Source organism: Dasypus novemcinctus, chromosome 12 (genome assembly GCF_030445035.2).
Source record: "Dasypus novemcinctus isolate mDasNov1 chromosome 12, mDasNov1.1.hap2, whole genome shotgun sequence".
NCBI classification, from domain to species: domain Eukaryota; kingdom Metazoa; phylum Chordata; class Mammalia; order Cingulata; family Dasypodidae; genus Dasypus; species Dasypus novemcinctus.
Genome location: NC_080684.1, coordinates 31922444 through 31983466, shown reverse-complemented (window position 1 = coordinate 31983466; position 61023 = coordinate 31922444). Strand labels below are relative to the sequence as shown.

At 57.1% G+C, this 61023-nt stretch overlaps 3 protein-coding genes and 1 long non-coding RNA gene across 6 annotated transcripts; 1 reads left to right on the top strand and 3 right to left on the bottom strand.

The window, feature by feature from the left end:
• Window positions 1-6530: 6530 nt before the first annotated feature.
• Window positions 6531-8967, bottom strand: GPR84 (G protein-coupled receptor 84). Its single transcript, XM_004462707.3, has 2 exons — window positions 8908-8967; window positions 6531-7942 (listed from the first exon to the last, which is right to left on the bottom strand). The coding sequence occupies exon 2, from the start codon at window positions 7932-7934 to the stop codon at window positions 6735-6737; it is 1200 nt and encodes a 399-aa protein (XP_004462764.2). The 5' UTR covers window positions 7935-7942; window positions 8908-8967; the 3' UTR covers window positions 6531-6734.
• Window positions 8968-10288: 1321 nt separating this feature from the next.
• On the top strand, window positions 10289-31606 carry LOC131280572 (uncharacterized). Its single transcript, XR_009188213.2, has 2 exons — window positions 10289-10370; window positions 28963-31606. It is a non-coding gene; the product is annotated as an uncharacterized lncRNA (long non-coding RNA).
• On the bottom strand, window positions 13150-33526 carry ZNF385A (zinc finger protein 385A). 3 transcript variants are annotated; one of them, XM_058308072.2, is made up of 8 exons: window positions 33415-33526; window positions 26526-26662; window positions 19215-19325; window positions 17483-17645; window positions 15416-15658; window positions 14929-15098; window positions 14641-14736; window positions 13150-14503 (listed from the first exon to the last, which is right to left on the bottom strand). In XM_058308072.2, exons 1-8 carry the CDS (start codon window positions 33422-33424, stop codon window positions 14273-14275), a joined length of 1161 nt encoding a protein of 386 aa, XP_058164055.1. In that variant the 5' UTR covers window positions 33425-33526; the 3' UTR covers window positions 13150-14272. The 3 variants fall into 3 exon arrangements, with proteins under 3 accessions (XP_058164055.1, XP_058164057.1, XP_058164058.1); XM_058308074.2 differs by lacking the exon at window positions 33415-33526 and adding an exon at window positions 27758-27874; XM_058308075.2 differs by lacking the exons at window positions 26526-26662; window positions 33415-33526 and adding an exon at window positions 22187-22295.
• Window positions 33527-36639: 3113 nt separating this feature from the next.
• On the bottom strand, window positions 36640-58299 carry ITGA5 (integrin subunit alpha 5). Its single transcript, XM_058308071.1, has 30 exons — window positions 57827-58299; window positions 51680-51810; window positions 50217-50329; window positions 49964-50084; window positions 49708-49769; window positions 49567-49612; window positions 49171-49296; window positions 48914-48958; window positions 48731-48774; window positions 47010-47066; window positions 46811-46863; window positions 46353-46561; window positions 45898-46089; window positions 45712-45757; window positions 45449-45550; window positions 45198-45253; window positions 44924-45078; window positions 44506-44643; window positions 44321-44388; window positions 43836-43986; window positions 43650-43742; window positions 43426-43505; window positions 43229-43309; window positions 43037-43142; window positions 42513-42665; window positions 41191-41277; window positions 40967-41080; window positions 39448-39549; window positions 38761-38883; window positions 36640-38173 (listed from the first exon to the last, which is right to left on the bottom strand). The coding sequence occupies exons 1-30, from the start codon at window positions 58195-58197 to the stop codon at window positions 38090-38092; spliced, it is 3309 nt and encodes a 1102-aa protein (XP_058164054.1). The 5' UTR covers window positions 58198-58299; the 3' UTR covers window positions 36640-38089.
• Window positions 58300-61023: the final 2724 nt, after the last annotated feature.

Below are 61023 nucleotides of genomic sequence, written 5' to 3'. Positions count from 1 at the left end.
GAGCAGAGGCAGGGCAGATGGAGAGGCCAAGGGGGAGGGGGAGGGACAGGGACAGGAAGATGAAAGGAGAAACAGGAGATAGAAAAAGTGACAGAGACGGAGGCAGAGGCTAAGAGTTAACAGAACGCAAGAATGACAAACTGGGAGAGTAAGAGAAACTGACAACGAAAGACAGCTAGGCTGGGAGAAGAAGTGAGAGAGGGAGACGGGAAGTCACAGCCAGAGAAGGCCGCTGGGGAGGGGCCAGGCAGGGGCAGGCTGGTTCTCCCCCGGTTTGCTGGTGTTGACAGGCCATGAATCTACACCGTGTGCGCGAGCACATGCGGGGGCACGCGTGTGAAGGGGTCTGTGGTGGGATAGGGATGATGCCCAAACATTCTCATTCTCCCATTTCCCTTAATAGCCTCCTTCCTTGAGGCACCCAATCCCCACTCCCCATCTCCCAGCACTCCTGATGCTCCAGGGGCCATTCCCAAGGTATTTCCATATCTTCTCGGAATGCCGCTTTCTCACTTGAAATGCCAGTCTGCTGGAATGTGCAGCCAGAATCCCTGGAATCAAGAGGCCCCATCCCCGCCCTGCCCACCCCCCATGCCTGCCCACCAGCTGCTCCCGTCCATCTTCTCCTCCCACTCTCCTTGTATCTCCCCCTCCTCCACACTGACCCCTCCCCCAGCCTCTGACCCCCAGCCTGCCTGGGGCCCAGGTCGGGGAGGGGAGACAAAGACAGGATTTATTGCTGGGTTAGAGGAGCAGCCGGAGCCCAGAGCTGAGGGCAATGGCTGACCTCGCGGGGCTGGGAGGAAGCGCAGGGCCAGATGCTGGGAGGCTGGGAGCCTGGGTTCCAGCCGCAAATGCTCACGACCCCCAAATTTTCCCACTCCAGCCTCGGTCTCTTCCTTGTCCCTGAAGACCTCGGACACGGAGAAGATCAAGGCTCCGAGGTGATTTTAGGGCCCTGAAGGGAAACGGGGGTGGGATTGGTGAGAGCTGAGGTTGGTGTCTTAGAGTGATTCTGGTGGATACTGAGGAGGATTCAGGAACCAGGGAGCGCTCTGGCACCGACGTTCCCAGACTAGCAAGCAGGCCTGGGTCTAGCACTGCAGCAGATGAGATGCAGAGGACTTCCCTCTAAGACAGAGGGGCGGACCAAGAACCCGCCCTGATTGTCACTAGGGAGGGAGATAAGGGTGATAATAGATCTGGAAAGATGGGAGACATAGTCTCACCTGAAAGCAAAGGAAGAAATGGAATTCTCCAAGGGTTACCAGCCCTACCCCCTCTGAGAAGACCTTCCTCTCTGACATCCCCAGCTCCTTCTTGAGAGGTATGAGGGAGCAGCTGGGCCTTCCTTTACAGGAAAGAGACTGACTACTGACCCGAAATTGTCTCTACTCAGCAGGCAGGGTGTGTGCTCCAGGAGAGGGAACGGTATCATCCAGGAGCTTCCGAGAAATGACACCGTATATCTCTCGGTGGACAGCTCCTGCAGCTTCCCTAGCTGCCCTTGGAGGCCCACCAGCCCTTCCAGAGCTCCCATGTGTCAGAGGCCTCCACAAAACCCAACCCAAAGCTCACATACCCACTCCAACCCCTGGCACCCGCATCCTGCCTCCTGCCCCCACCCTTCCTTCTCCTTACTCCCCTAGGAGAAGGCTGCCAGGGGTCTCTCCTAGAGAGAAAAGGGTAGAAGGAAGAGAAATGGAGGCAGTTGGGAACTCCCAGCGTACCAGGCTCTCCCCACAACCCCACCAACCCATTCCAGCCCATGGCTAGTGAAGAACTTCCTGAGATCTCTCAAACTCTTCTGCAAGCTGAAACCATTCTCTCAATTCCTGATGGAGAGCTGAAAACTGGAAATTTTTGTGGGAAAGGGTCATGGATCAAGAGGAGAGATTGGGAGGGGACAAAAGACTTGGGGACCTGCACTGGATAAGGAAGAAATAGGAAAAGGCAGAGGAGAGCATCTCTTTTTTTTCCTCACTCCCCCCTTCCCTCAATTGAGGAGACAGATTTACAGCCTTGGTTTGGGGGGGTGGGTGGTGAGCATAAGGAAGACAGATCTGCAGTTCTGCCCTCTGAGTGTCTGGGTACTTAGCTTTAACTCCCCCATTAGCATCAATCCCCATCTTGCTGCCCATCCATCTTCTGACATCAGCTCCTTCCCCTCTCTGTAGCCCAGGCTTTCTGACCCTAAGTGGCTCTTAAAGGGCCAGTCTAGACCTCTCCCTCCCTCTTCCCCCTCCAGGCAGCACAGCCTGGTGTGTGTGTGTGTGTCTGTGTGTATGCACATGCGTGCTGTGGCCGTCCCCGCTAACGCCAGAGTGGATGGAAGGCCTGTTGGGGTGGGGTGGGGAGAAGGGCACTCTCCCCCAGCTCTCTCTGCTCTCCCCAGACCTCCCTTATATCATGGGCCCCTCCCCCCATCTTTGTTTATTACCTACCTGAGTCCAGAACCAGCCCTCGGACTGGCCTGGGCTCCTAGAGCTGAGGGCTGGGGGCAGAAACCCTCTCCCTCCCTCATTTCCTGGAGGCCCAGGGCAAGGGGTGTCAAGGACTCCTGGCTGTTTTTAATTCTCAGCTAGCAGTGGGGGTGGACAGTTTGGGAGCCGAGACTTCTAGGAGAGGCTGAGCCCCACATTCCAAGCCTCTCTCCCAGGGACCCGGGCTGTGGTCTGTGTGGGGGCGTGGGGGTGGGGAGGGGGACAGCCCAGAGAAACCTGCCTCTGAATTTCCTGAATCCTTTTCCCTATTCCTCAGAAACCAAGTTTTGGTGGGAGGACATAGGGGAAACTGGCTTTTCCCCCTTTTCTTCCATCCTCCACAAAAATAGTGTAAATGCACCTCAGGGACTCTAAGAACACCACCCCCCCTCCCCCTTCTGTATTTAATCCTTTCTGCTGCAAAGAACTTGCAGGCCTCTGAGGGACTCTCCAAGATAGTCAACCCCCTTCCAGATATTTGAAACCCACTCCCCATCTCCCTCAATGCTTCCTTCTCTGGCTCAGGAATGGGTGGGTGGGGGCCTTGGGAAAGTGGCCACACTAAAAATAGAAGCTCCCAGCGTACCCCCCAATGGCCCCTTATTTATCACCCTCCAAAACTCACTCTCAAAGAAGCGAAGAAGCATAAATATCCCTAATTCCTGAAGGCCAACCCTGAACTCATAAATTTAACTGGAGAGGTGGGCAAGGGGGAGGAGAGAGGTGTACCAATTGGAGAGCCGCATGCAGTCTTGGAGGAGCAGAGCATCTCGTGGGGGAGGCGCCGGACTTGCCCCCACGCAGAGCCCAATGGGTCTTCTCAGGAGGAGCAGGAATTGTTTCCCTCGCTAAAAATTTCCTCCAAGGATTAGTCCTTTCCCGCTACACCCTCCTCCCCACTTGCCGACTCACACAAAACACAAAAACCAACCTTAGTCTGGTCCTCCCCATTAGTTCTCTATCTTTTCCTCTCACCTTTTCTGCGCTTTTACCTCCCAGTTCTCCTTTCCTGCACACTCCCCCCTTCACCTCTCTTTTGCACCTTTCTCTGTGTCTTTGCTTCTCTAAGCCTCTCCCTTTTCAGAGACGTCTGAAGAGGAAATTCCCATCTCCTGTTTGTCTGGATAGTGAGGTTTGTCAAGAAAAAGTCACTCTCAGTGCCCGGATCTCCCAGCTTCAAGCCCATTTCTCTTTGTCGTTAGTCTCTCCTTTCTTCTGCTCGGACCCGCCCTCCCCACCCAGCCCCTTCCATTTTTCCCCGCCTCAGCCCCCTCTTTACTCATTGTTCTTTTCCCCCTCAGTCCTCCCCTTTCCTCCATCCTTTTTGCCTCCTCAGTTTCCCCTTGGTTCTCCAGTGCAGTATCCTCTCTCCCTCTTCAGTCTCCTCTTCTCTCCCTGCTATACTTCTCTCCACCCCGATTTCTCCCCCCGTGTTTACCCTCTCGTACCCCATCTTCTGCTTCATTCTCCCCCACAGCACCCCATTTCCCCTCCTGAGAAAGAGACAGGAGTCGGGAACTAGAGAAACAGGTAGGGGGATCGTTATTCCTGAAGGGGAGGGAGAGAAAGAGCAGAAAAAGCCGGGGGAGGGGGGGCGCGAAGCGGGCGGCGAGGGGAGGGGCATCCTCACTCCCCAGCTGCGCCTCCCCCCTCCCCGCAGTCACCGAGCCATAAATCAGGGCCACTGCGGCTCGGCCAATGGCAGAGTGCCTCGTAAATCGGCCTGTCAAGCTTAGCCAATGAAAAGCGGCGTTAAATCAAATCCTGTCACCGCTTGGCCAATGAAAAGCCCTGGGCTGACCATAAATCTGCCCGGAAGAGACAGCGAAAGAGAGAGAGTGTGCGCGCGAGCGAGGGCGGCGCGGGCGGGGGGCTTGGGAGGGGGCGCGGGGAGAGCGCGGGGAGGGGGAGACCGAGCGAGGAGGAAAAAAGGCGATAACGGAGGTACAGGAGACGAAGACAGCCTACAGGAGAGACGGACAGATGGAGAGAGACAAAGAGAGATAGCGTCAGGAAGTCAGCGCTAGAGCTCGGGCTGCGGCAGAAGAATGACAGAGATAAAGAGACACAGACGCCCGCCCGCGGGAGCGTACAGGGCCCCCACAGGCACACGCTTTCCCGAGACACGCGTGAGCTCCGCGCCACGAGGGACCCCTCGTGCCTGGGCACAGACATGTCATGCACACCCGCAGGAGAGAGAAAGCCTGGGAGATAATCTTGCTTTTCTTCTGTCTCACTCACTCAGTCCTTATTGAAAATCCGGGCGGGAGTGGGTGGTGTGGGCCGTGCCTGGTGAGAGGGGAAGGGGTTGCTTTCTCTGCTCAGGTTTCAGGCTCCAGGGTTTCCTCCTGTGTCCCTGAGTTATTTTTTTCCCAGCGACAGATACGTGGGAAGTCCTTCCTGAGATCTAACCTCAATCTCCATTGCTGCTCCTCCGTGCCAAAGCTTTCGAATTGCCTTCAAGGAATATGAAAAGTGAACCCTTTTACAACCCTCAGAGAGTTGACAACTTTTAGAATCTTACACGGTTCAGGCTGGGAGGACCTCTAGGGATCACCTGGTCACTTGATTCTAGTTTTAGAAATGCAGCTGCCTCGTAATTGTTAGATACGTGAATGGACACTGAAGTCAGACTTTGTTCAAATCATGGTCGTGCCCCTTACTAGCCATTCCACCCTGGACAAATTACCCTATTTGTGCTTCCATTTTCTCATTTGTAAGAAAGGGATTATAACAACTACCTCACAGCATTTTTGTGGGGATTGAATGAAATAATGTATTTCAGAGATTTAGACTAGCACGTGGTGAGAGTGCAGCCCCGCCCCTCCCCCCTTTGCACAGAGCATAGAACCTGAGGCTGAGCGGTCCAGGGGCCTGCTCAAGTTCACCAAGCTAATTATCTGAGAGCCTTGCCTGGACCTGGTCTCTTCACTTCTCAGCTGATGTTTTTCATTGGTTCTGATGTTCACTCCACCTGTCTGGGCCCCTGCCTCAGTTGCTGGAACTTAACTGGGGTCAATTTTGTGGAAGGACACCCAGGAACGGAATGCATGTTCCGGCTTAGGAGGCAGGATTCCTGGGTCCTGGAAGTGTGTTATTGATCTGCCCACCTGGACTGCTGTTCTTTCTGCCGGTGTCTGGGAGGGGCAGCGTGCAGCCAGAGTGCTCGGGACAGCCACGACTCACACTCCATCCCCGGCGCCAGCACAGTGCCGCCCTCCCCTGCTCCTCCCCACCTCCCGGATCCCCACCACCAAGTGGACAATGCATGTCTCGTGAGTAATAAATATCTCACTCTTCCCTTTTCTTCCTAAGCTTTGGAGGAAAGGGAGGGTACAGATCTCCGGCTCTCCACCCCTCTCTAGATTCCAATCCTCCGGGCCCCTTCAGGCCACAGTCCAGAAGCCAGAGAAGAAACACAGAGAACCAGCGTCACCTGGTGGCCACAGGTGCTTTAGGGCTGCACATGTGCGTGCACGCAGGTCCTGCTTGACTGAAGGGAACAGCATCTCTGGTATGGTCTACTCCAGCCTGGGCCCTGAGTCTCTGTTCTGCTGTCACAAGCCAGGATAACAAGAACAGGTCTGTGGGAAATGAAGGCAAATCAGCCCCCACCTGTCTGACCCTGCTAGGGCAGGCGGAGCGCCTGCCTGCTGTAGCCCCAGCTAAGCTTGGCTCCATTTCCACAAAGCACGGAGTCCTCCTCCATGACCATTCCCTTTGGACAGACGGGGCTGGGCTCGCTGGAGTGGTCATCAGAGCTGGGTTACAAAACTTTTGAGTTGAATCAAGCTGACTCAGGGATGGGGATCCTGGCAGCAGTAATAGTTAGAGGCAAAGGCCATTTCTGGGGAAGTAAACAAAAAGGCAGGCTAATCTTCTCAGATCATCTCACATGTTTTACATCTGATAACCCCTCCGCTTAAGGCTTTGTTCCGGGCCAGTTGCTTCCTGCCTGTTGCTTGCACCGAAATCCTCAGCTACTAGGTCCCAGCTCCAAACCAACACTGGTCTATTTCCTTCTTCTCCAGAGACCACACCTGAGCATCAAAAGCATAGGAATTCATTTATTAACAGTGATCCTTGAGGAGCTGAGGTCTGAAACACTGATCCAAGGATGGAGGGACCTGGAATTTTTTTGGGGGGGGGGTTGGGGGGAGTCTGTGAAAATGCCCACAGGTCTTACTTTCACCTTTGTCCACGCCAAATGGCCCCTTGGAGACAAACGGAGACAGTCCTGGATTCTGGCTACTAGGGATACAGTTTTAACGGAGCCCGCAGAAACTGGGACATTGGCCTGAGAAGGGAGCTGTACGCTTGGCGGAACTGGCGGTTCATGGCTGCGTAGAGCACAGGGTTGATGCACCCATTGAGCCAGGTGAGGTTGGCAGCAAGCATGTGGACGACGCGGGGAGCCTGCGCCCGGGCATCCAGGATGTTGAGCAGCAAGAAGGGGATGTAGCTCAGGGAAAAACAGAGAAACACGGCAAAACACATCCGAGTCACTTTCCCAAAGTCTGACGGGGAGTCCGGGGCTTTTTGAGCTCCTTTGGTTGGCCTGGTTTGGGCAGGGGCTTTGGGAGGGCTTTTCTGCGTTGCGACCTTGACCTTGCTGTGGCTAGGGTCCTCCACTTCTGATGAGTTTCCCTCCAGGGTCTGGGTGGTGGCAGTGCTGGCTGGCTCAGATGCAGTCCCCTCGCTGGGCCCTCCTGATGCCAGCCCACTGTCCAGCTCCCGGAAGTGACCGGGCATGGTTTCCTCAGTCCCGGCCACGTGGTTGGAGCGGACGCTTGCCTTGTGCAGCTTGTACCGGTCCAGGGCCTGGGCTGCTCGTTTCACGTGGCGGTGGATGAGGCAATAAAAGATGCCAACGCTGCTGAGGCCAAGTACAAAGTAGATGCCCATGAGGATGGTGGTGTAGGGCCGGCCTCGGATGCGGTCAAAGCTGCAGGTGCAGACCACGGGCACCAAGACATAGACAGGCCAGAGTGGGGCGAAGCTGGCCACGCCCACCACCCAGCTGCCCACCAGCGCCAGCACTATGCCCCTGGAACTGAACACTCGGGGAAAGAGCTTCGGGTGGGCGATGAGGAGGTAGCGTCCCAGCGCAATGAGGCAAAGGGTGAGGATGGAAACCGAGTTGGAAGTAAAGAGGAGGACCCCAAAGATCCTGCAGAAGGTGGCGCCGCTGCGCCAGCGCAGGTGGAGGTAGGTGTCCACAGAGAAGGGCTGGAGCAGGATGCAGTAGAGCAGATCAGCCAGGGTGAGGTTGGCGATGATCAGGTTGAAGTGGGTACGGAGCTTGGGCTGTACGGCCAAGGCCAGCAGGGTGAGCACGTTGCCCACCGTGCCTGTCGCAGTCACCACCACGCCCCAGCTGACGGCCACGTAACGGTAGCCCAGCACGGACTCGTGGTAGCAGGAGAAGCTGGCGTTGGAGGCGTTCCACATGACGGAGGCTGAGGAGGCAGGGGGGGAAGAGGAGGAGCGAGTCAGAACCTGGCCTTGAACGTAGATCTCTTGAACAGCTCCGGGACCCAGGATTTCGGAACTACTCTTTTTTCTTTTTTTTTTAAGATTTATTCTATTTATTTCTCTCCCCCTCCCCCCAACCCATTGTCTGCTCTCTGTCCATTTGCTGCGTGTTCTTCTGCATCTGCTTGCATTATCTGGTGTCATCTTGCTGTGTCAGCTCTCTGTGTGTGCAGTGCCACTCTTGGGTGGGCTGCGCTGTTTTCACGCAGGGTGGCTCTCCTTGCGGGGCGCACACCTTGCGTGTGGGGCTCCCCTACGTGGGGGCGCCCCTGTGTGGCACGGCACTCCTTGCGCGGACAGCCCTGTGCATGGGCCAGCTCCTCACATGGGTCAGGAGGCCCTGGGTTTGAACCCTGGACCCTCTATATGGTAGGCAGATGCTCTATCAGTTGAGCCACGTCTGCTTCCCCTGAACTACTCTTGGAGCTCACCTTAGCTTACTAGCCTCCCAACTCATTTGCTCCCTTCATCCCACCATCCCCAACCCTCTCCTTAGGCTCTCTTAGTCCTTTTTCATTTGCATTCTCAAAAATTTCCCTGTGGTCTTATATAAATAACTTTTAGTCTCTAACCCTCTTTGCCACCAGCCTCTCCCCCTGCCCCCCGCCCTGCTCCCAAACCCCAGACCCCTTCAATATCCATCCAGATGCTTTCAGTAACACCAGACCACCCAGGAGTCACTTTTAAGTATTCAAGATGTTTCTACAGTCCCCTCTGCCCCTCTCCGCTGCACACACATACAGGCTTCAATTGTGTTTTTAAATTTTTTATGTTTGTTAAAACACTTGGTAGATGAGTATACAAAACGACTGCAAGTATACCCACCATAAATACATGTACCTGAATCTCCCAGCTTTTAATTCTCTCTAGTGGAAGAAGTCTGACTCACCCAAAAAGCAGCCCTTTCTGGAGGCCGGTCAGTCTTCAGGCAGGGGGTATCGTGCTCTCATTTCTCCTATTATACTACCCCGACAGAATGAGAAACTCCCCGGTTACCCAACTCCAGCCACTTCCTCCCTCACCTCTGGTGGTTCTAAACCTTTGGCTTCCGCTAGTGAAATCTTGACTCGTCTGTTGAAATTCCCCTGCTGCTTGCTTCCAGATCTCCTGCCTGTCTCATCTCCTTCCTGAGACTCAAGCTCTGTTTCCTTCCCCTCTTTGCATGGCATGGCACTATACGGTCATTGCCAGAATTGTGGGGACAGGGAGACAGAGAATCAGAACATCTGGGCCACTTCTCAAGGGACGAAGGGACAAGGCCAAGTTCCAGTAGCAACTCTAGGCACCCCAGAAACCTTGTTTGGAGGCAGCATTGCCTTCCCTCACTCCAGGGCTCAGAGATGGTTCAAGTCAGAGGGTTCCATGTGACACCCTAACAAAAGAAGTCCGATGAAGCAAGGTGGGAAATGAGGCCTTTGGGATTCTGCCTTCTCTCCCCACAGAGGCTCAGGCTCCTAGCCAATCATTCATTCATCCATTAACTCACAAATATGTATTGAGCATCTACTGCAGGCCAGACTAGAGCTAGACAGGGGATGCAGGATGTATAGTCTAGCAGGGGAGACAGAGATGTAAATACAGAATTGCACAATTGGTGCACTAAAGCAGGTTCAAGCAAACTTTGATCTGTAGGCCAAATCTGGCCTGCCATCTGTTTTTGCATGGTCCAAGAGCTAAGGTTTTTTTTTTTTTTAATTTTAAATGGCTATATAAGTACCTACATAAGATCCTCGATTTTGCCTCTTGGACATCACTGCCTAAAATATTTACTATCTAGCCCTTTAAGAAAATGCTTGCTAACCCTTGCTGTAAAGTATAGCATGAACTTAAAGAAAAGGAGGGAGCAACTAAGGAGGAGAGCAGGGAAGAGTTCTCAGAGAGATCTGGCATATGACTTCGCGTTTTCTCCCCCAACCCTTCCAGCTCTTTCCCCCACTCCAAATAGTAGCAGCATTCCTCAGGAGCAAAAACAGCAAGGCTTTGTAGCCCATGATCAATCAGTGGATCTTGTACTAGAATTTTTCACCTATTTTTCAAGAAACCTGCAATGGCGTCTGTTTTTCCCTAACTGCCTGATCACCCCTCTATCAATAAACCTTTTCACCAATGTATAACTTCTGCCCTGCTGAAAACATCTGTTCCTTCAGGATCTGTTCCCCGTGTGTCTTGATAATTATTGTCAAGTCATGTGCCTGTGGTTCTTGGGCAATGCACTGCATTCTTGAGGAGGCAACTCCCCTGCAGCTGCATGTAGACATGCCCCATAAAAGACCTTGCTCCTCTGGTGGTAAGTGCAGACAATCGAGCTCGGGAAATGCTCTCTCCTCCTGCCGCCGAAGATGAGGACCCCACGTAAGTCCCTAAATAGATACTCATTACTCGCCAGGCTGTACTTGTCCGAGTCTTTCTTTGGTCTCATGTACCCAGTCTCAGTTTTGGGGGAAGCTGTTACTGGTTTTTAGGAGGCACCCGGGGATTGAACCAAGGACCTAGTAATGTGAAGCAGGCGCTCAACCCCTGAGCTACATCCACTCCCCAGTGAGTTTTATTGTTTGTTTTTAGGAGGTACTGGGGCTTGAACCCACGATGTCATACACGGGAAGCCAGGTGCTCAACCACTTGAGGTACATCAGCTCTCCAGATAGTTGTTGTTTTTACACAGCTCCTTGCCATCCTCAGGACAGTGATGTTTGAATTAAGTTTTGAAGGATGAATGGGGGAGTTTGGGGGAGAAGATAAGCAGGAGAAAGACATTCTAGACAAGAGGAAACAGCATTTATAGAGGCACGGAGGTCTGGGAAAGTTTGGTATCCCAGGGAAATGTACATAGTTTAGTAGAGGTGACAAAAAAAGGTGTGAGGTAGGGAGCAGTCGTGAGTAGGGAGGGAAGACATGCAGGCCAGAAATGAGAGAGACTAGTAAAGAGGCACTAGTTCAGACAAGAGATAGGAAGGGCCTGAGTTAGGGCCAGGGTCAGCTTTACAGGCACGCCACCTGTGTATTGTAGAGGGTTCCATGTTCAGAAGGGTTAATGTTCTGCTTGCTTTAATGCTCTCCTGTCACTGTCTTGAAATTCTTAATACTTTATATATATATTTTAAGATTTATTTTATTTGTTTATTTCTCCCCACCCCCCTGTTGTTTGCATTTGCGGTGTTGCTTTTCTTTTTTTAACATTTAAAAACCTTGTTTCTTTTTAGGAGGTACGGGAAGCTGAACCTGGAACCTCTGATGTGGGAGGGAGGTACCTAATAGCTTGGGCCACTCTCTTCCCTGCATTGTTGTGTCTCCCATTGTTTTTCCTCCCCATGTCTTTTGTTGCGTCATCTTATAGCGTCAGCGCCAAGCACCTGCCTAATGTGTCAGTTCGCATTGTCTTCTTTTGGAGGCACCGGGAACCTCTGCTCCCTGCTTTGATGGGTCTCTCATTATGTTTTTTCTTCTTGTGTCTCTTGTTGTGTCAGCTTGCCGTGCCTGCCTGTCTCGCCAGCCCACTCTCTTCTTTAGGAGGCACCAGGATCTGAACAAGTAACCTTCCCTGTGGTAGGCGGGGGCCCAGTTGCCTGAGTCACATCCACTTCCCATCTTAGTACTTTTTGAATAATGGACTCTGCACCATCATTTTACACTGGGCCATGCAAATTTTGTAGCCAGGCTTGGTCGTAGGGATGCAAAATGATGCTCAGAATCCAAAGGTTGCTAACAAGTCAAATAGGACTTATTTAGTGGCTCATTGATGATGGATTAGGAGGAAGGAGTAACTAGGGTAACTGCTTGTTTTCCAGGTGGATGGTGGTACTCTTAATTAGGGTAGGGAACATGGCAGGAGGGGCAGGCTCAGGGAGAGGGGAAAGTAATGAATTCAGTTTTAAACCAGCACGTTTGAAGGTTTCTCTGATATGCTAGTATCCTGCCCTTATTCCTTTCTCCATGTGTGACCCAGTCCTACTTTTCTCCACCAGAACTCCTACAGGGTCTCTCTTGGCCCTCATCCTTCTGAATCTCCAGTCCCTATCTTGTTTTGAGCTAGATCCACCTAAAAAAAAAAAAGTAAATACCTGGTTGGGTTCTACTTCTGAACCCACAGTGAGCCCCCACCCCCAACTCTATGATTGGCAAACCGGGAAGGCCCCCTTTCCCCTCTTCTTCCTCTTTAATAGTCACCACCCCACCTTCTCTCCCCATTCTTCCGCAAGACTGGGAAGTGGGTCGAGGGGGAAGTGAGCAAAGACGCAATTCAGGGTGACCTCACATGGACTCTGGGTTCTGGTCTGGACTTTTTTGTCTGATCTTCCTGCTATCCATTAGGTCTTAGACAGAGAGGTCACGGGGTTACTGGGGGCCCTTAGGAGGGCATGATTTAACTGAATCCTGAGGATGGAGCCTCCCGCCCCCACACGTGAGAAGCAGTTGAACAGAGTATGTATATGTAGCTCCGTCTGACAGATCATTTAGAGAACGAGAGAAGAGGTGTGGCAGTCTCAGTCCTTTAGCCTTGGGGAAATGAGGGCTCAGTGAACGTTTATGAGACCACCTAAACGTGCTCATTTTGCAGATGGAGAACTGAGGTCCAGCGAGCGCAAGGGACTCGCCCAAGGTCACTAGCTATATGGGGCTTCGCAGAGGCTAGTGCTTAGATACCTGATCCCTGTCCCTGCTTCGGCCCGTGCTTTGAGTCTCGCAGACAAGAGTTTCCCCCGAGAGGCACAAAAGCTTTCTCTCCTTTGTCTGAGACCGGGTCTAGACCAGGCTCCTAGAATCGCGCGAGACGCAGTACCGCGCCTTTCAGCCTAGGGGAGACTCCGTTTCCGTGTCTCTGGCGCCGCCTGGTGGAGCTGCGGGAAATCAACAGCCGCCGCTGCGGGCGAGACCCGACTCGGTTCCCTCCGGCCGAGCCTACCAGCACTTCAGCCGGGCGGGGGTGGGACCGGGGCGGGGGCGGGACGGGGGCTGAGCTGGCTTTGCACAAGCCTCGTTTTACGTCTCCTCCCAGCCCCGCTTTCCCGTTCCCCGGCTCCCGGCCCCCTTTCCTGTGCCGCCCCTCACCAGGCAGATACCTGCATGCCTCGATCGAATTGCTCCCCAAACAGCTAGCGAAGACTGAGAGAGTCAGAGTCCGGGGGCGCGGAGGGCAGAACGAATCCAGACTTTATTGTCAGGGGAAGGGAAAAGAGAAGGACGAGGTGGGGGGCTGGGGCTGCTACATCGTCAAGCAGAGAGAGGTGATGGGGAGGGGAAGGCCAGTGGGGGGCCGTCTCCCTCCCAGGGTCCGCAGCTGGAATGGCTGACGATACGGAAACCACGGGGGGGGGGGGGGGGGGGGCTTGGTTCATGCCCCAGCCCGAGTTGTGCAGTGGAGGTGTCTGGTGGTGGGGGGGGGGACGGCCACGAGGTCTAGGAGCTGGGGCGGGAGAGGCTACAGACTCGGCGAATCCTGCGGAAAAGGGGAGGGGCGGGGGCAAGGCTTCTATTGCTTTTTGCTCACAGTTTTGCGGAAGGCGAGGCGGGGGTGGACTTGGACTGGACACCCCGTGCCCCCCTCGGTACCCCTTGGGCGATGGGTGCTGGTGAAAAGAATGGAACCCGGGCTAGAGGAGAAGAAGGCGAGGGAAGGGTGTACGGGGGCATCTCTTTGGTCCCACCCAAGTGCCAGAGATGTCCCCAAGTGCTGCCCCTTGAATGAGTCCGGCTAGACCTGGGGCTGGGGTATGGTCCGGGGCGGGCACAGTGAGGTCGCAGGCGGTAAAACCAAAGTGCTTATGAGGGACCCAGGATCCCGCCTGCTCCCCTCCCCCTGCGGAGGGCGGGGTGTTCACGGAAGCGCTTCAGTTTGGGGGTAGGGGGCCGGAGTCCTAGAGTCCGCTTATTGCCAAGAAAATCCATTTCTGTCCCCCGGACCCCGACCATGGCTTGTGAACCCCGTTTTGTGCTAGGTTTGGGGGGAAGGGCTGGATGGACATGGCTTTTGGGAGGGGGGGTGTCTCCAAGGGGGCTCGGGGGTGAGACGGGCCCCCCCTTTCCTAAGGGAGAGGGAAAAGCAGGGGGCGGGGTTCCCTGAGATCTGGGGTGTCCCCCCCTTCTGAAGCCCCCCTCCCCCGCTGTCCCTCCCCATTCCTGGAACCCCGTACCTCGGGGTGGAGGGGAAGGAGAGAGATCATTCAGGGAGTGCCAGGAGGAGGGGCGGGCTGGGAGCCCCGAGGCCTGGGTCCTGGCTGGAGGTGGGGGGTTGAATGGGAGGGGGTTCAGGGTTGAGGTCAGTAGGGGGAGAAAAGGATGGGTCCGTGCGCAGTTCGGATGGGCCCGGGGGCCGGGTGGAGCAGAGGGTGGGTGATCGGCGGGCCCTGGAGAAGGGGTGCCGCTGGGGCCGGCCGCAGGGACAGCGGGGAGCCTGCCGCCGCCGCCATCACCGCAGCCACCGCTAGGGGGCTGGGGAGCAGGCCGCCGGCCAGGGACTTGGGCAGCTCCTTGGAGAAAGTCAGCGTGCCCTGCAGGACAGAGGAGAAGGGAGGGGTGGGGGGGAGAGGGGGGAGGAGAGAGAGAGTCACACCAGGGCGGTCCTGCAAACCCCACCTCTCCCGCCCCGGCCCCCACTGCCCGCTCCTCCCGTGCGCCCAGGCCTCACCGCCAGCTCCCCGGCGCCCCTCGGTTTCTTGTGACGGCTCAGGAGCGGGTTGGGCTTCCCGGCCACGCCGTCTCGATGTCGGCGGCTGGAGATGTGCTGCGGGAGTAAGCGGAGGCCAGGGCTTGAGTCACCCAACAAGAAGTAGCCGCCGGTAACCACGCCCCAAGCACCCTTTCCTTGGCATCCCGCGGAGGACCCCGAGGAAGGGCCCTCGCCCACGCTCCCTGTTCCCTCTTCCTCCTTGGTGGGATGGCGCCCCAGACTTCCTGGGAAGGGCCTTGGACCCACCTGTTTCAGTTGGACCTCCGAGTTGACCTTGACGTTGCAGATCTCACAGTGGAAGGTTCGGTCCTGGGCGGGGGCCTCTGGCTCCCCAGGGGTGGGAGGCCCCAGTCGAGGGTAAGCTTTGATGGGCCCCAGTCCACTTCGGGCCTCCAGGATTGTCTTGTGCTTAGTACCTGGAGCCCACAGAAGGCAGGAGGTAAGGGACGGAGGCAAAATTCTCAAGGCCTGCTAGGTCTCAAAACACCCACATTCTCAGTTACAATATGGTGTGTGTGTATTACAGGATATCTAGATCTACAGCAACACCTATATCACCTATATATCGGGAGGAGACCCATGGGGGATAGAAGTAAGGTGAGGAAGTGAGGGGCTAAAGAGGGGAATGGGGGAAAGACCGGGGATGGAGACAGGCTGGTGGGTCTTGCAGGGTCCGGGGTGTGGCCCCAGGGGAGTTAGGATATAGGGGTGGCTTGGGTCCCCGTGTCTGTACCTTTGTTATGCGCCTCAAGCTGGGACAGGGAGTTCACAGCCACCTTGCACAGAGCACAGTAGAGTAGCCGCTTGGCTTTCTCCTCCTCTTCTTTGCTACCTCCAGGCAGAGAAGCCGGGGCTGGGGTCCCCCCTTCACCTTTGGTTGCACCCCGACCAGTTTCCGGAACGCTGGGAGGGGATGGGGAGCCAGGCTGTTTCTCTGGGGATCCTGGGGCTGGATCCAATCCATTTTCCATGGAAACTGTTGTTGGGGGAGAAACACGGGGTCACCCCAGATGGCTTCTGGAGGAGAAGGCTCTTCATGTGGAGGAGACCCACCCCTTTTCCTGGAGGCCAAGGGCCCAGAAGTCCCCACCCTGTGACAACATGCATGCTCTCATGCCCTGGGCCAGAGCCAGACGTGGTCCAGCTGCTGCAGGCTGGGTGTGAGAATCCAGGGCCTGGCTCATACCACATAAACTGGGAATGGCTGAGGGGTCCAGCCCCAGCAGCCTCCCCTTCAGGGCGAAGCTCTCAGCCAGCCCAGTGGGGACTGGGGGCAGAGGCATGGAACTGAGGATTCGGCCCTCGGGGTCCTGCCAGCCAGCCTGGGCTCCCTGCCCAGCCAGCCCCTTCCCAGAGTCCTGTCCAGCCCCCAGAAAGGCAGACCAAAGAGCCCTAGGAAGGGCAAGAGGCAGAGTGAGGAGAGGCTGGGAGAGACAGGCATGGACATGGCAAAAGGAAACAGAAGCAGCAGAACCGGAGAAGGACGGAACCGGGATGCAGCCTGTTCTATAATTCATGGCTCGATTAAAGATGCACAGGCCCTGGCCTGAGCGCTGGGTTCTGGCCTCTGTACAGGGGAAACTCTAGCACTCCCACTCTCGCTCCAGCAGACGATCCAGTTTCCGGGTCATGGTCACATGGCGAGGCTGGCGGTGGGAGTGGGGAGCGGGTGGGAGAGAAACTCCTAACCTTGCAGGCATCCGTCTGCTTGTCCTGTGATCTTTCCCCTTATTTCTCTTAGTTATTTCAGACATCCCAATCGGGCAAATACCTCATCTGGACAGGGCTTCACCGTTTACGAAAGCGGGGCAGTTATTATCTCCTTAGAGAGATACTGCAGGAATGAGTTACTTTGCGTCATCGTGCAGTACCGAGGCGGAATGTGTAAAGCACCTAGAACGAACCGTGCTAGTCAAGCAGTGTCCACTAATCGCTAGCATTATCATCCCCATTTTACAGAGGTATTAACGTGCTAACCCAAGAGGATCAGGCTGAGATCACAATTAAACCCAGCTCAGCTGCCCTATCTCTGTGTCCCAGTGTGAGAGTGTCGGCCTGGAAGATCAGGGAAAGATAAGGAGGAAAATGAGGATGTTGGGTGTCTCTGGAGAGACCATGACTGACAGCTGATGTGGTAATCCCAGGAAGGGGGGAGGCTTCATATCTTCCTCTCTCGATATTTCTTCCTCCCAGATTCTTGGCTGGGAGGATGGCTGAGGATGGCCACCAGCCATGAGGGAGAAAGAATCTCAAAGTTGCCTTTTGCAAACCAGGAAAAGACTTCAGAGATCTTAAAGTCTCATCCCCTTATTTCCCAGGAGAGAAAACTCTGGCTCAGAGAGGTCAAAGGACCTACCCAAGATCACCCGGGGGGGCTGCCCGAGTTTCCTGAACACTTGCCCAGTGTTCTCTGAGGGGAGCCCCAGCAGGGCAGACACTCAGGAATCCTGACTCCCTCCCTCGCCCCTTTCCCCAGGAGGAAGGGGCCTCTCCCTGGCTTTGATGGTTGCCTTTCTCTGGCAGAGGTTTGCCAGGTGGCTTCACCCTAGCCCCTCTTGAGTCACTGGGTGGTAGGGAGGACAGACAGTTGGGACTCTGTTGAGAGGAGCTGGGCGGGGAGGGGGGCTGGGACGGGATGGAAATTTTACATCACTGAGCTCGGCTCCAGGATTCACCTTGTGTAGGGGGAATGAGTGGAGACTGAGGAAGAGGGAGGTGGAAGCAGAGGAGATGGAAGCAGGGGTGGGGACAGAGAAGAGAGCATCCAGCTGGAGGCTGAAGGGGGGGAGTCAGAACACACCTGGTCGGGAGGCCACGCCCTCCCCGCTTGGGGGGTTGCTGCCTGGGGGAGCTGCGTCTCCAGGGTCACGGGCACCAGCCTCCCTGCCTCGGGTCTTGGCGGCCTCGATGCCTTTGACTCGTCGAGCGTGGCGATTGCCCTTGTAGTGCGCCTCAGCCTGGCTCTTCAGGGGTGGAAGAGAAAAACGGAACCTGAGATCACCTTCCCTGTGCTTGTCTCCCCGCAGAGCCCCTCCAGGCCCTGGCGTGATCTCGGCAGCCTGGAGGGACTCTCTCCCTCTACCCGTGAGCTGGGAAGGCCCGTGCCACTGCACCCCGGTTATTCCTGGAGGCTAAGACAGGTCCTGAACCTCGAGTTGCCGGGTACGTGGCTCCCCACCTAGCCCGGGCCGTACCCACCACCACTGCCAGGGCCTGGCTGCTGCCTCAGGACCCCGTCCCTCGGCTGGCTGGAATCCTCCACTGGGAGCGGCCTGCCGGCCAGCACCCTCAGACCGTGGGTCTCCTGTGTTCCCTGCCGCCCAGGAGCCGCCTCTGTCGCTTCCACCCTGAGGCTGGCGGTCCCGGGAGCCCCAGTGCCCGGGCTCTACCCTGACTACTCCCCCCCGGGTCTCATTTTCCCTACAGCCCCTGTGGACAGCCTGGAGGACCCTGGCTCCAAGCCCAGCTCTAGAGACAGAGACCGCAGCAGAGACAGCTGTCAAAACAGCGCTGCTTGCTGGGGGAGGGACAGGAGGGCCAAAGAGGGCAGGGCGGTCTACTGTTGGCCCTCCACGGGGAGTGGAGGCGGCGTTGGGGGAGGGGAGGCCTGGGGTCCCCGCTAACGGAGTGGCCTTGTGCTGAGTTGGTCCTGGATGCGCCTCCCCTGCCCCCCACTTCTATGGGACCCCCCACCCCGCTACAACCCTGGAGCCACACGATCACCCAGACAGGGGTAGAAAGAAAAGGTGTGGATAGGCAGGAAAAGAAGACTGAGAGCCCAGCGGTAGGGTGGAGCTGTGCGGAGCCCAGCAGCGTGGCAGGGGTGGAGGTGGGTGGGTGGGGGTGGACTGGGTGGAGAGAGAGAACATGCTTTATTTCCTCCTACGCAGCAGAGGGAGCTCTACTGTTTTTCTTCAAAAGCTCTCAGAGCCTGTACCCGCCATAGCCTCTTCTCTGCCCACACAGAGGTCCCAGTGGGGCCTGGGATGGAGGGGGGCTGGGAGGCCACACCTGAGCTCTGGGTTGGGGGTGACTAGCCCCCAAGGGGGATTCCCATGGGAGTGGAGTGGGGGCCAGGCCTCGTGTGTGATAAGGAGAGAGGAGGGTAGAGATGGGGTGGAGAGAGGGGGAGCCAGAGGGTTAGAGGGAAGTGGGCAGGTCAGGGGAGGGGTTTAACAGAGACCCAGGAGGGAGCCAATGACCTTCCTCAGCCCTGGGCCCAAGGACAAGGGGGCTTGAGGCCACACTACCACCCAGACACCCGGATCTGACAGCTACCTCTGTTCCCAGAAGCCCTGAGCCAGGGATGCGCCAGCCCCCAAGGGCGGGAGGGTCAGCCTGAGAGGACTTGGTCTATTGGTTCCTCTCAAGTGCCTTCCACCAGCCCTGGTTCCTCCTCCAGTATTTCTACTTCCTGCTCTTTCCCTAGGCCCCCCTAACCCCTGCCCCTCCCCCAGGCTCTGCCCTCCCCCGAGGTCCCTCAGCTGCCCCTGCCCCACCCCCTGGATGGGCAAGTGGGCTAGGCAGCTTACCTGAGAATTGAATCGGATCTGACAGACATTACAGGAAATGATGGGCCGCTTGGTCTTGAGCAAGGGTCCCCCAAAAGTGTGGGTCAGCACAGCCTTCTGGACAGGGTCCATCTGTGGAGGCAGGCTGGGGTGAGCCGGGGACCCCAGCACAAGCAAATGTCCATTATCCCCCCACTGGCAGCGGCTGCCTTGAACCAAGTTCCCCAGAACCTCCTCCCGCATCTCCAGTGCGCCTGAGGGCTCTGAGACTCAGCTCCCTGGCGCCCTCCCGGCCCAGTCTTGCCGGCACTGGCCCATGCTCCCATTTGACAGAAAGCAGAAATGGTTTGTCCCGAGAGCGTGATGTGACTTAGCTGCAGAGCTGAGACTTGAACTTGTGACTCATGTCTTGGTCTATTATATCATGAAGATCCGACCTGTCACCTTGACCTCTCCTACCTCCTGCAGCTGGACCGATACACCAGAGGCCTGCTGATGGGAAGGCTCAGAGCACCCCCAGGTCCCAGGGCCTTTGGCTGAGAACTCTGTGAACCCTTTTGGCCCCCATCCTGGGGCTTCCCACCTCTGGGCACCTGGACGCAGGTGGCTCTAGCAGACAATGGGGAAAACGTTTGGGGTGGGGGCAGCGATCTAGACAGCTGGGCTGGCCTGAGGTGAGATCTTCTGAACCCTCTCTCTCAGATCAACAGGGCTTTTGGGGCAGGGCCACGGGGCTGGGAAGGATTAGGAACGATCTGCCCCCACCCTGGGTCAGCAGATGTCTTTGCAGTCTCCTGCCAAGAGTTCCCATGGGGAGGGGAGAGGATGGCGTTTCCCCAAAGCCTTCTGCTCCGGAGGATGAAGCCAGGGGCCTGGAGGCAGCACTGTCCCCCTGCCCCCTGGCCCTTGGGGACTGGAATGGGGATGAGGAGGATTGGGTGATGACTGGGACTGCTCATAAAAAACTCGGCCAAGTGAGGGCTGAGACCTTATCTTTCAGATGGAGGGACCAAGGAAACATTAGCTTCTGAACCCCTGTGTTTCTGCCCAGGTCTTCGGGGTTCCCAGTGAGACACTGGGGAGAGAGGGGAACATGAGGCAGGGGGCAGATCCTGGTTAGCACCTGGAGGGCCCAGATGTCCTGGCTCTGCTCTACCTCCCCCCGTCTCCCCGGGCAGTAGGGGCTGTCAGGAGAGGGGTTCAGCGTCTCTGGGGAACGGGCAGTGGCCCTCACCCACTCTGCCCCATTTGGGTGGTGGTGGAGGCAGGAGGCATGACCGGGTTCAGGTAACTGGTCTGAGTGATGAGTGTCGATGTCTTGGCCTGACCTGGCGGGAAGCTGCCCCTCTCAGGGGCTCACTTTTCAGTTCCCGGCAGCTTCCTGGAAGCCCCGGTCCCTTCAAGGAAAAACCAAACAAGCCAAGAATGGGTGTGTGCCTGTGTGGGTCGAGGCAGGCGGTGATCAATCTGTGCCTGGGTGGGGTGTGAACGAGTGTCATGTACTGTGTGTACATCATTTATGTATCAACATTTCTGTGTCAGGGGCTTTGCCGACGCTACAAATGGTCAGGCTGTGTAATCCTCAGCTGTGTGTTTATCTGTGTCAATGTATGATGTGTTTGGCAGAAAGAAAGACAGAACAAGTTGGAGGCAAGCTTTAATCAGGAAGGGGAGACAGTTACTCTCAGCTCCCAGGCTCCAAGCCTCGGTCCTTCCTATCGAGAGACCCCCCGACTCTGCCCCAGGGTTCTCCCAGCCCCTTGGCTTCCTCACAGGCCGGGTGGGGACTGGGAATTCAGTCCAAACAGAAACCCAATCTGGGTCAGGAAACCTAAGTCCAGTGAAAACAGTAGGGAGAGAGGAGTGGGACGGAGAGGGGAGAGCAGAGCTCCCTGTTTCTATCTCTGTCACCCCATGGCCCTGGCCTGCTCCCCAGGGGGCTGAGGTCCCAGTGCCCTGAAGATGACTTTTGGGCTATTTCAACACCCATCGCCTGACCACGGTCCCTGCGTTGGGTCCTTGCTCTTGCATAACGCTCCAGGGGTGTGGAGGTGGAGGCAGGGAAGGGGGCAGCACCTGGGCCAGGAGGGTCCTTCCCGCCCCCCCTCCAGAAACTGAGGAGGCACCAGGCTCAAGGTGAGGGCTCCTGGGCCCAATCCCTGCCCAGGTGGAACGTGAGCCACTGAAGTGCCGCTCCAGGCCAAGGTCAGGAGGCCCCGTGACCCAGATGAGGGCTCCCTGGGGAGGCGGGGAGGCTAGCATCTCCCAAAGCCCACCCACTCCGGAGCCCCTTCCCTGCTCTGGGCCTAGACCCCTGCCTGGAAAGGTCCTCAAAACAGTCCCCTCCCACCTGCCCTCCAACAGCAAACCTGAAGGGGAATGGCTTCTTGAAGCTGGGGCAAAAGGAATCAGGAAGGGCGAAGGGGAAGGGAAGGGGGAAACCAGACCAGGAAGGCAAGGGCGGGCGAGCGCTCTGATTGTGTTTCCCTCCATTGCCCTTTAGCCGACGGCCCACTGCCCCACCCCCACCCCCCAAATAAAGGCGCAAAGGGATGGGGACTGGAATCTCCGGGTCGGAAAGACTGAGGGCCAGGAAGGACTGAGGCAGGAAAGAGGGAGGCAAAGGGGTCTCGAGCAGGTGGACGCTGGCAGGGGAGGGACACTGGGAAGCGCAGCTGAGACGGGGCCAGGGCTGGAGAAGAGGGATCTGGGTGGCATGGTAATTTGAAGGGAGATGTAGGACCCGATCGAAGTCTGAAGATTTGGGGGACTCCAGGGATCCGGGAGGCCTGGGTATCCAGAAGGGTGACAGCATTCTGGGGGCACCAGTTGGGATCCAGAGATTGGGGCCGTGCCGGTTGTGGGGGATGGGTCGGATAACCCAAGGACTAGGCGAGGGGAGAGGTGGCCCGCCCGCGGGGGCGGGCGGGGATGGGGGGTGGCGCTGCGGCAGCGGCGGGAGCCGGGGAGAGGGGAGGGGCCGGGTGGCTTACCCTGCGGGACCCCAGGGGCCGCGGCTCCATGGCCCGGGGTGACGGGCCCGCGAGGGGGCGCCGCGCCTGGCCGGGCGGGGCAGGCCGGGGTCGCGGCGCTCGGTGCCCGGGCGGCGCGGGGCTGTGCGGCCGGGCCGGCGGGGAGAAGAGGAGGCGGCGCCGGCCGGGGCCGGAGCCCGCCCCGGAGGCGGGGCCGAGGGCGGGCCGAGGACGGGGGTGGGGACCGGGAGCCCGCGAGGGAGCGGGATGCGGACGAGGGGGTGTTGATGTGCAGACACTCCTCCCAGAGAAGACCTGGCCCTGGCGATGGACTGCTCGGCCCGGAGCCGGGGCGCTGACCAGAGGACCGCGGCTGCTTCCACGAGGGGCGCTTCCTTGGGTGCCGCGTCCCTCCTGGTCCCAGGTTTCTCTAGCTCGGACCTTTCCCCTTTCTTTCACTCCTTCCGTCCCGACCCTGGCTTCTCTGCTCTCTTCCGAGTCCCCAGACCACCCTTCCCCGGCAGCCTCTGCACGCAGGCACCTGCGCTGTTACCTTTCACCTGGCACCTCCCCTACCGAGGGATGGGGAACCAAGCCCAGGTACCCCGGTGAACCGGCGATGCTTTCTCAGCAGCGACTCTGAACGGCGCAGCCGGGGGCTCCCGGGGCAGAAGCGACCTCAGACTGGGGACATCTTCCCAGACCTCTTCCCGCCGCCTCCCCTCGCGCGCCACCTGCCAGACAGTCCCTCAGAGCCGACGCTTCGTGCACTTGCTGCCCTCTGGCGGCCGAGTGGAGGTAGCATGGGGGACGAGCGGCAGGAGGGCAGTGCGGCCCACTCCCCCAGAGACCTCCTCATCCTCTCGGCACAGGTCCTCGGAGTCCCACTCTCTTACCCCTGGGTCTCATCCCCTCCCATTCCACCTAGTCAGAGAGTGAATCAGGGGACCTGATCTAGGGAGAGGCTGGCTTTGGAAGACGGACATGCAAGGGCAGGGGGCAACGGTGGAGGGGTGGGAGGGGGAGAATGAGGGAGGGAGTATTTCAGGGAGAGCTCTAAGGGGTAGGGAATACCCACGCAGGAGGAAGAGCTGGCGGTCCCAGTGCACCTCGAGGGAGAGACTCTGCCACGAATAACAGTATCACCGCCGCCACCTAATGCTGACTGAGCCCTTGCAATGTGCCAACTGCTGTACTGAGCTCTTCTCATGGATTATTTAAATTAACCTTCATAACCACTATTTGAAGTAAGGGCTATTATTACCTTCATTTTATAGATGAGGAGACTGAGGTTTCCAGGGGTTAAGTAATTTGCCCAAGGTCACAAGCTAGTTAAGTGGCTGAACTGGGATTTGACTTTAAACCTGGGCAGCCTGACTCCAAAGCGCTGTGCTTAACTGCTGCACCATACTGCCAAAGGCCCCTCTGCAGCTTTTCTGCAGTCCTCACTCCCCTGCAGAATTTGACACTATTGATGCAGCCGGCCACGCTCTCTCCCTTGGCGTCTCCAACACCACAGAAACATGGTACCTTCCCTGCCCCCGCCAGCGGCTCCTCCGCTTCCTTTGCTGACGCCTCCTCCTGTTCCCACTGCCTAATTCTGCTTGTTCCCTAAGCCTGAGGCCTTGGCCATTCTACCTTTCTATTTCTGTTCTCCCCTTAAATAAACATAATAGTAATAATAATAGCAGTAGCATAATTATAACAGCAGCTCCCACCGATTGAGCACTAACTTTGTGCTAGGCATTATGATGATGTAACAAGAGTCTCGTAACAACCTGGTGAGTGGGTACTATTACTTCTCTCCTCTACAGCTGATAAAATTGAGGTTTACAGCGGTTAAGTAACTTGCCTAAGGGCACACAGCGAGTATGTTTGGAACATCAATGCAAACCCCGTCAGTTGGCGGTGCTGCTCTGCACCCTTCTGTGCTCTCCAAGTTTACCCACGTTCACGGCGTGAAAGAGCCAGTCTCCACCAGAGGCAGTGCAGCCAGGCACCCTGGACGGAGTCAGAAGTCCTGGATTATCAATTAAGTAACTTTGTGACCTAGGGCAACTCACCTAACCTCTCTGGGCTCCTCACATCTAAAATGCGTCTTCATCTATAAAATGGGGACAATGGTGGGGTTGCTAAGGCCTGAGGGTAAGTGTGAGTCAGGTATGTAGATGAGGGGAAAGTGTTCCCCTGGCACCTTGTGCCACACCCAAACAATTGCATTTTCTCTGAAGTTCTTTCCTAGCCCTTCCTCATGCTATTTGCCTCAGTCTGTTCCACATCTCTAAGGCCACTTACTAAAATCCTACTAATAATTCTTCAAAGTCCGACTCACATGTCGTCCTGCTCCAGGTTAAATCCCTTTTTCTTCTGCCCTCTTTTTTTCTTGCTTAACTCCGGTTGGTCCCTTAGGCACCACCTCCAGCAAGTCTCTCCTCTTTCTTGATGCCCCCTTGGGCTCCCTGGCATGCTAAGTGCCTCTGGCACAGCTCTTCTCACACTACTGGGTAACTGTTACGCTGTTATCTTTCCTACTAAACCGTGAGCTCCCCAAGGACAGGGACTGAATGCCTACGTCCTTGACAGCAGGCACAGAGCCTGGCACATAATAGGTGCTCAAAAGAATACTTGTTAAATTGAAGCTTTATTAGCACCTTGGCCAATATTTATAAACCTCCCTTGGTTTTGCACTGTGGGTTGTTGTATAATTTGTCTATCTTCTCCCCTGAACATAAGTTCCTTCAAGAAAGGACTGTAGCACTTTTACCCTCATGTCTCTGTGGAGTCTAGAACAGTGCCTTGTTTACAGTCAGTACTCAGTTTACTTGTCTGTTATGAGGACCATAACAACAGCTACCCCATAGGGTTGCTATAAAGATTAAAATGTGAAAAACATTTTGTAAGCTTCAAAGTGCAATGCAAATGTTGGTTTGGGTTCTTTGTGGGTTTTTTTTGGGTTCTTTGGGAGGAGTTTGGGGCTGGTGGCTATGGCATAAAGAGAACTTTATTTGGAGTCAGATGTTGTGGGTTCAAATCTTAGCTTAGGTAATTACTGTGTCAACTGAGATAAATGAGTACTCCCTTTTGAATCTTAGTTTCTGTCTTGCCATTTGTCAAACAGGAATAACACTGTCTACCTTTTTGGGCTGTTAGGAAGTTGAACTGAGATCGTGTATGGAAACAATTGCTACAGGGCTGAGCGCAGAGTCAGTGCTCAGGATGGGGGCTGAATATGGGCTTGATGGTAGATTTTGAGTTGAATAAGGCTGACCTGCCCCAAATCTTTAGCTTGGGTCCGCTCTTCGGGCCCCCAAATTCCAACTGTCTATTGGACATTTTGGGCTTAATTTCCTGCTGGTAACACCAACCCAAGGTGCCCTCAAGTGAGCTCAGCACCCTCACCCCAGACCAGCTTCCCCTCTAAACCTCAGGCTCCGCCACTGGTGACTCCTTCCCAGCCACAGAGGCCTGAACCCAGCAGGCTTCCTCCATTCATTCCTTCTCTTCTTTCCCAAGGTCACCACGGCCGGTCAACGTTTCCCTGGAAAGGCCTCCCCGACCCCCTTGCTCTCCTCACACTACTACTGCTGTCTGCCCAGTCTGGCCTGCAAGCTTCCCCATGGGCCTGCAGGGCTGGCAGAGCCTCCCGAATGGCCACCCACCTGCAGCCCCTGCTCCCCACTCACCCTCCTCCAACGCTGCTCTTACCAGGTCGCTCTCCTGCTCAAGAACGGACGGTGCCTTCCTACTGCATAGTGTACTAAACCTTGGCAACGTTGCCAGCCTCCAAGCCCTCCTCTACCGACCCTACCCACCAGCTGCAGGTTCCAGATACCTGGATGCCTCACTGTCTTACAAATAGGCCTGTCGTGCCCCTGCTTATTCCCTATTTCTGGATTCAGCACCTAACACCCCTCCCCACCTCCCTACTGTTGTGACCTCCAAATCTAGGTCTCATTACTTCTGTAGATGGTGGGGTGATTCACTGGAGAATTAAATGAGAGAATATACATATATTTGTTTTTAAGAGGCACTGGGGATTGAACCTGAGACCTTGTACATGGGAAGCAGACACTCAACCACTGAGCTACACCTGTTCCCCAAGGGAATATATTCTAAAAACACTTAGTCCAGTGCCTGGCCCTCAGGCAAGACCTTAGTAAATGCTAGCTGTGCTTGTTACTGTGGTTAGTAGCGTACCACGCAGCCAGCAATACCTGTGACAGCCTGGAAGGAGAGGCCTGAGGGAGCTGGGGTCCTAGGAAGGGGTGAGGAGCAGAGGGGCGGGTGGGGGGCGTGTGAGGGAGAGAAGGGTCCCGGGGGATTACAGCGGCCCGGGGAAGGCAGGTGGGCCGCTACTCACAGTGCTGTAGTTGCCGAAGAGGCCGAGGGTGGGGGCGGGCTCCAGCGGGAAAGGCAGGATGTGCTTGAGGTCCAGTGGTGGCTGCATGATGGGGGGCTGCCGTAGCAGCGGGAGGGGCCCTGCCCGGCTCAGGCTGCCTGGAGGGCGGAGAAAACATTCTGTGGGCAGGAAGATTGAAGCCCGGGGGACCCCACCCAAGCCCGCCAGTCCCACTTCCCAGCTGGGGGCCCCCACACTCCGCAGTGTGACCCCCCATTGCACGCGCGCACACACTTCCCCTGCTCGCTGGCTCTGGGGCACTGGAGCACGGTGCCTGGGCCTGGGGGAGGGGGAGGTCCCCTGTCCACCTTCCCTTCTGGGTGGTTTTCACTTCCCCCTTTCCAGCCTCCCTCCCCCCCGGCCTTCAGGCACTGTACAGACCCGGGGAGCCCACACCTCTGCTGCGCCCCCAGCCCCTGCGCACACCTCAGCTGTGCCCCCAGCCCCTGGCTGCTCCCTTCTTCAGGTTCTGCTTTCCCCCTTGGGATCCCAAAACCTTCGTATCACCCGCAGGGGAGGAGAGAGTCAAAGTGGAGGGTGATTCACCCCACTTCTCGGAGGGGGATGGTGAGGCCTGGATTTGAAGGAGGCTGCTGAATCTTTCAGGCCCCCCAAAGGGTCCTGCTTTGGTCCCAATCATAATTCTTAATTAACTGTTGACATCTCGGGGTGTGGGGAGGGGGAGCCAGACTGCCTGAGGCCACCCTGAGAGCCCTTCTCCCTGCCTCGACCCCCTGGCGCCCCACCCCGGGGCCTCCTGGCTGGCGGGGAGTGTCCGACTCCAGGGCTGCAGGAGGAACCAGGACCGCTCTAGGGGTGGGGAGGGCCTGGGTCAAACCCCAAGGGGAAGCGAAAGTCCAGGCCAGCCCCTCGGCTATGCTTCCCCAGGCCTTCCTCGCCTTCTGCCAGAATCATGGGAGAAGCCACGCCAGGCTCCGAAGGGACAGCCCAAAGGCTCGGACCGCTCTGGCCTTCCAGGCGCCCAGCTCCCTTTGCAACCTTGCTGTCCACCGGCCGGGGACACTGGCTGCCCTTCTCTGCTCCGGCGACCCTCTGCCAGTGACTGGTGTTCCCAGGAACGGAGATAAATGCGGGAAGCTGCATGCCTGGCCCTGTCCTCCCTCGACCTTAGGGAGCAGAGGGTCCCTGAGATCCTCGGTGCCCCCCTTCCGCGGAGACCTCCCTTCTCATACCTTCAGTATCGGGTGCCCGCTGCCCCCAGGCAGTGGCCTGGCCCTGGCCCCTCAGGGGCCTGGGCCTGGCTGTCCCCTGCCTTGGGTTCTGCCCCCTACTCCTCCCTTACCAGCCGCCCCCCCCCCAGCCCAGTCAGTAGAATCAGCCAATCAGAATCCTGGAAAAGTGGGGCAGAGGGGAGGGCGGGGGAGCAGGGATTAGGGGAATCCGAGGAGAGAGGGAGGGGGTGGGGAGGGCTCGGGCACAACTGGGGGCAGGGAGCTGGTCCAGGAAGGTCTGGAAGGGTCTGTCTCTTGCACCCAATGTCAGAACGGGGTGGCCAAGGTGCCTGAAGCAGGGAGGGAGGGGCCAAGGCTGCTGGGCTGTGGGCTCCAGATTTGTATGGGCTGAAGGTGAAAAGTGGGATGCTTGGCTCTGCCCTTGGATAGTCGGGGTCTGGGTGCTTCATGTCTATTCCCTCCTCTGCCTCCTTCAGGGCTGGGGAGGGCTTAGGGGAGAGGAAAGAGAGAGAAGCCGAAGTGAATGAGAATGGGCGAGACCTGGGAGGAAGAGATGACTGAGAAAAGGGACAGAGACACCGAGAGAGAGAAAAGGACAGAGAAAAACGTGGAAAAGAATGAAATGAGATATAAAAACCATCAGAGAAACACTGCCACCAAGCTGGACTCAGAGCTAGAGACTAGGATAAAAGGCAAAAAGAGGAGAGAGCGAGCGAGGGGCAGGCGGACGGATGGGGCACTCTGTCCAGCTCCCCTTCCCGGCCTGACCCTCACGGCTTCTCTCCTCCGCGCCTGCCCGTCCGCTCCCCTCCCTCCCTGCCTGGCACACGGGGCCAGGGCAGCCTTAACGAGCCCCGGGTGGCATCAGGAATGGTGAGAGAAACCTGAGCGCTCCCAGAGTCCTCAGCACCGGGACCCACCCCCAGCAGCTGGGCTGGGCTGGCACTCGCCTGCCTGCAGGCACCAGACTGCAACTCCCTGACCTGCACCCTGGCCCTAGAGTCTCTGGGCCCCCACCCCTCAAACGTCCATCTCCGGGGAGAGAGATGACTTGTGGGAAAAGCAAGAGAGAAAAATGGGTTGAGGAGCCACAATGTGTCAGGGGATGCATTCTGAATATTATCACATTTAATCTCCGAGGTAGCTCAGTCTATGAGGTAGCTACGATTCTACAGTTGATGTTATTTTTTCCCCCCATTTGACAGAGGAGGAAACAGATTCAGAGAAATTTTAAAACTTGGCTAACGTCACACAGCCTGTAAATATCAGACCTGCCTCGCGCTATGGCAAGTTCTCCTCAAAGGGCTCTAGTCGCGCTCTGAAGCAGAGGGAGGAGCGCAGCCTTTCACCTTGCTGGAGGAGAGGAAGGGAGAGTGCAAGTTCCGCGCATTTCCTGGGGTTGGTGTCTTGTTTTTTCCTCGAGAGGTGGGATGGGGGCAGACAGGTAGCAGCCACTCAGCTCCCTGAACGGCTGGCAACATTGTCTCTTCCACCACATGAGCCCTAACCCAGAGGAGGGGAGGCGGGAGAGAGGGTGGAAGGAGAGAGGGAAGCAAGGTGGGCAACTGCACATTCCTTTTTCTCCTTTCCAGATCCCTCTGTCCACACTGAGATCTGAGGTGGGACAGGGGCTGATGACAGCTCACGGGCAGGTGGGCAGAAAACGGGGCCCTTAGTTTCAGGTAGCCCAAGCCTCATCCCCTTCCCCCTTTTTTCTGACAATAGTAATAGTTGCCTTTTTTAAATTTATTTTTTATGGTACCGGGGCCGGAGAGTGAACCCCCCGGGATGTCTTATGTGGGAAGCCGGCACTCAACCACCGAGCCACACTGGCTCTCCTGACTTGGTTCATTCATTTGTTTTGCTTATTGTTTTTTTTTTTTTTCATTTTAAGGAGGCACCAGGGATCGAACCCGGGGCCTCCCATGTGGGAAGCAGGTGCTCAACTGCTTGAACCACATCCATTCCCAAGTTGCCATTTATTTTTTTAGATTTATGTTTTATTTATTTCTCTCCCCTCCTCCCATTCCCCCTATTGTCTGCTCTCTATATCCATTTGCTGTGTGTTCTTCTGTGTCTACTTGTATTCTCATTAGGTGATTCCAGGAACTGATCCTGGGACCTCCTGGAGTGGGAGAGAGGCGATTACTCTCTTGTACCACCTCAGCTCCCTGTTCTCCGACTCCGACCCAAGTTGCCACTTCTTGAGGGCCTTCTACGTGTCAGCACTTTACATACCGGATCTCCCTGTGGATGGCTGCTCCACTCACTAGCTGGATGTCGAGCTTGGGTGATGAGTCTTGGATTCTCTCAGACTCATTTCTCATCTGTCAAATGCCAACAACTCTACCTGCCTCATAGAGCTGTTGAGAAGTTTGAACAAATTCATGTAAAGCGCTGGCATGCAACAATGAGAGAGCCATAAATATTTGCTGAATAAATTAATCCTCCTCTTTCAGAGGATGACACTTGGCTCAGAGAGGGGAAGCACTTTCACAAAGATTACACAGCTAGTGAGGGATTTGAACCTGTCAATCTGGTTTCAGAGACAGCGCTTTCAAGAAGTACAATTTTATGAGTAGACCGGGGAAGGGAGGGGTGGGGGGGAAGACAGGGATATAGAAACAGGGGCATGTGGGGAAGCCGGAAATGAGGTCGGAAAGCAGGGGCTTCTGACATCTGGCTAGGTGAGGCCTTCAGGCATGTTTGGAGGAAGGGGTGGAGAGTGAATAGGTGCGTGTGTGTGTGTGTGCGCCTGTGCACACACAACACAAGTCAGACCAGGCAGGGAGGAGCTGGGGCCTGGCTGGGGCAGGGAGAAGCTCATTAGAGTAATTACCTCCAGCAGATAGAGCCCCACCCAGCTCCGTGGGGAATTTCCAGAGGCTTTATTAGAGACAGATCCCGGTGCCCTGTAGAGGGGTGCACTTGCAGAGGCTTGGATGCATGTGCACCTGTCCATCCTCCACCTCGCCCTAGGCACTTTGGCCCTGCTCAGGTTTCCTGGGCACAATCAAGCCACAGACAAGCCTCATCTTGCTCCCTCCATCCCACCGAGGTCTGGTCTTTTCCACACTGTCTCCCCCAGAAATTCTGGCCAGGTTTGGGGGTCCCAGCCCCTCGGCTCTCTCAGGCAGGGGTTGGTGGTAGAGAATGAGTGTGTGCTGCGAGCTGGCTCAGGGAGTGCCCGCTTCTGGAGAGGAGTGGGAGCCAGGGAAAGGGTTGGGGTGGGCCTGTGGGCTAGTTTTGGGCCAGGGTGAGAATAATACCAGAGAGAGATACTGGGGTTAGAGTTTCAAGTAGCGTTAGGGCCGAGGTAGGTACTGGGTTAAAATGGGAATTAGAATTTGGGGCCAAGGGAGAAATTAGAAGAGTCTAGATGGAGATTTCATTTCTAATCCATCTCTTTTTCTCCTTCAGGACTTTTGGTCTCTCCTTCCTTGCCAGAAATACCTAAATCGGGGGGGAGTGAGGGGAGCCCTGACCCCTGGGCCTTGGTCTTCTGGAATGAGTCCCATGTGTCTGTCCCCCTCTGCCTCAATTTCCCCCTTCTTGGCCGGAGGCAGGCTGAGGGCTGGAAAGGCTTTGAAGTGAAAGATGAAAGCAACAGGGAGATGATAATGAACTCGAAACATCATCACTAATAACCCCAGGGGTTAGGTGGGTGGCGATGGGGCCTACGGGGAGGAGGTGACAGGGGAGGAGGTGACAGGGAAGAGAAGAGCCGCGGGGAGACCTCTGGGAAATCTTTCCCAACCTGACCGGAAGGGACCTCCTCCAAAAGACCCCCAGCCTCACCAGAGCAAGGGCTCGGTTGGGAGGAGGCTCCAGAGACTGGGCGCAGAATCACCGCCCTAAACCTCAGGACTCTAGGTCCTGACAGCGGGCTGGGCCGGCGCCACATGGACGCACATGGCCTTGGTGGATCCCAGCGTTGGGAGCCTGAGACAGAGGGTGGCGCCCAAGCCCGGGCTGGCAGCGTCCTCCTCCTCTCCGTCCTTTCTCCCTCAAAGACGGTTAAGATGGGGAGCCCCACCCGGCGTCCTGCCCTCTGTGGGCTCGGCACGAGGAGGGATTTAATCAGAGCGAGCTCCAGGGGTCCCGGCGGCGGTGGGAGTCCCATTTCAGAGAATTCTGCCCGCGGCTGGGGCCTCTGGCTGGGCTCGAGCAGGTCCCGTTGTCCTCTTCGGGGACAGTCCTGGGCACGCTTCTGCCTACAGGCCCGGCGTGGGGCAGGGGGCGGGGATGACCCGGCTGGGGGGATGTGGAGCTTGTCTTCCGGGGCCTGAGGCTGAGCTGTGCCGGGGAGGGTCCCTCCGGGTGGGAGAGGCCGAGAGGGTCCCTCCCTGTCTAGAGATGGTGTTGGGAAGGAGGCCGGCAGCCAGTCCTTCCCTCCTCCATCCACACGTTCATTTAATAGACAGAAAGTGGGGCAAGAATAACGTGACGAGAGAGGGTGAGGACAGACAGGCAGAGAGAGAGAGATGGAGGGGCAGAGCCCAAGGGGAGAGAGGCCCAGAGTGAGAGTCAAGTGGGAGGGGGGAGACAGTGAAGGGAAAAAAGAAAGAGCGCGGCTGGGCAGCGAGAGAGGAAGACAAATAAAGAGGGGCTCTTCTATCTGTCAAGCCCTCAGGCTCAATCACGGACTCAGGTGACCCCAGTGGGGGGCAGGGAGGCCACAAACGTCTGGGCCCGATGGGGGTCTCCCACCACAAACAGGGCCCGGGAACCGGCCTGGCCAGGGCAGAGGTCAGAGCAGGCCTGTGGCTATTGTGGCGGCTGCGGAGGGCACGGGCCTGGAGCAGATGTGAGTCCCGCGGACAGACGCACGGCGAGGCGCTCTCCTCCCCCACTGCTGGGGCTCCCTTCCCGATGTAGGTCATGGGGATGGGGGGCTGTGCCTGACAGGCTGTCAGAGCCCGGCGGAAGTTCCCCTCCCCCAGCTTACTCTCTGCATTGCCCTTCCCTCCCCCGGGGTCCCCCGACCCAAGGAAGGGGTGGGGGTAGGGAGAAGGGAGGCAGGGAGGCAGGGCCTAGGCAGCCCGAGCAGGGAGGGAGAGGGCAGGTCCCGGCCTGTCGGGGCAGAACGGCCGCGGAGACGGGAGCTGAGCCGCAGGGCTCGGAGGGGCAGTTTCCCACCCTCTTGCCCCAGCCCCCTTCTCCCCAGCCTTCAAGGTCCCACCTCCCACCACACACATCTCGGAGCTACACCCACCATCCTCACCCCCCACTTCCTCCTTTCCCTCTCATCCTGGGCCCAGAAGGGTGCCGGAGCGTCTAAGCTGAGGTGGGGGCAGGTGCTGGGGGGAACGGGCCAGAACGTCCCCCCCCAACTTCACCAGGTCAGGGCCCACCCCCTCCCCCAGCCTCTCGTAGACTCTCCTGTAATATTCATGAGCCTCATGAATATGCACTGCTCTCGTTATGGGGCGGGGGTCTCACGCCGCTCTACTCTGCCTGCCCTGTCTCCACTGCTGCATTACCGGGAGCAGCGGCGGCTTGAGGAAGAGGGGACTGGGGGTCCCCAGATGCGGCGCCTGGTGAAGGGGGAGGGGGAGCGGGTCGCTGACGGGCGGCCGCAGTCCCCGCGGGGCCGAGAGGCCGGGGAGGGGCGACCCGGGAGGGGGGTCCGCGCGGCCGCAGCCGCAGCCACTCACCGAGGATCATGCTGGGGACCCAGGCGCCCAGGGCTCCGCGTCCTTCTGTCCCGGGGGCCGTTCTGGCCGGGCTGGGGGTACCGGGGGCGGAGCCGGGGGAGGAGCCGAGGCCGGCCCGGGCGGAGCGGGGGCGGGGCCCGCAGCAGGTGAAGGCGGGAGGAGGGGGCCGCACCCCGGGCGCCCAGGGGCGCGTGCTGCCGGCTCGCGCGCCCTCCCGCCGCCTCCGGCTCCTGCCCCTGGCTCTCCTGGATTTACTGTGTCCCGGCAGCCAGGGCCGGGGGATCAGACATCCCGACGGCGGCGTGAGGTGATGGAAGAAGCTGGAAACTAAGATGCCCGGGTTCCCCGGTTTGAGGGTGGGCAGCCTGGCCCTGGGCTGATATGGGGTGGGGGTGCCCCAGCACTCTGGGGACGGTTGGAGCCCGGGTTGGGTGGGGCTCCTGAGTCCCCTCCGGGGCGATGGGCTGGGGGAGGGCCAGAGAATGCTGGGGTCCTCGCTTGGGTCTCTGGTTTGGGAGCAGGATGCCTGGGGGCTGGGGGCGAAACGGGCTGAAGATGGAGCCCAGAGAGAGGTGCTGGGGTCTGAGTGGTTGGTCCTCAGGGAAGGCCTGAGGGAAGAGCCTGCACTCAGTGGACCTGAGGATGTGGGGGCAGAAGCCTGCAGCTTAGATCGCAAAGGCAACAGGAGGATGACAGAAGCCCCGGGACTGAGGAGCAAGCCTGTGGAGATGCCCTGGATCGGGTGGTGGGGTGGAGTGAGGACCAACCCAGGCTCTACACCCAGGGCGTTCCTCCAGGTGCGCTCGGGTTGCATTGAAGAGGCCTGGTGGGTGTTCGGCGAGGAGCAGGCAGCGGTGGAGGACAGGACAGGATGGGCTGAGGGCGATAGCATGGTGGGGGGTGGGGAAGAGGAGGACAGGGTATTTGGGTGTTTTCTAGGGGCCCAGGGGGGTAACGTGGCTGGAGGCTGGTGACTGGGAGCCTCAGCACGAGGCTGGAGCCTGCGAGTCTGCAAGGAGACTGGGGAAGATGCAACTGTTACAGCCCAGGACCTGTCGGTACCTGCCCCAAGAGGGAGGGCCGCAGCCGGGCTTCCCAGAATACCAGGCGGCCGGCTTTCAAGTCAGCCCCAGCCGGGAGCGAGCTGGGAACTAGAACATTTGGGGTTCGGGGAGGCTGGTGGCAGGGGAGAGAGGTCGGTGAAAGGGGGCGGGATTGTCTAGGAACATCTGGGAAGGGCAAGAGGACTGCGGACTAGCATTCCTGGGTTCCGGAAGGAAGTTGGGAATGAGAGCCTAAATGGCTAAATGGAGGAAGGTGGAGTCCTGTCTCCGGGCCCCAGCAATCTCCTGTCCTCCACCATTGATCTGGCTTGAAGGAAAGATCTGTTCCTGCACCTGCCAGGCTGGCTCTGACTCAAGGGCAAGAGGATGCCGGGGGCGCCGGTGCCTTGGTCTTGCTCTGATGCAAAGGCTCAGAAGTCTCAGTGGACTGTGTCCTCGCTGCCCAAGCCTGACCTTTGGGAGGACAGGGGGTCTCAGGGCCCATCAGAGGAGCACCCCTTGCTCCCAATCTGACTACCACCACGCAGTTCAGCTCCAGTATCACAAAACCTGCTTCTCCCAGCACCTACTAGCCACCCCCGGCCCCCACGTACACTCCCTTTCCCTTCCCATCCTTTCTCCTCCTGGTGGACTCCGAGGTAAAACAAGGGTTGGCATCGGGCGTGGTTGATTGGTGACAGGGTCCCTTTGCCTTCAGCCTTTGTCCACTCACTCACATTGCCTGCTGGGACCCCGAATTCACGAGGTCTCAGAAGAGGGGTTGCTTAGCTGACCAAGGGGAGGCAGCTGGCTGGAGGGCGGGGTGACCTTGCAGGCAGCTGGGGGGTGGGGAGCAGTGTGTGGGGTGAATTCATTATTGATGAGCCCTGCACCCCGGGCTACTAATGAGCCCAGACCTGCTGCTCTAATTGATGTCAAGAAACTTGAGACCCCCAGATCAACTTCCTGCCTGCCAGCTGCCTCTCCTAGTCCCCTCCCCCTCCCTGCACCCCCAGCTGCTCAGGTCCCTTCCTGGGGCCTCCTCGCTCTTCCTTTCCGTCCCTACCGAGACAGATGAGTAAGGGGAGGGCTCAGGCCTCCTAGCCGCCCCCCCCTCATAGGCTCAAGGTGGGAGGCACACTTGCTCTGGAGGGCTGGGAGATTGGGGATAGGAGACCTAGACCAGAGCCTGGCAATCTCAGCCCAGGGACAGAGAGGCTGGTACTAGATGACATCTATGGCGTTCTGTGGGGTTCTATCCTTGTGTCATATGGGCAAGAACATGTCACTCCTGGGACTCAAAGGTACAGGCACTGCAAAGACACAGCTATGACACCAGCCCATTTCTCACAGTGGTTTTTCTCCTTACAACAGTACAAGAAATCTCAGCTCTGGCTCCCGAGTCGGGCTGCTGCCCACCAACCCTCTTCCAAGAGGGGCACTCCTCTTGGAGGTGACTGCCAGAAGTATGGGATTTCCTTCCTGGAGAATTCCTGGTGCCTTGTTGTGCCACGGCTGCTGGTCTTTAAGTCCTCGGGGACTGTCCCATGCCTCTCCTCCCCATCAATCCCTCAAGAAGTTCTTGAAGCACAGAACTATGGAGAAGTCACAGGCTGGAATGTAGAACCGGCCTGGTCCCCCAGGAAGGGTGTTTTGAGGTGATGCAGGCCCTGCTGGTGAATAAGAGTGGCCCTGGTGATGGGGGACAAGGGTGAGGTGGACCTCAAACCCCTGCTTTCCAAAATTCCCGTAACTCTGTGGCTATGCTGCCCTCTGGTGGCTGAACACTGTTCTAGCCTGACATCAACATCTTTGCCTCCAACAACAACAGCACTTTCAGCAGCCCTCTCCTTCCTCTTGCTGCACTTTAGGTCTCAAGGAGACAGAGGACCCAAGAGACTTCCTTACTTGCATGATTTCTCTTCAAAGGTCAGAATCCTATGGCATGTTGATTAAGTATGAGGACTTTAGCAGTCAGACAAGTCTGGGTTTGACTCTGCTGTGCTGTGTGACCTTGGGCAAGTTACACAGTCTCTCTGGGCCTCACTTTCCACTTTGGTAAATGGGGCTAATGGTACCTACTTCACAGGCTCATTGATGTAAATTAAATGAGATAATGTAGGTAAGGTATTTCAAAGCCTCCCCAATAGCACACAGAAGCAAAACAAAAGAACACAGCACAAAACAAAAACTCAACTGGCTTTCTTCTCTCTGATTTAGTTCCATGGCTTTTGCTCTCAACTCATTTCATGAATCATGACCAGCCTCCGCCTAAATTTTTCCGATTTAGGGAAGCCCAGATAAGTTCTCTAGACCATCTTCCCTGCTGTCAATCTGGGCCTCCCCCTTCACGTGCATCTCTCATCCCCCACCAGAGAGGAGGGATTCCTTCTCAGGCTCCCCGGAGGGTGTGGGGATCTGGCAGGGCCGGGTGAGGGGCCGAGGAGGCCGGCCCTCCTTTCTCTTCCATCACCTCTTTCTCTCGGAGAAGGGAAACCCAGAGACTGGCTCCACAGCTCCTGAGGCTCACGCTCCTGGCTCCCAGCAGAAAGGAGGGTGAGAAATGTTTCCTTCCCACTAAGCCATCTGCTTCCAGGATGGATTTGGAAAGAAGGGGGCAGGAGGACACAGATTCCAGCTCTGGTCAGTGGGGGCCCTGGGATGGGTTTATTGCACTTGCAACAGAGTTTAAATAAGTCCCAGAGCTGAGGTGAGGGGAGGATCGGGAAGGGAGGTCAGCGTCAGTGCAGCTGGTGGGTGGAACCCCAATCCTGCAGGCCCAGGCCCGCGGGTCCCCTTTCTCCAGGGGATGGCGAAGGCCCGTGTCTGGTCAGGCTGCGGTTCCACGTCTGTTGCCATCACGGCTCCTTCAAGGTTCTGGGCAATTCCTGACTGCTCCCGAGTCAGGCGTGGGCTGGGCCTCCAGGCCCAGGTCTGGAGCGGGCCCAAGTGTGGACGTGGCTCTCCCTGGCTGGGTTACTAATGGTCCGAGCCTGGGTCCCGGATCAGCCCCAGGCCCCGCGGATGTGGCCCTGCCGGGTTCCGGTTCCCTGTGGGTTCCGGGCCAGCCTCGGTCCTTGTTTGGGATCTGCCCTGAGCTGTCCTGGGCACCACCCGTGGTTAGTGTTCCGAGGTAGCCCACTGCCGTGAGGGTTGTCCGCAGCTGCCGGGTCTCCCCCGCCAGGCCCCGCGTTCTCAGCAGGGCCTTCCTCTGGGTCTCCGGCAAGGCTGAGGACAGATCTCCGCAGGCCGGGGCTGGACAGGAAGTCCTGGTGGCATGTCTAGCCCAGAGAACTGGGACTGGATTCCCCAGTCATGGTTCCACATTGTTTTCAGTTGACTCTTTCTCCAAAATGCAGAGGCTCCAGGGAGGCTGGGGCCTCTGTCCCTGGATCTGAGGTCCCCCATCTCTGAGGAAGGCGAGTGTAAACGAGGGTCCTTCACAGTGCACGGGCTGGACCCCCAGCTCCTTGCCCCTGGCTCCGGCCCTTCAAGTATGTCTCTGGGCTGGGGAGAAGAGATCCCCCTGGCCCTCAGCACCTTCAGGAAGCACCCAACCCCCTCCTTGTCAGCAGACATGGGGGAAGGGGGAGACTGGGCCTCCGGAATTGGGAGTCTGGGATTGGGTAGACTCAGGCATCGGACGTGGCTGGAGGCTTGAGCTGAGCTTTCTCCATGGCGGTGCCGTACGGGAGGGAGCGTTTGAAGAATCCGAGCTAAGGAGGGGAGAGGAGGGAGAGTTGAGATAATCTGGCTCCCACTTCTCTCCAGCATTTATTCCAAGAGGAATGAGGAGCACCCTCATGCCCCCAGCCTCCCCACCCTACAAAAGTAGGGCCACTGAGACTCCCCCGACAGGCCCAATGGGCACAGAAGGGCAAATGGGTTTGAACTTGAGCATCAATTCTGACTGCTTCATAGTGGCTGCCTCTTGAGGTTTCCGAGGCCACTTCTGGGGTGTTATCAGTTAGAGCGGTGGCTGCCATGGGTTTGGGAGAGAAGTGACAGCATGAATGACACATTGTTGCCACCTGTGAGCTACGCCGATTTTGTAAGCATAGGCAAACTCACCCATTTGAGGCGAGAGATTTGTTCTAAGCTAGGGCTGGAGAGTGCAGCGGGTGGGGTGGCTCCTCTAGGCGGTGTCAGAGCCGGGTGCCTAGGGCCAGGCCAGAGGTGGGCGGGGGGGGGGGGGGTGTGTGCAGCTCAAGAGCTGGCCTGGAGATGGATCCGTGCAGCTGTGCTGGGTCCAGGGCAGAACCCGAGGAGAGGGGGGCCAGGTCCTGGGTGGGGCGTGGCTGACCTTGTAGAGGACGTAGATGAGCAGACCGAGGAGCAGGAGGCCAAGGAGGATGGCCAGGATAATGATCCACAGCGGGACGCCTTGGCTGCCATCTGCCTTGGTCCACTGCACGGCTGTGGCCACCTGGGGAGCAAGTCGGGGAGATCGCTGAAAACCCCGAGTTAGTTCTTCCCATCCTACGCTTGGCCCCTACTTGCACCTGGACCAAGACTCACCTCCCAGCTCTCATTCTGGGTTAACAGCATTCTGAACTCAAAATTTCACTTCCTAAAATGTGCAATATTTTGGACCTTAGCACCTGCTGCTCCCTCTCCTCAGAATATTTCTTTCCAGACTGGTTAGCTTGGTTAGTTCCTATTTATTCTTCCAGTCTCAGCTTAAGCGTCCCTTCTTCCAGGAAGCCTTCCTAGTCCCTGCAGGACCAGGTTCAGGTGCCCCTCTGATGTGCTCCCATAAACACCCTGGTATCTGCCACACTGTATGGTCATTGCCCCTAGATTGAAATCTAGGAAGGAAGATGCCTTGTTCCTGCTTACTGCTGCATGTCTGGCACCTAGCAAAGTACCTGGCACATATTAGATGCTCAATAAACACGTTACGTTATCAAGGCCACCCGTGTCCCTGTCCTGATGTCCCAGCACTCTGTGCACTGTCCTCCTAGGCCCAGACCTCGGGCCCCGGACTCACCTCAAGTTCCTTTCGGGGCAGCTGCCGAGGCAGGATCCGGTAGGGCATCTTCGAAGCTTCATACACAGCTTTGCACTGCAGGCTAAATGGCTGGTGCTCCCGCTGTGGGTGGGGAGGAGGTCAGGGCAGCCCCTCGCACAGTCTAGAGGACACGGGACCCCCATGGCCTGGCTCGGGTTGCGGGCTTTCCCTATTTGACTCCTTCACTCCAGAGGCTCTCTCTATGTTCTTTTTTTTTTCCAACATAAAATCGAAACTAAACTATTTTTCTGGAAGAAGCAGGTACTGATAGCTGGGGCAGCAACGCTGGCAACAGAGGCAGGTGGGAAAACTAGGAACAGCACAATGGGATCTCTATGTTCCTTATATGAGATAATAAATATGTAATTGAATAATTATAACTGAAATAATATATAATGAGATGAATGAATGTTCAATACAAAGTTTTAAAAAATCATTAATGTGGGTTAAGCACCCAGAACAATGATTGCCCCACAGTGTGCACTCAAGAAACGGTTGCGGGAAGTGGATGTGGCCCAGTGGTTAGGGCGTCCGCCTACCACACGGAAGGTTGGCGGTTCAAACCCCGGGCCTCCTTGACCCGTGTGGAGCTGGCCCATGCGCAGTGCTGATGCGTGCAAGGAGTGCCGTCCCACGCAGGGGTGTCCCCTATGTAGGGGAGCCCCACGCGCAAGGATTGCGCCCTGTAAGGAGAGTCGCCCAGCGCAAAAGAAAGTGCAGCCTGCCAAGGAATGGCGCCGCACACATGGAGAACTGATACAACAAGATAATGCAACAAAAAGAAACACAGATTCCCGTGCCACTGACAACAACAGAAGTAGACAAAGAAAAACATGCAGCAAACAGACACTGAAGACAGACAACTGGGATGGGGGTGGGGAAGGGGAGAGAAATAAAATTAAATAAATCTTAAGAAAAAAAAGAAACGAAACGGTTGCTTTTGGAGAGCAGATGTGGCTCAAGCCATTGAGCGCCTGCTTCCCAAATGGAAGGCCCCAGGTTCAGCTCCCAGTGCCTCTTAAAAACAGCAACAACAAAAAAGCAACAAGCAAACAAATGAAAAAAAAAAACAACTCAAGGGAGCTGGTATGGCTCAGTGGTTGAGCACCGGCTTCCCACATATAAAGTTCTGGATGAAATCCCCAGACCTGGTACCTCAAAAAAAAAAAAAAGAAAGAATGAAAGAAAAAGAAATAGTTGCTTTTACTATTCCTACAGCTGCTGGTCTCTATACTACGGACTCACCGTCCATCTCTGTTTTTCCATCACCCACTGCATGCTGGTCCCTCCAGCCCTCCCTCCTCTGAATGGGGCCGGGAAAGACATTGTCACTCCCAGTCGGACCACCAGGTGGCGCCAAGGACACACTGTCCAGTCTAGTCAAGGGTGAGAGGCTGGAGTGCCTGGTGGGTCCCACGCGGCCAGAGGAGAGCTAGCCGAGGCAGCAGGGACAAGGGACTGAAGTCCATGAGGCAGGACTGAGGTAAGGCTCCCTCACCTGCAGGAAGGTCTTAGCCCAGACTCGGAAGTGCAGTTGCAGACTCTGGCTCTCTTGCCGGTGCAATGGGCCAAATTCACAGCGCAGCCTGAAACACTCAGCCTCTGGGCATTTCTGGGAAGAAAGGGGACGCTGGAAGCCGCGGGTCTGCCCTTCTGATGGCCCTGAGGACCCACCCATGACTGCAGTGCCTGGGCACGGACCTAACTCCCCGGAGGACTTACCAGGACCTGAGGCCCCGCGGAGGCAGGGCTCTGGCTCGGAGCATCCCGTCTCTGTAGCCGGTGGGGTTGGGGACCTTCAGTAGCCAACTGGAGCAGGAGAGAGACCATTAGGGCCTCCAACTCTCCATCAAGCCATCCAACGAGCACCTTCTACGCGCAAGGCACTGAGCTCAGCATTGAAATGTGGAAACGAATACAACTTGGAGGGAGAGCATGGAGGACTCTGTGTACTATATATTTTACCCGTGGTATTTCTGCAAACCTACAACTTCTCTAATAAAAAAGTTGTGGTGTTTTTTTTTTCCTTTTTCTTTTTTCAGGAAGTACCAGGGATTGAACTCAGGACCTCATACATGGGAACCAGGCACTCAGCCACTGAGCTTCATCCACTCCCCTAAAAAGGTTAATAAAACTTTAAGGAAAAGGTATTAGGAGCGAAGAACACAGTGAACCCTGCTGTAAATGATGGGGCATAGTTAACAGTACAATTATAAAAATGTTCTTTCACAAACCATAAAAAATGTACCGCATTAGTACAAAGTATTAATGATAGGGTGGTATATGGAAACTCTGTTATATATTTCACCCATGATATTTCTGTAACCCTACCACTTCTCTACCAAAAAAAAATTAATAAAAAACCTTAAGGGAGAGCATAGAGGAACTGTGTAAATAAATAATTGGGCCCTTTTCCTTGCCTCAGGGCCTCCGTGCCAGTCATTCCCTCTTGCCTGAAATGCTCTTCCCTGAGTCTTCACAGGTAGGCTCATTCTTGTCGTTCAGGCCTCTTACATTTTCCTGATGGCTCAGCCTCAACAGCCCTCAGCCCCGCCAAAGCACATCAGCACTGTACTCTCATCACTTTTCACTGGTAATTTTTCTCTCTCTTTTTCTCGTCTCTCTCCCCTAGAACGTAAGCTCCATGCAAGTGGCAACCTTGCCAGCTTTGTTCTGAACCCGTTTCAGTGCTCCTGAACCCGTTCCAGTGCTCAGCGCAGGCACTCATTTAATTCAATGTTAGAAGCGAACCAACTTAAGACGGGCATTTGGGCCCAGGAGAACAGGGTCCGAAGGAGGCTGCTGGGGGCAAAAAATAAGGGAAGCCTATTTCAAACAGCAAGACAGAAAATGCAGTGGCTGAAAGAGGCATCTTCCCTTCCAGGAACTCGCAGTGCGCGTGAGCCCGCGGGTCGCCTCCCAGGGGCCTCGGTCTAACGCCAGGCTCACCCTAATGGGCTCTGCCAGGCTCCCAGGGACCTCCCACCCCCCTCAGCCTTGGTCCTCTGGACCTCCCACCCCATGCCAGTCTCCAGGTCCCCTACCTCCACGCCCTCTGGGTTGAGGGGGTGACTGGTGGTACAGTTGCTGAGTCCTGTGACCCTGGTGACGTAGAGGAGCCGCTGGTCTTCCAGAGCCTGGGGGCAGCTGAGCTCCAGCACGCCGCGGCTGATGGAGCTGGGACCCTGGTTGATGAGCTGGGGGAGGGCAGGCAACCATTAGACGGAGGAAGAGAACGGCACTGCCCTGCTGGGCGCTGGGCCCCCCCCGGCTCCCCTGCACCCTGCTGTGAGGCTCCGCTCTCAGGCGTGAAGGAGGGCAGCAAGGGGCAGGGGCCGATCCTCGCCAGCCGACATCCCGGCAGTGGCTCCATCCTTTCCAAATCGCTCCACCGGCCTGTCTCTCCCCTGGCTGCTTCCCACGCCGACCCTGCCACATCTCTGGCCTATACCTGGCCCCTCCCCGCTTTGCCTCTCTGTCCCTCATTCTGATCCCCGCCACCTGTCGCTCATTCTCGCCCCCCTTCTCTACCCCCTCTTGCTACCTGGGACCCATGCTCCCTGCTCACCTCGTACACGTGGTGGACATCAGGTCCCAGTTCCTTTTCCTTCTGAGGCCGGTCTCGGGGATGCCAGTCGCTCAATGGGAAGAGCACCGCCTCGGGCTTGGAGACACTGCGGAGGAGGGCGGTTCAGAGGAAGGCGGAAAGGGCCCCGTAGCTTCCTTTCCCAGACAGACCCCGTTTCACCCTGGTACTGACCCATTGAGGGACACCTGGGCCTGAGCTTCCACGGAGAGCTGGAAGGAGACCACGTCACTCTGTGAGTTGTTGAGATTCTTACTGTGGGATGGAGGGAGACTGAGGTGGTGGCAGCCAGCCCTGGGCTCCCTCCCCCGCCTGGTCCCCCCTCGCCCCCCACCAGCTCAGCTCTAGTCGGGTCCCACTCACTTCCCTACCTGAGGATCTGGAAGTCAAACTGGATGGTCTTCTTCGTGTCCCGGAGATGAGGGACTGTGAATCGAAGGCCGCCCCAGAGCTGCGGGGCGGGCAGGACGGGGAGGGCGCCGTCAGGCCGGGCGCCTGCCCCCCTCCCTATCCCACCGCCAGGCTCTGGCCAGCGTGACCCGTCAGCCGAGGTGTTCTCTCCCCCCGGCCCCCCGCTCTTCCCTCCTCAGCTTACACTGGCTCCTGCCTTCATGGGGTTGCCCAGGTCGCACACCAGGAGGCGGCTCTGGTTCACGGCAAAGTAGTCGCAGCTCAGGCTGGAGAAGTTCTGGAGGCGGGGCGGGTGCGGGTAAACTGGGATGCCCCCTGTGGCGGGGTCTCCCTCGGCTCTCCCGAGCCCCGCCCGAGCGTCCCCTCTCACCCCTGGGTGTCTGACGAGTCCTGAGTACTCGGCCTCTGGGGGGGCCGTGACCCGCAGCTCAGCCTCGTAGGCGCCGCCCTCGCCCACGTTCTGCGCGTGGAAGGTCAGGTTCAGGGCGTTCTTGTCGCCCAGGTACACGTGGGTCTGCTCCCTGGAGGGGGGTTGTGCAGAGGTCACACAGGGCGAGGGACGCTGGAGCACGGGTCCCCAAGCCACGGCCGTGCCACAAGACGGTGATCGCACAGCAAGAGCGGACCCCGTTTCCGGAGTTCTGACCCAGTGGCAGGCACTAGGCGCAAGGCTTGATGCAGATGATTCTGTGTAATCCTTCCAAAAAGCCAGAGACGTAGATGATACTATTCTAACTCTCTGGGCAACGTAACGTAAAACTGCTCGGGATCGCGCTGCCAGCCAGCCTGTCTCTGCTTATGCGGGGCCAGGACTCAGGTGCTCTGGCACCCGGGCTCCCTGTCCGCTCCACTTACCCAAACACTTTCAGCTGCAAGTCGGGGACACAGATGTTGTCCTCTCCGCAGTCCAGCAAGATTTGAGCCTGGGGAACAGGCAGCCTTGAGGGGGCAGTTTGGACCCCTATCGGAGCTACAGGCCCCCCTCCCCAAGAGCCCAGGCCTCTTTCCTCCCGGGCCCCTCCTCCCGACCTGGCCCTCACCTTGTCCTCTATGCGGTTCTTGGTCTGGTAATGGAGTACTGGCCAGAGGCCGTGGCTGTCCATGGGGGCTTGGTGGTCCAGGGAGAAGTTGAGGGCGACGTGGATCGGGGAGAGTTTGTCTCGGAACTCTGACTCATTCTGTGGCCAGGGGAGAGGGTTCACAGTCAGTGGACTCTGGGGACTTGGTGGCCCGGCTTCTCAGCCTCTGACATCGCCCTCTGTCCACTCAGGGCCCCAAAGAACCCAGGTGTGCACCCAGCCCAGCTATCCTCGTGGCTCCAGAGGCCCGAGCCTGGCCCCAGCTCCTGGGACAGAAGGGCCCTTGTGACTCTCCCGCTCTCCTTCCCTTCGAGGGCCTCCAGCTCTAGGTAGCCGCCTTCCCCAGGCCCGCTCCCACCCGCCGCGGCCAGGGCCATACCCGGAGGTAGATCTTCATCTCCCTGCAGTCCTTCCGAGCCCCGTTCTGGACGAGCAGAGTCTGGGTGAGGGTCGCCTGCCGGGAGGACAGGAACAGCGCCCGGCGCATCCCCTCCTTCTGCTTCTGCCAGTCCAACTGGAGCTCCACCGTGAAGCCTGCAGCCGGGGAGGCAGGTCAGGGGCACCTGCCTCTCCCTCCTAACCCACCCAGGGAAGGGAGGTGCCCAGGCCCCCAGCACCCCCGCCCCCTAGTCTATGCAGGCAGCCCCCCTCACCGATGGCGTCGGGGACGTGTTTTCCAGAAGCATTGAGGCAGAAACTAAGGTTGATGCTGGAAAGAGACCAAGAAAGCTGGTGAACCCAACTGGAACAGGCACCCCATCCTCCACCCACCTCCCAGACAGCCCCAGGCTAGGACACCCCCTCTTTGTCCCCTTCCTAAGACAGACCAGGCCCCCCACCCACTCTCAGGCACAGACTGAAGTATCCCAGACGCAGTCTCTGCCGTGTCTGGGCTCCGGCTCACCAGGCCACGGGGCTCCCCTCCAAGCTGCAGCTGCGCTCCTCTGGGTTGAACATGGCAGGGAAGATGGTGAGGGAGGCACTGGCGGACACGATGGGGCGGCCCCTGCCAAGAGTGGATGGGGGGTGACTGGGACCAGGACTCCTGTACCCTGGCCGTGAAACCCTGATGCCCAGGCTCCAGCACCCCAGCGTCCTCTGCCCGGGCTTGCCCGGCCTCAGCCCTGTTGAGAAGCTCCCCAGTTCCCGCGTCCCTCCAGTCCATACCTGTACACCACAGCCTTGTCCACGCCAAAGGCCCCCGCAATCAGATCTGCAAGAAGTCAAGAGACCCCCCTTTCAACAAGCCCCAAGCCAGGAGCCTCCCTCCCTGCTCTCCAGGGCCCTCCAGCTGCCTGGCGTAGGGAGGCCCGAGTGGAGGGACAGCGCCACCCAGTGGTCATCACAACTCACCGGGGTATCCGTTGCCATCCAGGTCTCGGCCTCCTCGCAGGGCGAAGCCAAAAAAGTCTGGGGCATGGCCGGCTGCCCACAGGGGCAGCAGAACCTGGGAGGGCTGAGCGCCCAGGCCCTCTGAGCTCCCAGGGAACACAAACACCACTCCCTGCTGGGTCTCCCCACCAAAGGGGGCCCCGACGGCCACATCTGCAAGACATATCCACACAACAGTGAGCAGGCCAGGAACCCAGGGGCACCCAAGGACCCAAGAGTCTATCCCCCCACCCTTCCCCCATCTGTCCATCCCTGTATTTTAATCTCTTCAGGCCCCCAGACCCAGACATTGTGACTAAAGCCCTTGGGAAGTCACTGGGGGGGGCTGGGGACCTCAGCAGACAGCCCCCCCCACAAGATCCCTCCTGACTCAGGCTCCTGCCTGCCCCCCCGCTCCCTGGGCCCCTGGTGCTTACCATTGTAGCCATCCTGGTCCAGGTCTCCCAGGGGGGTCAGGGAGCTGCCAAATCGGCCAAATTCATCGTGGCCGGTGAGGGTGAGGGTGGGTGTGGGCTCCAAGCCGGCCGGGTGCTGCAGGTAGACGTAGACCCTGCCCACCTCCTGAGCCCGCCCGTCGGCGGTCCGTTCCATGAGCAGCGGTGCCCCCACGAGCAAGTCATCGAGCCTGGGGGACGGCACAGGCCAGGCGCCCTGATACCCTGCCTTGCCAGCCCCCATCCTGCCAGGCATCCTGGGCCCCACACTGCACTCAGCCCCGTCGCTGTCCCTGAGCATGGAGAAGCTGGGCACGGGCAAGGGGGACCCAGAGAAAAAGCCTGCAGAAAAACCTGCTTTGCCTCTTCTGTCCCTATCCGCACTGCTGGCCTTCCCTCTTGGGCCTGGGAAGGGTGGCCACCCCTTTTCCATGCCTCACCCGTCCCCGTTGATGTCCGTGGCAGCCACTGCATAGCCAAAGTAGGAGGCCATCTGGAGAAGACAAAGGAGCGGCACTGGGTCAGAACTTGAGGCAACGAACAGGAGCAGCAGGGTCCACGAACGCCATTCAGGGACTCCTGGGAGGCTGGGTCACTGGGGCTTGGCTGGCGGGGGGCCAAGTGGGTGGGTGTCCTCACCTGTTCTCCTGAGAAGTTGTAGAGGGACTGGATATCTGAGCCATTAAGGATAGTGACCTGGAGGGAAGAAGAAACAGACCTGTTGGCCTTGGACGCTCAGGCCATCCCGTGGGTGAAGGACACGTGGGTACAGGACACCCAGGGGCATGCATTCCTTGGAGACACAGCCTACTTGTCCCTGCGTCCTCCTGAGCTTTGCTGTCACATTCCTGTCTCAGTGCTCAGGGGCTCCACCCCATGTCTGCTTCACTGTTTTCCTCCTTATCACTTACCAACTACTGACAGATTTCATATTTGTCTGTTGTCCGTCTCTACCCACTAGAAAGTAAGCGCAATGAGAACAGGAACCTGGTTTGTCTTTTTCTTTATCCCCAGACCCTAAAGTGGCGCTTGACAAACAAGTCACACTCAGTAATCAGCTGAATGATTGAAGGCATGCTGGGGCCTTTAACCCAAAGCACTCAAAACTTACGTAATCCCCCATCCTCCCCAACCACCAACTCTCCTTTCTCCCCTGGGTTCCCTCCCAGCGACTGGTCCCTCCACACCCCATGTGTCCTGGCTCCCTGCTCTCCTCCCCGCTCTCACTTCTGTTCCTCCGGCGGAGCTGGGATGGTTCCCTCCAGCCTGGAAATTCATGGCCCTTCTTTGCTGCCCGCTGCCCGCCGTGTCAGCTTCTTGGCTGGTCCTCCAAGGACCCTCTCCTTTTCCTTACCCTTCCCTTATTCCCCTCATCCTCAGCACACAAGTCTGCAAAACTCGCCTCTAATTTTTCTTTTCTTCCATGCCTCTTTTCCTACTCCTGCCTGGAATACCCTCTCACCTCAGCTCTGCTGAGCCTTCACAGAACCTTCTCTGACTCATCCCCTCCCTAGAAAGGAGGATATTTCTTCCCTAAACTGCTATATCACCTTAACCATCCTGAAATTTGCCTGAGTGAAGAAAGAATGCTGATTTTGGAATACAACAGACCTGCTTTTAAATCTCTATCCAGCCACCTACTAACTGGGTGAGTTTAAGCAATTTACTTGGTATCTTAGAGTCTCCATTTTCTCCTGCATAAAATGCACATGGTAACACCTACCCCATGGGCTCGTTGTAAAGAACAGAAATCATGAATGGACAGGGCCTGACACTGGGAAGGGCTCATAAATAGTAGTTCTGCCTTACATTAGAATTGTGTACGTGTGTCCTATCCTATGTACTTTATTAGAAGCAACTCAGGAGATGGAGTATGTCTTACTCATCTTCCTATCTCTTACCTTGTCTTAATAAATATTAATTGAATGAACTTCTATGGCATGCTTATCTGTATTCTTTTTAAAGCACTAGTCATGTTCTAATAATAACAGCTACCAGTTACACCAGTTGCAGATTGCCTACCAATTCACTGAGTACTTTCACGTGCATTCTCTCATTTCATCCTTACAAGAACCTTGTGATGCTGGAACTATTATTATCCCATTATGCAGAGAGGAATGAGGCTCAGAGAGGTGAAGCAGGCTCGAGGTTTTTATGGAATGAAGCAGGGCAGGAATAAGTTACAGAATGACTCACCCAGAGTAAGTGCTAGAATTTGAATCCAGGTCTTACTAGAGAGCCTGTGTTGAAATCCATTTCTGAACCCTTACAAACTGCCATGCAAGGTTCTCTGTGATTAGCTGGTGGGGGGAGGTTGGGAGGCGGCATGCAGAGAGAGGGCGTGTCAGGCTGGGTCTTACGTAGCCGTAGGTCAGGTTCCCTTTGGGCACGCCAGCAACAAAGTCTGCAAGAAGAGGAGAAAGTTGAGGGCTGAGGCTGGGGGAGGAGGAGTCAGGCAGCTGTGGTGGGCGTCTAGGCCCCGGGCTCAGGCTCTGGGTCTCCGCCCTCCCCCTCCCTGGCCCCCAGCCTGCAGACACACTCACCTTCTGTGTTATCGCCGCTGAATTCACCCACAGACACAGAGTATCCTGGGGGACAGGGCGGGCTGATGTTAGGACTCCTGCTTCGGGGACCCCTCTGCCCTGGTCCAATCCCCCAGCCCCTCCCCACCCCTCCCTGGGCTTCCCGGGCAGCCTGCACACGTCAAGCATGGCAGGACGCCCAAGTTAGAGGGTGGCAAGTGGGGGCAGAAGCACTCGAGACTCACCCCCTCCCGGCCCCTGCCCACTTGCTGGCTCACCCAGGTAGCTGTCGTCATAGATGGTATTGGCCTGGCTAGTCTGCAGCTGCCCCTGCACCAGGTTGATCAGGTAGTCGGGGTAATAGGATTCTGCAATCTGCTCCTGAGTGGCAGACAAGATCTGGCCTAGGAAGGGGGGTGAACACCGGCTGGATGAAGGTCGTGGTGGCAGAGGGGGTGCTGGGGGCTGACTGGTTGGGCTTCCGGAAGTCTCATTCCAGGAAGGGAAGTGTGTGGACATTGGTGGAATAGAACATGCAAGTCTTGAGAAAAGAAGAGGAGAGCAGGGATGGGGGCTGAGGAGACAGAACGGGGAAGGACCAATGAATTCAGGCTGGGAGCAGGAATGGGAAGCTCTGGGCCAGGGGACTAAAGGGTGGCACAGGTAGGACTTGCCTTGCCAGAAATAACTCCCTGGTCCACCCAGGACCACACGCCCGGTCTGCGGGGGGAAGGAAGGAGGTGAGCCCATCATCAGGTCCCGATCTCCCTGTACCCACTACCGCCAGCCACCTCCCTCCCGGCTCACCCTCTTACCTTGGTGAACTCGGCACTGAAGCCCCCTTGGCAGTAACCCTGTCCTGCTGCCCAGCTGAAATCTGTGAGGGGAGAAGGCAGTGAAGACGGGTCCTGCACAAATGAGTTAGGCAGGAAAGAGGAGAGCGCCTGGGGAAGAGGTGGGAGAGGGAACCAGAGGCAGACCTCCCCAGCCAGACCAGGCGAGCAGCATGAAGGCTAACGGGGGTGGTAGCTGTGGCAGTTGGTGCTGAGCACATGAAGGAGCTCACCCTACCTGAGCGACACGGTGCATACTCCAGGATTCGGGTGAAGTTGTCTGTGGAGAGGTAGCAGGTGCCCACGGGATCGCTCATTGGCTCCTTCTCGGTGCGCCAGCTGTACAGGGGAGCACAGGCCTGGGAGCGCCCAGGGGACGGTGCTTCAGCTTGAGTCCAACAGGGCACCTCCTGCCTCCCTCCAGGCCTGGTTCCCCACAACCACTGCCCATGCCCTGGGCCCCTCACCCCCGAGCCCGCTGGCCCTCTCACCAAGATGGAGGAGCCATGGGCTCGAACCGTTGCCCCAAACCACTGCAAAGACTTGTAGTCCACGGGCTCTGCTTCCTCTAGGCTAGACAGCGAGGATTCGAGGATCCGAGAGCCTTGGGGAAGTGAGAAGGGGGAGTCAGGCTGCATGACCCCACTCTCTTTCCTCAGAAGGTAGCTCCGCCCTCAGCCTGGAGATGACCCAACCCTTCCAAGACTCACTGGGAGAGGGCAGTGGGCAAGAAGGATCTTTAGAGTCTGCTTTGCACAGCCTGATTGACGCCCCCGCCACATACACACAACCTGGGAATTCTAGAATTACCCTCACCGCCATCTCCTCACCCAGCTGGGACAAGAGTGCCTGGACTGGGGGTGGGAGTGGGGCATTGGAGGCTACGGATGGCTATTTCCCAAGAGCGTAACCCTCTGGTCACACTTCTCTGTTCCTGGGCCTCTGACAGCACCTGGCTCCATCTCCTTTCTTGTCCTTTCTCACACCTCTGGAGCTCTACCCTTGCTTATGTGTGTGTGTCTTTCCAAGCCCTAACTCGGAGCTCTATACGACAGTGTTTCTTTTTTTTTTTTTTGACAGTGTTTCTTATTCTTCTGATTCCCACCTGTCTTTTAGGCTTTTTTTCCCCCAGTGTTTCAATATTCCTTTCCTTGCACCGCCTCTATCCTTTATGTTCTTCCCTTTGTGTCCCCTCACCCCATTCTTTCTCTCTGAAACCAGACTGCCTGATTTCATATCTTGACTCCACTATTTACTAGCTGTGTGAACTTGGACAAATTCCTTAACTTCTCCGTTTTCTCACCTATAAAGTGGATATACCTCACAAGGCGGCTGAAAGGATTAAACGGAGTTGACAAATGGCAAGTGCTGGCACACGGAAATGTTAGCTGTTACTACTGTTTATCACAAGAGCCCCGGAAATGTTAGCTGTTACTATTGTTTATTGGAAGTGCCCCGGAAATGTTAGCTGTTCCTATTGTTTACCTCTAGTCTCTGTCTCACTCCCATCCTGCTTTGCCTCTACCTTGGGCTCCTTGAGGGTGGGGGCTTAATCATCTCTAAATCCCCTGCAGTTCCGAGCACAGTGTCTGGCATGTACTATCACTTAGTCAGTGCGTAGTTAAATGAATCCAATGGTCTGTGTGACCCTCCCTGTCTGTTACTGCCCTGGCCTCGCTGAGTTGTGGGTGATTCAGGGGAAATGAGAGCCACATGTTTCTGAATCATGCCCGCCCCCCTCGGGCTGGGCTGGACTGGGAACGCCGTGCGAGTACCCAGGGGAGCCGCTGCGCGGAGCTGGAGGGCCGCGGGGCTGCGAGGGCGCGTGGCCACGGGAACGGCAGCCCCGCCCCTTTGCTCCAGGCCCCGCCCCTTCGCCCCAGGCCCCGCCCCCGAGCTGCCGCCGGTCCCCCCAGTCTCTCCCAGGCCCTCCCTCGGCTACCAAGAGGGTTACCTTTGCTGTCAAATTCGATGGGGGTGCAGAGCGAGGGGCTGGCAGTCCAGGGGCAGAGGTAGACGGCCCCGCCCTGCAGCACTCCGGGCTGGCTGGTGTTCGCCTTGGGCGCGCCCACCAGCACGCTGGCGCTGCGGGGAGAGAGGGGCAGCTCAGGGCCGCGCCTAGCTCCCCCCGGCTCCCTCCTGCGCCGGGAAGGACCCAGACCGCTGGGCCAGGGCTGGCTGGGGGGTGGGGTGAATGCCCCCTACGTTGTATTTATATCTCAGAAGATGCCACAGATGCCAGAGGCACAAGCTGGAGTCAGGCGGTCCCCATGTGCCGCTGTCACTAACACGCCCCCTCCCCTCCCGCCACTCTCTGCTCTCCTGCCTTCTCCTGTTATTAACGAGCCTGGGCCCCAGCTTTCCCATCTCCCCAATGTCCCTCCCGAGATTAGACACGCAGTCCCTGGAATCCCAGAGCCCTCTCACCTAACCTGCACCTCTCGTCCCAAGCCAAAGCCCTTCCCGGGGCCAAGACCTAGGCGCCTGGCTGCCCAGCCCTGGGGAGTGCAGGAGGAAAATGTGAGTCTTGGAAGTCAGGCAGAAGTGGAGAGAGGAGCGGAGGGCGGTGAAAAAAAGGTCCTTCCCCTGGGCCTGGCCGCACCTTGGCCCTGGTTTGGGTTTCGCCGTCCCCGCCGGGTCTCCTCAGCCCCCCGCCCCTCTCCCACAGCACCCCCAGGAGTCTGAATCTCCATCCTCCTCCTTTGGAGTCCTAGTTCTGGACATGGTGCCTCAGAGATGACAGAAGGTCGTCTCTGATGGGATCCTCAGGCTGGTCGCAGCCAAGGTCCTGGGCACTCTTTCGGCCCTGCGCTCTGCTGTCATCCCTGGGAGCCTCGCTTCTGAGGCGTCGTCGGCCCAGCTCTCAGCCCTCTTGGCTTTCTCCTTCCGAGTCTCCTGTGAGGACTGCAGCTGGCAGCCTGGGCAACTCAACCCTGCCACCGGGCCAGCTCCCCGCCAGCTCTCCTCCCACATCTGCCTCTATGGCTTCTCTTTCTCTTGGTTTTGCTCTCTGCTCAGCACCCCACCCTCCTTCTCTCTCTTGATATCAGATCTTGGGTTTCTCCATCTCTATTGGTTTTTGTCCCCTTTCGGCTTTCAACGCTCCCACTACCCACCCTTTCCTTGATGTTTCCTAGGATTCACTAGGAAAGAGGCCTGAATGGCAGGCTTGTGGTAGAAGTCACAAAAGTGGGGAGTGTGTTCCAAGAGGACCTGGCACACTGAGTAGGGGAGGGGTGAGAGGGGGTGGGGCCCAAGAGGAACAGGGGATGAGAACACCAGAGAGAGTAGGTCCAAGGGGACCCAAGTGGAGAATGTGGAGGGGTCTATGAGGACCAGGGGATGTGGAGGGATGAGGAAGGAGGCAGGGTCCAGGAAGACTGGAGGGGGGGCAGGAGAGAGTTCCTGGAGGGATGGGGGTGGGGTACCAGCCTCAGTTACCCTGGGGACAGGAAATGTTTACTGCCTGTGGCTTCCTGTCTGTTTCCAACATCTCACTTCTCCGTTTGTCTGCCACCCGCCCACCAGCCGGGGCCCCACCCCTCTCACGCAGGCATTACATCCAGATGGGGGTAGGAGCGGGGCCCCTCTAAAGGCACCGTGATCTGGCCAGTTCCCAGGCCCCAGGAGGTGAGCCTGGTGTTAGGGGAGAGGTTGTGTTGCCTCCCATAGGGGCGGGCAGCCCCGAGAAACTGGCTGCTGCTCTTAGGCTGCAGAAAGCAGAGAGGGCCCCTGACCTGAACCAGACCAGGGCAGCCAGTGAGAAGAGCAGGGCACCAGGAGTTACGAGGTCTGCTTCAGGCAGCGGGTCCTCCGCGACTTGGGCTAAGAGATTGGACAGGGTATCCCAAGGTCTCCTGGGGCTCGGACATTCTATTTCTGGAAAAGCATAGAGCTGGGGCCCAGGGACTCTGCTCACACTCCCAATTTCTCCAACATCCCCTGCTCTTGGGGAAGGCTGAGCCAGAGAACTCCTGGGAGGGCCTGAGGAAGAAGCGGAGTGTGGCAGAACTGGAAGGTGAGAGGCCTCACCAAGCTTAGAAGACCCGCAAGCCCAGGTCCCAGGGGCATATTCGTCCAGGCTCTATGAAGATTTAGGAGACCTGGCATGCAGGTAGGAGGCGCAGTCCCAGACCTGCCTCTGAATTCAGTGGCTCTTCCACCCCAGCTTTCCCAAGTCAAGTCAATTCACAGCGTCGCTCCACCCCACACAGGCTGGCAAGGCACCTGGTGCCAGGGATGCCAGGTGTGCCAGATAAGGTCGCTTGTTCTTATTCTCCCACGTCTAGGTCCTGCTTTGGATCTTCACGGGGGTCTAAGAAAGTAAACAATAGAGAATTCTTGGGCTATTTTCAATATTTCAGAAAGCCTAACAGAAATTATGCATTTACCTGATAAGGCTGCCCAGGCTAACCAAAAACTCAAGCGCATTTGCTTTCGGCTGGAATTAGATCAACTTGTGAGGCACCTGGTTATCTCATGCTGGTCAGAAGCTCTGACTGGCAGCTATAGATGCTTTTGGTTAGGAAAAGGTGGGAAAAGGGATTAATTATTCCTTAGTAACTACCGTTTGGCAAGCAAACTCCAAAATTAGAAGTCCAAGGGGAGAAATAATTGTCATAATTTATTTTGAACTCTTAAATTCTAGAGTTGGTCCCTGCAGACACAGGCTACCACAGCTGGAAGGCACCACAGAGAGCATCCATGGGTGTTAAGACTTTCTCAGAGCTGCCTTAGGGCTGCACATGGAGTAAGCTGCACCCTCCCCATCTTCTTTTAGGGCAATCTGTTTTAACCTCTTTTATATATAGAATACCCTTGTAAGAGGTCACTAAAAAAAAAGAAGAAAAAAAGATTTGTTTCACTGTATACTCTGATAGAATTTGAATTAAAAAAAATAAATAAAACTTTGGTAAAAAATTCTGTTGCTTAAGAAAAAATGGAAAAACTGCTGACCTAGTTCCAGGTCATTCTATAGATGGGGAAACTAAGTCTCAGAGAAGTTAAGTAACATGCCCAAGTTGACTCAAAGTCCTGGCTGGCATGATAACCTGAAGCCAGGAATTCTGACTCCTAGGCCAGCGTTCTGGTCCACCCCTTTGCCAATTTATCCCCTCATCTCCTCTCCACTATCTCCCCAGTCAGGCTTCTCATTAACCAAGTCCCTGTTCAATATGAGGTTACTGTTTGACTCCCTCGGCCTGGCAAGGTGACAAGGTCAGGGGTGGGGAGCAGCTAGTAGCCCCAAGGCTTGTATCTTGCAGGTCCTAGAGCAGCCCTGGCCAGGCCAGAGGAGGACACCTGCCTGGTTCTGGGACCCCCAGAAGAGTATGTCTGGCTGGCTGGGGAGGAAGAGTTGCCTCCACTTGGCAATGTCAGAAGGGAATAAGGAGCTGGGCTGAGCCTGGTCCACGGGCCAAGTCACTTTCCCTCTCCAAGCCTTGGATTCTCCACCCATAAAATGATGTGTCGCCCTTGAGTGGCCCCTAAAGGAATTTCTAGTTCTAAACTTACATGCCCCTCAAAACCTCAGTTTTTATATATGTAAAATGAGGCAATAATGCTTGATCCGCCTAACACAATAATTTTTGTAACAATCCAATGGAAAAATGTTATAAAAGTACAAAAGGAATGTGAGGAGCTGTTATTACTATCACTATTATAGGCAAGTACTAAAATACAAGGAAGAAATAGGGGAAAACTTAGACAAAGAATTAGGTGGTGAGGGAGAGAACCAGAAACAGAAGAGAGCTACCCCTTAAAATCGCTTCCGTGTACTGTGCGCACCAGGTATGTTTCATATAGACTGTCTCATGGACTCCTTTGAACTTCATTAGTTCACTGTCTGTTTTTGATGAGAAGACCAGGTCCCCAAGAGCTTAAGGAACTCTCCCCAGGTCACACAAGAAAGCATTAAGTGGTGGGGCCAGGATTCACACCCGCCTCTGCCTGCCCTTGAGGCCTTGACCTTTCTCTGCCAGGGAAACTCACTGATGCTCAGCCCTGTGCCTTGACGCTGTGTCGGCCATGAGAGGCGATGCAGACGGAGAGCACCAGGCTCCCTCTCTCTGGCAATGGCCACAGGTGAAGGGCTATGTGGCCCAGGTGAGGGTTGGGGGTTGAAGGCCCAGCAGTGGTGGGAGGGAGGCTTTCGGGGAGGCAGAATGTTCTGAGTCCTGTTCTGAAAGAGGACTGTAAAGAGAAAAGGAGAGGGGGAGGAGAGCAAGCTGGACACCTGGGTTCTCTTGGGAGGGGGAAGGGAGGAGAAAGCTGGGTCCTGTTTGAGAAGAGGGCTTTAGGGACTGTAGGAGCAGGCCTGAGGCCTAACAGCCAGGAGTGTATGGGGAAGTCCAAATGTTCTAGAGGAGTGTTTTAAAGGGGAGGTGACACTCTTGTTGGGGGGGTGGTGGTGGTGGTAAAAGGAAGGTTAAAAGCCAGATACCTGGAACCCCTGATTTGGGGGAGGGGAACCCATCCTCTCCTTCCTTCATCTCTCCCCATCAGGGCTGTGGTCAGAAGTATGAGGGGACCTGGGGGAGGCCAGGCCTGGCAGAGGCTGCAGGCCAGGGTGATGCAATGGGGTTTGGGCAAGAGGCCAGGGGGGTGGGATGGGGGCTGGGTGGGGACCTTGAATTGCCCAGAACTGACAGTTGGGGCCTAAACATCTTTCATTTTTCCCATTTCCAAGTCCTCCAGACAAAGGAGAGAATTGCCTCCCAATTGAATTAGCTAGATTAACTCTTCTTCAAAAATTAAAGAAAAAGTAAGTAGAAACCAGGAAACCATATTCCACGTGTGAAAAACGGCTCACAGCTGACAGGTCCTATCAAACTCTGAGACACTCGGTGGGGGAGCAGTGGGAAGCTCAAAATGCAGAGATCTTTGTGGCAGAAAGAGGACTGCTTTAACCTCTGGAAGACTATAAATCTGGCCCCTGGGGGTCCCTGGCCCAACTCCGGAGAAGCCACCTTCCTCTCTTACTTCCTATCATCCCTACCCACGTCTCCTCCCCTCATTTAAACAAACGCCCTTCTTATCTAACCTTGCCTCTGCACTATCTCTGGTTTCCCCAAGCCCCTGGGCACCCCATTTTCCAGGGGCCCAGGGGCCGAGTCAGCCTGACACCCTGCTAAGTTGAGAATGCGGTTCCTGCTCTGGGCGTCCCCGGTGTCCGGTTCTTTGCAGCCCCTCCTCTGGACTCTTGGGCCCAGCGACCCGATGATGTCTCCCCAACTTCCGACCCCAGCCCCAGAAGTCCCGTTCTCAGTTCAGCTCCAGCCGACAAGCTACAGGAAATCAACTTTTCTCTTCCTCCCAAGAGTTGGAGCAAGAGGGAAACCGCCCACCCCCCTTCACCCGCGCACACACACCCCTCCCCACACATCCGAGCACCCGCCCTTGGCCAAACCCGCCCCCAGCTCCGGTTCCCCCAGTACCAGGGTCCCGGGCGCCCCTCAAGTTCCCGGATCCCCTCGTCTGAACAGAAATTGGGGGTAGAGGGCGGGTGGGAGACCAAGGAGAAGGAAGGGAGGCGCCATCCCCCCTACCGGGTCTCTCCCCAGTCTGAGTTTGAGGGGGAAGGGTAGGATGAAGCTGGCCCCCATATAAAGTTCCGACCCCTCAGTCTTCGACTCCCATCTTATTACACACAGTTCATTCTGCTTGGACACGTTCTCTCCCCGCACAACGGCCCCCACGGGTCCTGAAGGCCCCCAGTGGCCCCCAAAGCCCTTCCCGGCCTCCGCGCCCCCGCTCCCTCCCGCGCGCCCCAGGTCCCCCGCAGCCCCCAGATCTCAGCCGGAGACTCTGCTCTCCGCATGCACGCGCTCTCCTCTCCCTCGGCCCCAGGACCCCAGCCCAGCCTCCTCCAGCTTCCAGCTTGAGTCCTTGCCCCACACATGTCTCACTAATCCCTCTCAAACTCCAGGCCTCCCTCCACGCTGGTCACTGTACCTCCCTCCTCCAGCGCGGGCCCCCAACTCCAGCCCGAGCCCTTCCAACTCCGCCTCGCAGACTCCAGCCCTCGCCCCTGCAGACCCCAGCCGCGCCCAGGCTCCAGCACTCCCCCACCCCCAACCCGCCGCCAGCCCTCCGTGCTCACCCGTCCGCCCCCGGCCGGTAAAACTCCACCGAGAAGCCGAAGAAGGAGCCCGGGGGCCCGGAGAGCACCGCTGGGGCCTCAGCCTCTAAGTTGAAGCCCCCGACCCCGAGCGGCGGCGGCAGCAGCAGCAGCAGCAGCAGCAGCGGCTGCAACCGGGGTCGGCGCCGCGGGCCCCAGCACAGCTGCACGGCGTGGAGAGGGGACCCTGGCGTCAGGCTCCCCATAGCGCCCGCTCTTCCCTGTCCTGGGGCCACCGACCCGGAGCCGCTTCCTAAACCTCCCAGAGGCGAATGACTCAACGCGGGGAGGAGTTTACCAAACTCCCGGCTGAGCCCTTCCCCCGCCGGCCGGGAGGGCTGGCGGGGGGGCATTCCTGGGTCCTTGGAACGCTGAGCCCGCGCCCCCCACCCCGAAGGGGCGTGGGGGGCCGCACCTCTCCGCCCCCCGGTCCACAGTCCCAGCTGGAGGCCGGTCGTCTGGACTGGGTCAGACCGGGCGGGTTGGGGCTCTTCCCCCTCCCCCCTTCCCCCTCCTTTCCAGATGTACAACGTAAACGCTCGGAAAAGGAGTCGGAAAAAGGGAGCGGAGAATTTCCTAATGAGGAAAGGAATCACCTCTGGAGGGCGGAGGGAGTCTGTGTATGTGTGGGGGGTCTCCCTCACTTCTTCGGAGAAGAGATTTTGGGGTCTAAAGAGGCAAGAGACTACTCTGGCATTTGGCCAACTGGGATTCCCCCTTGCCTTCCGGGGCCACCGGCTGCCTGGATTCCAGCCATCTGGATTTGGGACTCGGGGAGCCTCATAGAGCGCTCCCAGGCAGCCGTATAGAGGACCTACTCCGGCTCTTCGAGTTCCGCTGTCCCCCTCCCCCCAAGCTGCCAGACTTGAAAGCCCAGGAGTTTAAGGTCACTCGCCGGGAGCACTCTGCCCCAGTTCTCCTCCTCCATTGAAGGGTACAGAAACCTCTGTGGGTCCCCTTACTTCCATCTGGCTGTTGACAAAGGGCCTGGAGTTGGTACGGGGGCCTTAGGCACCCCCACCCCAGCCTCTTAAGGATCAAACTCACCAGATTTCTACAAACCTGGAGAATTGTGGTGGTGGCAGTGGTAGGGATCTTGCAAAGGGGTCTAACCTTCAGCTTCTATTGGCTCATGGTTCTGGGAGCTGGAACCCAGTCCCCATTCTCCCCAGATCCCCTGTGGAAATGGAGGCAGGGACCCCCTGTCCACCCCCTCCCCCAGCCCTGGCTCTGTGTAATGAGATCACCTTTCAGGATTCTAATCTTTATCTTCGTCTAGGGGAGGGGGACCAGGATGCCTAGCTTCTCTCCTACCCCCTCTCCTTTCCAGACCCCTTCCTGCTCTTTTCCTCCGGGACTCCTCCCTTTTCAGAATAACTCCCCTCCCAGTCCTTCCTACAAGTAAAACCCTACCCTCTTCTCCAATCCCTTGACTCACTCTGGCTTGGGAGGCTCAGAATGAAAGTGCCCAGAATCAATTTTGTGTTTTTTTCCCTCTTTCAAGACTCTCCTCACTTTGCTCTATTTCCTGTCCCAAATCACCCAGCTGTTTGTAAAAGTCCCTCTCCAGAGCCAGCTGCAGCCCAAGGGAGAGGATAGCTGGTCAGACTGCAGCGCAATGCTGGCTCACATCTGTCGGTCTGAGCCTTCCTTAGGCAAGGATCCCAACGAATCCCCGGGTCAGGATCTTAAGCACAGCACTGCTGCAGAGGTAACCCCTGGGTGAAAACTACTCAAGCCACAGCGGCTGGGAAGCTCCCTTGGGTGGAAAGGGGCCGAGGCGTGCCTGCTGTATAACGCAGCAAAGCACGTGTGAACTTTCTCCGTTCCTCAGCCCAGGCAAACTCTTCAGATTTTCCCAGGATTTGGGAACTTGGGGTGGGGGCAGGGGGTGCAGGGAGGGAGGTGTGTGACTCAGCTCCTCCCAGGAGCCTTGGAGAGGGACAGGGGACATAGCGTCCTGCCCCAGTCCTCCTCTCCACTCCACCCCCCGAGCCTTGGCCAACTCAAACAGGCCCCCTCCCTGTCCATTCCCTGCTCCTGTTTACACCGGGAGCCCCTTAGTCATTCCCTGGCTGGCTTTTTTCCTCTCCCCAATATCCCTCCTCTCTTGGCTCTCTCTGCCCTTATAAGTCCTCTCTCCCAGTGGCCCCAACACCTCCTGCTTTCCTTCCTACCAGGCCTGGCTTGCCTGGCCCTCCCTTCCTCTGCTCCGGGTCAAGCCTGAATTTGGGGGGCCCTCCTAGTTGGAGCTGCTGCAGTACAGCCCTTGAGGCCTGGAAGCTGACTTAAAAAGGCCAGCTAGGAGGTGATCCCTAGAGGCCATCTGTCCAACTCTGTCCTTCAGGAGAGGTAATGGGGGTAAGAGGTAAAGTGACTTATCCAAGGTCACATGGCTAGCCAGTTCATGGTGAGTCGAAGTGTTTTGACTCAAAACCCAGTGTCCTCTTCTCTAAGCCCACTGCCCCTCTGAATGCTCTACACTCTGTCTTATGTATGTTTCACCTTGTCTCTGGCTCAGGCTACGAGTCTCCAAGACTGTTTTCTCTCTCAGACCTGACCTCTCTGGTACTTTAAGAAGTACTCTGTCCCTTCATTACTCATTAGGAATGGTTTGCTGTGATAACTATGTATTTTTTTTAAAGATTTATTTTATTTATTTCTCTCCCCTTTCCTCCATTGTCTGCTCTGTGTTCATTTGCTGTGTGTTCTTCTGCATCCACTTGCATTATCCAGTGGCACTGGGAAAGTGCGTCTCTTTTTTGTTGCGTCATCTTGCTGCGTCAGCTCTCCGTGTGTGTGGTGCCACTCCTGGGCAGGTTACACTTTTTTCACGCGGGGCGGCTCTCCTTACAGGGCACACTCCTTGTGCGTGGGGCACCCCTGTATGGGGGCGTCCCTGTGTGGCACGGCACTCCTCACACGCGGCAGCACTGCGTGTGGGCCGGCTTACCACACGGATCAGGAGGCCCTGGGGATCAAACCCTGGACCCTCCATATGGTAGGCGGATGCTCTATCAGTTGAGCCACGTCTGCTTCCCGATAACTGACTATTATGAATCAGGATGTGCACCATGGAGGGGCAGAGGGGTGAAAGGCAAGGGGAGAATACTAACCAGGCTCCTGCCTGGTCCCAGTCTAGTCATAGATATGGGAAAAGAGGCCCTGGGTCACCAAGA

Coding starts and splice junctions, on each gene's coding strand:
- GPR84 (XM_004462707.3), bottom strand. CDS start 7,934: ATGTGGAACGCCTCCAACGCCAGCTTCTCCTGCTACCACGAGTCCGTG.
- ZNF385A (XM_058308072.2), bottom strand. Junction 19,326..26,525: donor TCTTCGGCAACTACAGCACT/GTGAGTAGCGGC, acceptor CTGCCTCCACAG/ATGGACCCTGTCCAGAAGGC. Junction 14,737..14,928: donor CGGAGGTCCAACTGAAACAG/GTGGGTCCAAGG, acceptor TTACTCCCGCAG/CACATCTCCAGCCGCCGACA.
- ITGA5 (XM_058308071.1), bottom strand. CDS start 58,197: ATGCCCCCCCGCCAGCCCTCCCGGCCGGCGGGGGAAGGGCTCAGCCGG. Junction 41,081..41,190: donor CCGCGGGGCCTCAGGTCCTG/GTAAGTCCTCCG, acceptor CTTTCTTCCCAG/AAATGCCCAGAGGCTGAGTG. Junction 38,884..39,447: donor TGCCCCGAAAGGAACTTGAG/GTGAGTCCGGGG, acceptor CTTGCTCCCCAG/GTGGCCACAGCCGTGCAGTG.